The 72,089-nt window shown below is 42.9% G+C and overlaps 1 protein-coding gene across 5 annotated transcripts; it reads left to right on the forward strand.

Moving 5' to 3' along the window:
- Positions 1-4,883: 4,883 nt before the first annotated feature.
- On the forward strand, positions 4,884-43,891 carry LOC147608109 (short-chain dehydrogenase TIC 32, chloroplastic-like). Of its 5 annotated transcripts, none has more exons than XM_086789748.1 (8): positions 4,884-5,022; positions 5,228-5,467; positions 5,557-5,625; positions 5,716-5,869; positions 5,949-6,027; positions 6,141-6,222; positions 29,704-29,750; positions 43,554-43,891. In XM_086789748.1, exons 1-8 carry the CDS (start codon positions 4,902-4,904, stop codon positions 43,716-43,718), a joined length of 957 nt encoding a protein of 318 aa, XP_086645874.1. In that variant the 5' UTR covers positions 4,884-4,901; the 3' UTR covers positions 43,719-43,891. The 5 variants fall into 5 exon arrangements, with proteins under 5 accessions (XP_086645874.1, XP_086645873.1, XP_086645876.1 ...); XM_086789747.1 differs by having other exon boundaries at positions 5,228-5,459; positions 5,546-5,625; XM_086789750.1 differs by having other exon boundaries at positions 5,228-5,459; positions 5,546-5,625; positions 6,141-6,217.
- The last annotated feature ends 28,198 nt before the right edge of the window (positions 43,892-72,089 follow it).

Below are 72,089 nucleotides of genomic sequence, written 5' to 3' on the forward strand. Positions count from 1 at the left end.
CGTCACAATCACTACCCCAATTAATCCCTCCAAATCAATGTATTTTTTGCACACACAAAACATGGGATTATTTCACTAATCAATGATTAATTAGCACTAATCACTATATTTTGATATAATCGATGGTTCAAATTTACCATTGGGTATCTAATACAGGTCTCTATCACTTTATATTGCAATTCGAAGATGGTTTGATATCCCAACCATTCAATACAAATCAGTTACCCTTGGCTTTATGTAATTTTTTGGTGTAAATATGTTGTAATCATCATTTAACACCAGATTTGAGTTGTAAAAGGTAGACACTGCCCTTGAATCTTGGATTGGATCAAGAGGTAAGACCCCCTTCACATAATCATGAGCACTGCGCAAGAAATAGCTAAATTTAACGGGGAGCAATTCCATACATGACAAACAAAGATGACAAACAAAGACCATGTATTTGCTCATGAGCAAAAATCTGTGGGGGCTAGTTGTTGAGGGAAGAGATGGATGTTGAGAGGAGGTAGCATTCTACACTCGAGGAGGCTTTGCATGAGGACAAGGACGAGGAAGAGGCAGGGGAGGAGGAAGGACCTTCACTTGCCACAACTGTAGGAAGCTAGGACACATGGTTAGAGATTGCTACAACAAACTAAATGAAGAAGGATCGACATCGGCAAACTTCATGGAGACTCGTAAGGAAGAGGAGTCAGGACATCTTTTTGAGAGAGAAAGAGAGAGAAACCCCATAACCCAATGTAACTTGCCCCAACAGAGTAAAACCACCTCCGAGCCACCGATGATGCAGCCCATGTGGTACATGTATGTGTGAGCACTTTAGTCAAGGTCACGGGCACTTGTAGTAGCCTTGGACACATAGAGAGAGAGTATCAAGGACTATGAGTTAGGGACTGAGGCACTGGTCGCGGCTACCAAGTAAGAGGGAAACTTGGTATAGGGTCCAGGTGTGCTAGAGTTATTCACTTGAGGGGAGGTGTTGAAATATGCAAGTGAATGGGTGTGTCCGAGGGAACAAGCCCTTAGCAAGAGACTGTAAAAGGGAGTCTGTAATTAAGTAGGTAGTAATGAAAAGGTGAGAGGTATCTACTGATGAGAGAATCAAGGGTAGCATGAGTGAATATAGGGGTGTGGAAAGATTCTAGGAAAAGGTGTCCCCTGGATGTAGGGGCCTGGATGTAGGGGAGGTGGCACAAATTAAGGAGAAATCAGTGGGATTAGATGCTTGGCATCTTGTGGATATACAACCTATAAATTTAGGCATTGGCCTAATGGAGAAATTGTTGGTTTTTGAGTATCCATGCCTACATTATCTGATTAGATTAATTACTCACTAATCTCATATTAATCATCATCTAATCACTTGCTAATTATGTTGATTCTTGCATTTGATCCACCATACCTCATCACATTGATGCAAATTTAACAACTTAGAGGTGCAAGGTGTTATCTTGAGTGTTGTGGAAAGGTAAGAAGGCCATACGAGATTCTGTGTGAATGGTAAGAGCCACATAAAAGAATTTGGAAAAGAGATTATGATGATGTGTAAAGGAGATTGGGCTAGAGGCTATCTATATCAGAAGCCTTTCATTGTATGGTTCATAACATATTACAAATACAAGGTGTTGAGTGTGTGCCTATCTTGTCCACCTCTCATTAGTGTGCAAATCAGCATCATGGCTTCTCTTGATTATTATGAGCCTCCTTAAGCATTTTCTTAATACATGATTAGTACTAGGCTTTGCACGATCTCAGATTCTTAGGATATCTCCTTATGGTCTTAGGTGTTTTTAGGGTTTTGATCTTAGAAGGTGTTTTAAGTTTTAAGTCATTGCATGTTGCATACAATCTTAGGAGGCATTTCAGGGTTTTGGTCTTAGCATGCAATTTAGGGTTTTGATCTTAGAAGGTGTGTTATTAATCAGCACATCTAAGGAGGCATTTCAGGGTTATGTGTTCAGGGTTTTGATCTTAGAAGGTGTTTCATAAATGAGCATCTACAATTATATATACTAGTATAAGACAGGTATATATATCAAAGTAGTTTTATATATTGTAGTTACATAACTACAAAGATATATAATATGATACTACAAAGATATATAATATGGTTGAGTTATATATTTATTGTAGATGCATATTTAGTCGAACCTATTAATTCATTTTTATTGGTGGTGCATATTCAATCGAACCTTAGACTTCGTAAGGTTTAAAACCTTACGAAGTCTAAGGTGAATATTAAAAAATAATATTTTTAAGTCTGCAACCGCAAGGTTGGAAAGACCATGAACTTATGAAAGTTTCGAGAACAAGCTAATCGAACAACATACATTAAATATTCAATTTCTAGAAATAAAAAATTGAGGAGCAAAGAGATTTGTAAAAACCACACATGCAATATATTCGAGATGTTTACAAGGTGGCAGAGTAATTACATCCGCGGAGAAAGAAAAGACAACACTACACAAAACAAGCCTCTTCTTCTGTGAGACCAACAAACTTACATACTTCTGGAGAGCGAGAGACAAATTCATCTCCATCCACGATGGCTTTTTTGAATTTATATGCTCTCTCCCATACAGATAGATAAGATGTGTTGTAGTCATGTGGTGATTGGGCTTCTTGATCATCATCAATAACTATTGGATTTGCTTCTGTCCTTGGTATAGTACTGTCATTGCCATACATATTTAAGAGTTCATCGCAATCGTCACTTTCATCTTCTTCATAATCTTTGTTTGCTCTAGCATTGCCAGGATTGAAGTACCTCATAGGAGGAGAATCTGCAAAGAAAATATATTCTATATCTATACAATGGGTAAGGTGCAGCAGTTTCATAACTTTCCACACTGTAGTAGCAGATCTTTTTCTGCTCATACCCGAGCCACTTTAGGAATTATCCACCATGACGCTGACGGGTAGTACTTTCTAGTACGAATCATTTTAAGAAGAGTTGTTTGCAAAGATGCCCCAAGCTTACTGAATATATAATTATCCATGTAGACATATGCTCTTTCAAAAAGATTGACAAGGGGATAAGTAGACTTTATTTTTTAAGTTAGCTTGCCCATATAAAGCATATAGCTTGCCCATATAAAGCATATAGCTGACAACCTCTAGTTATTTCATCAGTAGATATGTTGTGCGAAAAAACCTTAAAATGTGCTTTGTGCAAATCTTTCATACAATAACCTACCATCCTTGCGAAAGTGTGCATCTTAATCTGCCTAAGCCCTCTGCACATAACTAATGCACCCCCAGGCTTAAATAAATCCCATCCCAAATATCTTTTTATAGTTTTTCGGGACGCGGCCATCAAACTGACAACCATTTGAAAGTGCAAGCAATTTAAGGTGCCTCCTTTTTTGAGTGTAAAGAGACCTTTTAAACACTCCATTCTGACGAATTCCTCCAAGGGCTCCCAACATGATAACCTAATATCTCCATTTCCAATAGTGACTGTGACGGATACTTCGAAGAGCCTACACTTTTTCTGCTAGAAAAGAGGGATTTTTGTGTACAGAAGGCTCTGACTCTGTATTTTTTTTTAATTTTGCATTGGTTTTTTGCCTTTACTGTCTTGCTTGCTGGATCCTTCACAAAAGGGTATGCAACATACCAACAAATTAAAATATGAATTACTTGTGTATGTCATTGCATGTCGTGGGTGCATACAATTAGAGAGAATGTAGGAGTGCATATGTCTATGTGGTGGCATTTCGTGGGTGTGAGTGCATATATGCATGTGCTGGGTAAACACAACGGAAAAATAATAATTCAATTAATGAAATTATTATTTATTTTCTCTGCATGCAATTCGAGACATGACAACAATGGGAAAAAAAAATATAAGTTTATTTTTTTTATAGACATTAAAGTTAGCAACATTACACTGTCTCATGTTCTTACAACAAATTACAAGACTAGAGAAACGAGTTGAGTAAAGTCATTTTAATATGCACATTATATTACATTAGACTAGAGAAACGAGTTCAGTAAAGTCATATTAATATGCACATTATATTACATTAATTGTGGATGCATATTATATGTTAGAACAATCCCCCCCTCCCCCCCTCTCTCTCTCTCTCTCTCTCTCTCTCTCTATATATATATATATATATATATACACGCATAGAAGAAAGAGATGCCACCAACCTTTGAGCCCGCTGACTGCATTGTCACTTGCTTGCCCCCCTTTGTAGAAATTAAGCTTTGATTTAACCCATAAAAAACAGCCCACCTTGCCCTTTTAGCGTGTGTATTGTTGACCAAGCGTACTAAATAAGCAATTTCGCTTTTAGCGCAGAAAACAGATACCCAGACCTCAACAGTTTCGCACAGGAGTAGCAAAGGAAAATAAAAAAGACAAATGCAACCCATAAGCAAAAAACAAGTTCAATATGCACCCACAGTAAACTCTTATTATAATATGCTATTGTATTATATACATGTGGGTGCATATTATTTAAATCGCATATTGCTTAATCATATCGAAAAGCACGAACAAAACCTGACGTTAAAGGAAAAAATAAATAAATTATCAGTCAGGTTTAATGAAGTTATCAAACAAAAAACATGCATGCAGTGCTGTGGGAACAAATGAAGTTATTAAGACGAGGTTCATAGAAAGGAAAAGATGAAGGTTGACAATGAAATTGCATGATATTACTAATATCATGCAATAAATTAATATCCACCCTGTGGGTGTATATTTATTGTATTTAAATGGAAAATTTACATGGTACACACGTTTCTTTATAAAGAGACCATTCAAAAAGGGCATTTTTTTGCAAGTTGTAACCGTATTATATTTAATGCGGTATTTAAATATTTATTGTAAGATATATATTACGCTCCAGCCAAACAACGACTGACAAACTAATTGCTAGTTGGGTACCATGGCGTGGCTTCTGGGGCGAGCACCTTCTGCTGCCCCTTCTTCGGGTTTCTCGTCTTCATCAACAGCGGAGGAGGTCACTGATGGCATCGACGCCTCCAACCTCACCGCCATTGTCACAGGTTAGCGGTGCCGCACGCTCTTTGCACCACACGATGAGCCTCCAACCAAGATTTTCACTGCGTCCCACATCACATGGTTATGAGCAAAGAGTATATGTGTGTGTGTGTGTGTGTGTGTGGTGCGCATGCCCAACCAAGCTCCCCCACACCATATCTTTCTCATGCAGCTTCATCTGCTTCTTTAACCATTCCATCAAATGTGCAGGTGCAAGCAGTGGTATAGGGGCAGAGACGGCCCGCGTGCTGGCCCTGCGCGGTGCACAAGTGGTGATGGCTGTGAGGACTGTCTCGGCGGGTGAGGTCGTCAAACACAGAATTCTCCAAGAGACTAGTCAAGCACGTGTGCACGTTCTGCAGCTCGACCTCAGCTCCATGGCGTCCGTGCGAGCCTTTGCAAGTACCTTCAAGTCCCTCAACCTCCCTCTCAATATCCTCATGTATGTGAGTGAGTACGCTACCGTTCTCCACCACAGACTTGGAAGGCTTGTCGCTCTGGAAGGCTCACACCTGGTTTTGTTTGTAGCAACAACGCAGGGATCATGGCTTGCCCGTTTCAGCTCTCAACAGACGGCATCGAGCTGCAGTTTGCAACAAATCACATTGGTACAGCCTTATTGTAGCAGCTAGATTTCTTGGTATAGAAAACCTTGGATCTGGTATATCGTTGGATCTCACAGCCACCTACTTGTGCAGGTCATTTTCTCTTGACAAAGCTTCTCTTGGACGATCTAAAGCAGACTGCCAAGGAAAGCGGCATCGAAAGCAGAATCGTGATTGTTTCATCTGAAATGCATAAATTCCCATATCGTGGGGGCATTTGCTTTGACAAGTTGAATGACAAACAAGGGTTGGTCCTCGGATGCTTTGTTGGATTCTGTCTCATTGGTTCTATGGTTTCTTAGTGCGCTATACTTTATTTTTTGCAGCTATATGGGATGCTTTGCATACGGGCAATCAAAACTTGCAAATTTATTGCATGCAAAGGAGCTTGCAAAGAGGCTTGAGGTACACAAAGAGGCATTCTATGTGGAGACTGAAATGAGTATCGAGATATGCAAACCTTAAATTCGTCATTTAAGCTGTCCGGTTTCCTGATTAGAAGCTAGTTATGCTTGCAGGAAGCAGGGGAATGTGTCACTGTGAATTCTCTTCATCCGGGCATCATCATGACAAAGCTTACAAGCCGTTCTCTAGTGTTAAGTGAGTCAACTTATGCTTATATGGTCACTGGCGTGTGGGTCTTAAAAGGTTTATCCAACTTTATTAATAATTCTGATGTAGTATATGTTCTCCCACCCCCCCCTCCCCCCCTGCGCGACCGACCTTAGGCCCAGGATCTTGACGTGGTTACCATTTTTTACCGCCTGTAGGCGATGCCGCCTTGGAAGCACCATGTGGCGTCTTGAGCCCAGGACCTCCTAATCCTAGACGAACATCTCTAGCACTTGAGCTATCACCTCATTGGCGATGTAGTATATGTTTTGATTGCTTTATTTTTAATTAAGCTACCAAAGCTTAAGCTGGTAAAGCGTCTAGCCCAGTTTTGAGTGCTTTATTTTTTTCATTAGGATACCAAAGCTAACTTGGTAAAGCATCTAGCCCAGCCTTGGGCTTCTTTTTCAAGTGCCCTATGAGCTGCTTGCCTTGCCTTTTACTGGCTGCCCACCCGGTGCCCTGTGGAGTCTGCAGTCCTGACTGGTGTAATACTCCCATAAGGTTCTTGCGTGCTAAACCACAATACTCAGCCTATTTTTGTTATTTTTCTTGTTTTAGTGAAACATAATGGTTCCTAGAGTGCAGACAGGGCTTCTTTCTTTATTCATCTCGTGGCCTTGGAGGCTAAGCATGAGTACATTCTTCTTTTATCCTTCACATGTAGCAACAACTTGAAGCTTGCCTTGCATCTGATGGTTTGTGTTATGGTGGAAAAGAATTCAAGGTTTTGTCATATAAAGAGTCTCACCATCATCAAAATATTCCATTGCAATTTGTTCCACCTCAACGACTAAATCAATCTACAAATTTTCAAGGCTTCATAACCATAACTGTAACATGCGGGAGCTCTGGGGGTCTTCTTTCAGCCCTAAACACTACTGGAAACCATTTGATGCAAAACGCAGATATGGAGAGAGAGTAGAGAGAGAGAGATATGCTGGAAATTCAGTATATTCATATAGTACAAAAAGGGTTCTCTGCTACAGCCTTAGGCTGCCTTCATAAAAAGGTGTAAACACCCAAAAATCTGGTCCTACTATAGGACTCCTAAAGACCCAATCCCTAGTGGATTGAATGAATACAATGAGGAGCCTCTTGGCCTATTTATAGGCCTTTGGCTTGCTTGGGGAACTGGCCGACGAGCAGTTGGCCAGCCGACTGGAGATAAATCTCAATATTCTGCCGACTGGGCCTCTTCATGCGCCTAGTCTCCTGAAGTACAGCCGCCGCCTCTTGATCAGGTTTAGCTGACAAAACACCTGCAGCCGACTGCCTCTTCCATGCCATGCTCCAAGTCCAATACTACCAAACAGCACTCCTTGCTCCAACTTCTGGTTCTTATCTGGTTCATAGTCTTTATTTGGCTGCCTCTTCTGGATCAGCACCTGAGAATTGTCCATGGCATTGATCATGCACATGACATCCCCCTCTGCTAAACTTGATGATGGGATTCCAACCTGTTCTTGGATGACTATCATTATTCCATTCTTTTTTCCTGAAGTCCCTCTGTCATCCATCCATCCCTGGCAACCCTTTTCTCTGAAAGCCCGGCCCGGTCTCCAAACTACTCTGTCACAGACTAAGATCTATGCATCTGTTTTCCATCTAGTCCACAATCCATTCCTGCCCTGACTTTGAACACTGTCTTGGTCTTCATTCTTGAGAAATGAGTCTGGCACTCTCACATCACCCTTGGAGGGTAAACCTCCCTTGGGACCGTTGCCCGAGAACCTATCTGGCTCACAGGACTGCCATCCCCTTTGGCTTTGTGGAGCACCACCAACAAACCTCCTGGGAGCTCTTCCCGATTCTGTGCTCCTTGCCTTGGGCTTCGTATCCGTGTACTTTCCTGTACCTTGGACTTGTACACCATCATATGGGATTGATTCAGTGTTTAGCTTTGCTGAGCCTAATGCTCTGATACCAATGTAACATGCAGAAGCTGTAGGGGTCTTCTTTCAGTCCTAAACACTACTGGAAACCATCTGATGCAAAACGCAGATATGGAGAGAGTAGAGAGAGAGAGATATGCTGGAAATTCAGTATATTCATATAGTACAAAAAGGGTACTCTGCTACAGCCCTAGGCTGCCTTCATAAAAAGGTGTAAACACCCAAAAATCTGGTCCTACTATAGGACCCCTAAAGACCCAATCCCTAGTGGATTGAATGAATACAATGAGGAGCCTCTTGGCCTATTTATAGGCCTTTGGCTTGCTTGGGAAACTGGCCGAGATAAATCCCAATATTTTGCCGAGTGGGCCTCTTCATGCGCCTAGTCTCCTGAAGTACAGCCGCCGCCTCTTGATTAGGTTCAGCTGACAAAACACCTGCAGCAGCCGACTGCCTCTTCCATGCCATGCTCCAAGTCCAATACTACCAAACAACACTCCTTGCTCCAACTTCTGGTTCTTATCTGGTTCATAGTCTTTATCTGGCTGCCTGAGAATTGTCCATGGTATTGATCATGCACATGACAATAACACGATGTAACACTTCTTTCCTCGTGGGATACATGTATGCTCTGACGGATTTTGTGAGCAAATTGTTAAGAGATTATGCTAATCTACTCTTAATCTACAAACTAATTACTTATTTACTACATCTTGGCACCCATGAGGGAGAACAAACCAGAGAAATCCTGTTTTGCGAGAGCAAATTGAAGTACCAAATCAAGGGGCAAAATGAATTTGATGATCCACAAGGCTTTAGCAACACTTGTGATTAGCATTAATTTGATTGTTAAGAGGTGATTTTTTGTTAACAAATTAGAGAATGATATGAAGATTAAAGCTTAAGTTTTTGTTCTTTGTGCTCAACAAACCAATGTGTACACTCTCCACATTATATATGATGAACCCATGAATCAAAACCTAGCAAGATTCATGAGAAATGTTATGTTTTTACCCTCGTGTTATTGGAAATCGTCGTTTCTTGTTGGGTTGTTTTGGAGCCTTTGCTTTGATGATGCCTTGTAGCAACAAGGTCCCATCCCATGAAGATCAAGGATACGGTCCCAAGGCTCTATCACTGAGAGCCAAAAGTCTTACCAAGATCCAACATGGCGATGGTTATCTTCTTGGATTTCCTTTTTTTTTTTCTCTTTTTTTTGGGGTTATTTATTTATTTATTTTGGTTTTTTAACTACTTTCACTTGATAATTCACCTAGAAGGCTCTACTTTAATTAAAGAGAGTATACTAAGGAAGGTGGAGTATATATTTCTTTGGCACACTTTAAGGTTGATCTAAGTAAGGATTGAACTAGGACCAAATCTTTAATGGTTATCCAAGTAATAATTAGAAAAATGATAGACCAGTCACATAATGATGCAAGCAAGGACTCAAACAAACATGAATGGAGAATTATAAAAAAGATGCCGTGATAGAAAAAACATCTGTTTTCTGACTGATACTTCTTTCTCTCTTACCCGCGGAACTGGAGCTATTACTGCCGTCGTTCTTAGCATCTTTAGAAGATGCATTACCTTTCCCTGGCTGTGCAGTGGATTGCTGCTGTTGGGGTTTGGTACTGGACTGGACTGAGATGACTGCTTGGGCTTGCCTCCTTTCATCTTCATTTCTTCATTCTGAGCGAGAGTCAAAGCCCGGTCATAGGTACTGGGTTCAAAGTTACGAACTGTGAACCGAATGTTAGGATCCAATCCACGAATGAATTGCTTCATCTTGGCCTGCGCGGATAACCCTAACTGTTGTGCTAAAGTAATAACTTTTTTGGAAAACTGAAGCATTGGGGATCCGTTCTGTTTGAGTCCATAGAGAACTCATCTGCCAGACCGGTCATGTATTGGGGCGGGAGGAATCTAGTCTTTTGGTCATGGACAAAGGTATCCCAGCTAAAAGCTGTGACCAAGGTAGGATCAAAACGTACGTACGGATCCAATCCGTACCGTACATCCGTACCATACGGGGATCCGTACGTGTTTTTTTTGGGGCGGCGTGCCCGTGCTTGCGTCTTGTGTCTGCGTCTGGACTCTGGAGGCCGTACGACCTCAACCTTCCGGTAAGAGCTAGCCGCCATGCTCTCTCTTCTCTACAGTTGCACTCTCTCTCTCTGCTACTGTCGCCGCCGCCTTCTCCCTGGGCCGCCCCCTGCTCACCGCCGCCTCAGTTCGCCTCTGCCCTCACCGCCCCTGTTCGCTTCGCGCCTCTGTGCGTAGCCGCCCTCTCTGTTCGCCACTGGCGCCCACTACGGCTGGCAATATAACTCACCCACCCTTGCTCAGGCCCCCAAGGCAGCAACATAACTCTCTCTCTCTCTCTCTCTCTCTCTCTCTCTCTCTCTCTGTCTCTCTCTCATAGCCTTAGCCCACCATCTGTGGACGACTCACTTGTGACAATAAGTATTAAGTATTAAGTATGATTAACTTATTAAGTATGATTGACGACTTGTGATTCTAATTTCTCACTTTTGAATTAGTAGGTTTGTGACCTTGTTGTGTCTCTATTTCGAAAGTTTTATATGTCAATGTGGACATGGACTGAAATTTTATGTAGGTGGCTGAAATTTCTGAGATTTTATGTATTTTTACCAATGGTACGTATTTTTACGTACCTTAATTTTTTTTCCGTACCAAACAACGTACAGTACGTACGGATCCGTACAGTACATAACGTTTGGTACCACCTTGGCTGTGACACCTGTGGTCTGGTCTGTATAAAGATTAGACCAATGTTGCCACCGAGTGACTGCCTCACCAAGGAGATGGGGAGTCACTACCTGGACTAGATCCCGAGGATGTGTGATCCTGGCTAATGGAAAATGAGCAGTAAATTGATGAATAAATTGGTTTACTGCTAAATGATCACACTTACCATCATACTTACTGAAATTAGGTTGACTTCGAATGACGGTAGTTGATGCTGTGGATTGCTAGTTGGTGGCACCTGAGGCTGGGGATGCTGAAGAGAGGTGTTGGTATCTAAGATGAATGGCCTCCTTTTCCCTTTGGTGCTCGAGTAACATACGTTCTCGATTGAGCTCTCGTTGGTGCTCCCGAGCGGCGAGTTTAGCCTGACGCCGGTCTTCGTCGATCTTGCGTTGGGCTTCCTCATAGTCCCGTCTTTCTGCTTTTTCTTGTTGCTTTCTAGCTTCGGCTTCTGCTTTTTCTTCTCTCCTTTGGGCCTCGTCTTCTCTCCTTTGTTGTTCCATCTGAAAGAAGAGGGAGATGTAGTCGGGTACTGCTGGAGGCGAAGGATGACGTGCTACTGCTGCCTCCAAGAGTTGGAGATGCTCCATGAGCAGCTGGTTCTGAGCTCTAAGAACAGCTATGGTGTTTGCTGTAGTCAGAAGAGCAAGGTCTCCTTCGGGGGAGACGTCTTCCGGGGGCTGATGAGTACTCTCTTATGTAGACATGATGATGAAGTCGGTGGTCGTGCCGGAACGCAATCTGACCATCCAAGGATGCCCTCACGCTAGGATACGGTGTGTGTGGACAAGCTGAAGCTGATACCAATGTAACATGCAGCGGAAGTCTTTGTATTGAAGGATCCTGTCACACAAATGCTCACACCGTCTTCAGTATCCTGAGTTTCGCGAGTTTAGCAATCCACTTTAATACTTCAATATTTAGAGAGATATGAGAGAGAGAGATGAGAACTGTATACCGTATGGGGTTGCGAATTACCCATTGAAGGGCCCCCTATCCCGTTACCGAGATAGTATTTGCTTTATTATCTTTAAAGAGACTGATGGTGTGACTGACGATAAGCCAAACACAAGACCTCCGAAGACCAAGTGTTGGGCTGAACTGTGCACTGCTGTAGAAGCACCAAAGATGTCCAATCTCGAGCCTATGCACTCTTCCCAATGGTATGAGGGAGGGATGCAAAGCTAGGGCTGAGAGAGGGGCTGTTTGGGACTGTTCTAGATTGTATATGAATGCTGTAAATAAGTATGAATGCTGCGTTTTACCTTCATCAAGTGGCTGGAGCAAAACGATGAATGGATGAATGCAGAAAACTGTATGGATGCAAAAAACGCAAGGTTGAATGCTGAACTGATGAGTTTTACTGATGTAGATAGCTGAATGCTCATGTGTGAGGCGCCTAGGGCTGTAGGAGACAAACGCTGAAGAGAGGTGGCTGAAACTGCAATCGCTTATACTCCTGAGGCTGAGGATGACAAACGCTTGATTGCTCTCTTGCTGAATATGATGAATGATGGAATGATTATGCAAGGGCTGTATCTATATGGGCTGAATGAGCTAGTCGGCTGGCTACAGAGCTGGCTGACTGCTCATGTCCATAAATAATGTATAAATGCTGAGAATAATGGGAAAAATATCAAAAAAATCCTAGATAAATACTTGATGCTGTCTGGGATTCTTGCAATGGTCTAGATGCTATGCATGAATGATGTGCAATGTGCAGGATGCTTTTTGATGCAAACCCTAAGGTTTCTACTGACTGTATAATGCATGAATGCGTCTCTTAAAGTGGGTTAAGGGACTTAGTGTGATATGCAGCGGAAGTCTTTGTATTGGAAGATCCTGTCACACAAATGCTCACACCGTCTTCTGTATCCTGAGTTTCGTGAGTTTAGCAATCCATTTCAATACTTCAAACTTTAAAGAGATGAGAGAGAGAGATAGATGAGAACTGTACACCAGATTGGGTCCCGAATTACCCACTGAAGGGCCCCCTATCCCGATAACGAGATATTATTTGCTTTATTTCTTTAGAGAGAATGACTGTGGACTGTAGATAAGCCAAACGCAAGATCTCGGAGGATCGGAGAGTGGCTGATCTGCACACTGCTGTAGAAACACCTCAATGACCTGATCTCGAGCCTATGCACTCTTCCCAAGGGCATGAGGAAGGGCTGCACACCTGAGGTTGAGAGAAGAAGAAGGTGGACTGTTCTACACTATGTTAGAATGCTGAAAACACTTATGAATGCTGTGTTACCTTCACCAGGGTCTAGATGACTGCTGCATGTATGGATGATGCACAGAAGGCTGGATACTGATGCAAACTGCAGATTCAGGGCTGGAAACTGCTGCAAACTGTTGATTCAGGGCTGGAAACTGCTGTGGACAGAAACACAGACCTGTAGGGATGCTGATGGACTGAAACGCAGAGGTTCTGGGACTCCTGGACAGAAACGCAGAGGTACTCTGTTGCTGGACTGAAACGCATGAATGTATCTGCTGCTGCTGGACAGAAAACACAGGCTGGCTGCAGGCTGATTGCTAGCGTTGAACTGAGGCTTGACAGTATGCTGAATTAGAGACTGTAGTGGACTGAATCAAGGCTGATTTGAGGCTGATAGCAGGCGCCTAGGGCTGACTGAAGCAAGGGTTCTCAAGGGCTGGAGAAGCAAGCTTATGAGCTCCAAGGGCTGGATTAGTCTAGGGCTGAAGGCAAGGATGCTCCTAGGGCTGAGGAGAAGAGCTCTTAGCACAATGAAGACTGAATGAGAAACTAAGCTCTATGCAAGCCTATTTATACTAACTGGAGGTTGGTCATTTAATAAAGTTTATATTTATAAATGCCCAATAATGCAAATAATGCTAAATAAATACTATTAAATATGGGAAAAATACCAGATAAATCCTAGTAAATTCCCTAAGGCTTCTGGGATGTTCTAAATGATGCACAGGCATATGAATGCATATTATGCAGGATGCAGAGTGCTTTCTGATGCAAACCCTAAGGCTTCTACTGACTCTACATGCATGAATGATTCTCTCCAAGTGGGTTAAGGGACTTGACTGACTGACTGACCCACTAAGGCTGAGGAATGACCTACGTAGCTCGTGCCTAACTTATCCTGGACTGAGGATGTACAATGGGGTCACGGCAGACGACAATTATCATCCTATTGGGTTCTAAAACTGTATAACTGTTGCACTTCTGATGATGAGCCATCTTGTCACCATGCACTGAGTGCAGAGTGCATGTGACACTTAGACTGACTGACTGACTTGCTATGGCTGAGAATGACCTACGTAGCTCGTGCCTGACTTATCGCGGTCTAAGGATTACAATGGGTTCACGGCGTACGACAAATATCATCCTAAATGGAACTAATACTGTACAAATGTTGCAATGATGATGATGAGCCAGTTTGTCACCATGCACTACAGTGCAGAGTGCATGTGACACCCGGAGTTCGGTCACACCGAGCCTCCGCTTCTCTAGATCCGACAGGAGGATGCACGAACCGAACCTTTCCCTCATTGAAAGATTCTATGTGAACCAAACCTTTCCCTCGTTGAAAGATTCTATGTGGATGAGTGGGCTTGTAAGCTTGGGGGCATGACTGGCATTATTGTAGGCATCATTGTCTCAAACCATGTCCCCATTTTTCCTCCACCTAGAGGATTTTGTTTGCTTCCCAGAGAGCTTGATTTAAGATCTCAAGATTGGGAGGCGGATAGTAAAGGCTTGTAAGATCCCCCAAGATCTCCTAAACAAAGGACAAGCATGATTAGTACCAAATCAAAGGGTTGCAAGTGAGTTCACCTCCAAGCATAGGTCTAAATCATGACCACCCACGAGCCGAATGACTAAGGCTTTTATGAACCATTTCCAAGGCCAAGGCACATGCCTTATGTCATCCGACCACACCGGTAGAATACAATAGTTCACTCAGTAGGTCATCCCACTCATATATAGCCTTAGTCAAGCTATGGGATAACACTTATAACACCTTAGCCCAAGTAATCATAGCCTGTTGCACTAATCCTTTGGGTCTCCTAACTCTAAATTAGGCTAACTAACCATGTGGTTAGCATCATGTACGAAACATACTTCCCCTCATGAGAAATTGTTGGGTTTTATGCTGTGTATGCACCCAGGGGAGTGCTAGTGATCCCCAGTAGGTTACTGGGGCACTTTTTACTTCAGTTAGTGGAGGTTTTTTCCCCCAGTTTAGCTTAGTTTCACTTATAACGGTTAAATAAGTGATTTGGTCCACCTGGCACTATTTATGACCGGACCATGTGAACACACTATTAGGCCACATCTTTTATGTGGCTATTGTACTTCACTTTATCACAATGAATATATGAGCAGTCGTGTTCCTCTCTCTCACTCTCATGCCTCCTGTTGATATGCCTTCCAAAACCCTAACCCTAACAGTCATATCTCACATTTTGGTATCAGAGCTGGTTCGCCTAGCTGTCCGTACAGGCCCTCGCCACCAGCTGCCCGTACAGTCAGTCGCCTTCAGTTGCAGCCACTCAGTCACTCGCCATCAGTGCCCGTACCGTCAGTCGCCTCAGTCGCCTTCAGTTGCACAGACAGCCGTATAGTCCAGCGTAGACAGCCGTACAGTCCTGCGCAGACAACCGTACAGTCCTGCGCAGACAGCCGTACAGCTATTCCAGACTGCCCTGCTCTGTACAGGCGCCTGCCCTGTTCCTTACACTGTCTGCCGTACAGCAGCCTGCCCTGTTTCGTACAGCAGCCTGCTCTGTACAGCAAACAGCAGGCGACTAGCTCCTGCTGTGTATACTTGCAGTTCCGTACAGTACCTACAACTCCGTACAGTCGTCCAGTACCTGCAGTTCCGTACAGTACTCTGCTCTGGACAGTCTGTTCCGTACAGTCGACCAGTACCTGCTACTGTTCTGACAGCCTACAGCCGACCTGTACGTGCAAAATCACTTTTTGGTAAGCTTTACATGTTTTGAAACTTGGGCGTTTTTTTTGTGTGAGCTTTTCTGGCAGATACAGGGAGGTTTTCTTGCAAAGAAACCTCTACAGGCTTTTGCAAGGTTTTGGGTACAAAAATTTTGGGCATTTTTTGGGCATTTTGGCACAGTGTGAGCCACTTTTGTTGCTCTATCAGTCAGTGGTGCATTGTTTTGCACATTTAGAGGATTGAGAGTGCAAGCATATTTGGGTCAGTTGTACTCAGTGGAGTACAGTTGCTTTCAGGGTTGTTGCTTTTGGGTTTTTTGATACACAGGTACAGCATTGTGCACTGGCATAGTGGCAAATCAACAGCAGAGTGATGTGTTCACGTACTTGTCTAAGGAAGACAAGCTGGGATTTTGTCAGTGGTGATGAACACCACGTCCAGGTCCATTGGCTCCAGAGACTCCTCCCCAAGGGGGTGCTCGTGGAAGAGGACAACAGGCACAGGCACCGGGTCAGCCACAGCCTGTTCAAAGAACAAATGTCTAGAAGACATGGGATGCCAAAGATGCACAAGCCTTATCACTTATTGCATTGTCAGTACAGAGGTCTATTATACCTCATATTCGTTCAGCTGGCTCTTCGTGGAATGCATGGGTGACTTTGGAGCAAATGTATGCTGCTCGTAATGAGGCACGGATCTCATTTTTGAAAAGAGAGCTGGAAAACCAGAAGATGCATGAAGGAGATGATATGTCTAGCCACTTGAACAAGCTGCAGGATTTGAGAGAGCAACTCATCAATGTGGATGAGATTATTCCTGAGACACAGCTTGTATCCACCATCTTAAACTCTTTGCCAAGATCATACTTGGCTTTTCATACCTCTTTGAACCTTAGCATGAGGAATGCTATTGAGCCCCTAAAGTATCAGGAACTTGTTGCTCTCTTGTTACAGGAAGAGCAAATCAGGAAGAACATGAACATGAACACAAGTGCTGAACAAGCATTTGTGACAGGTCAAAAAGGGAAAGGCAAGTCTCAGCCAAAGAGTTCAAATCAGAATTCAGGTGATGGTGGTTCATCTCAGGATACCAAGAAAGGTGATGGACAGCCCAAGAAGAAGGGCAAATGCCATTACTGTAAGAAGCCAAGTCACTACATCACAGAGTGTAGGAAAGAGAAGGCGAAGGAATCTGGAATGTCTGTAAATGATGCCTCTAAAGCTCCTCCGGAGACTGCTTCCTTTGTTGAAGACAGGGATTACTGTTTCTACACATGCAGTTATGATGCCTCTTGGTCTTCACAGGCACTTAGTGTGACTGAGCATGCATGTACTTGGTATTTTTATAGTGGTGCTTCAAAGCATATCACATCTCGTAGGGATTTGTTTTGTAATGTATGCCCTGCCCCTGTTGGCAAGATTGTTCAGTGTGCCAATAATGCTTCATATCCAGTTCGTGGCATTGGGGAGATTCAGCTCACAGCCATTGATGGCTCTATTCTTCGCCTTATTGATGCCTTATATGTACCAGGGATAAAGAAGAATCTGTTGTCCATTTCTTCTTTAGCACAGTGTGGTATGCAAGTCAACTTTGATGATGACAAATGCATGGTTAGAGACAAAGCTAATGCCTTGACCTTGATGCTTACTGGTACATTATGTCATGGACTCTATCAGTTGGATGCATTTCAGCCAGTGGATCAGTCTGCTTATAATGCATTCACTCTTACTCCAGCTATGGTTGATGCGGAGTTATGGCATGCTCGCATGGGGCATGTAAATTTTGGTAGTCTTATGCTTATGCAACGACATAACATGTTGACAGACCTACCTCTTATGGAGAAGCCTCTAGATCACATATGTGAAGGATGTATCTTGGGAAAAATGCATCGGTTTTCCTTTCCACGTGATCAGGCTCTACGAGCAACTGCAAAGTTGCAGCTTATACACAGTGATCTTTGTGGTCCCATGCAAACGAAGTCATTAGGAGGTTGCTTCTATTTTGCTACATTTATTGATGACTTCTCTCGTATATGCTGGGTCTATCCGTTGACACGGAAATCACAGGTATATGATGCATTTTTGGCCTTTGTAGCACTTGCTGAAACAGAGTCAGGATGCAAGGTTAAGACTCTCCGTTCTGACCGAGGGGGGGAATATGTGTCACACATGTTGAATTCCTTTCTTGTGAGTAGAGGTATCAAGCATCAGTATACTACTCCTTATACTCCACAGCAAAATGGGGTTGCAGAAAGGAAGAATCGGTCACTCATGGAGATGGCGAGATGTATGTTAAAGGCAAAGAAGCTACCACATATCTTTTGGGTGGAAGCTGTTATGTGTGCTTGTCATATTTTGAATTGATGTCCCACAAAGGCATTGGTTTCCATTACCAGCCTTCGGTATCACATTTTCGTACTTTTGGGTGTCTTGCATATGCACACATACCCAAAGAGTTGAGGAGGAAGTTGGATGATAAAGCCACAAAATGTATTTTTGTTGGGTATAGCCGTGAGAGCAAGGGCTACTTGTTATATGACCCACTGTCCAAGAAGATATTCACTAGTCGGGATGTGATTTTTGATGAAAAATCAGAATTATCCATGGCTAGTTATGATGCAAATCAGACTGAAAATGATGTGTTTGAAGGTCTACTACCTATGGAGTTTCATTCCACAGTTGGTGATCCAACCCATGAGGGTGCAGGGCAGCCAGCTAATCATGAAGGTGGTGCATAAATTCAGCAGGAGATTGAGCCAAATATGGGGCAACAGGCTCCACAGGTCAGACATATACCTAGATGGTATTTGAGGACGTTACAGGACAGCCATCTAGAGACTCCTGTTGCTGGCCGTACTTGTAGGGAGACACGGACCAATGAGTATGCACACATCATGGATTTAAATATGGTTATGGCAGCTAGTTTACAGGATGATGACGAGCTTGATTCATTTGTGGATGCACGAGACAATGTGCATTGGAACAAAGCCATGCAGGGTGAACTTGATTCTATTAAAAAGAATCAAACATGGGATTTGGTTGATCTGCCCAAAGGCAAGAAAGCCATTGGTACTAAATGGGTCTATAAGTTGAAAAGACATGCAGATGGATCCATTGACAGGTACAAAGCCCGTCTAGTTGCAAAGGGCTATGTACAGAAGAAGGGCATTGATTATGAGGAGACATTTGCTCCTACATCTTGTATGTCGACACTTAGGAGTGTCATTGCATTGGCTGCACATCGTGGTTTGGTTGTTCATCAGTTGGACATCAAGACTGCTTTCCTACATGGGGACCTCGAGGAGGAAGTTTATGTACATCAGCCCATAGGTTTTGCAGAACATGGTCATGAAGGGAAAGTATGCAGGCGGAAAAAGGCCTTGTATGGTTTGAAACAAGCTCCACGAGCTTGGTATGCAAAGATAGATGCTTTCCTGCTCACTCAAGGCTTTGTGAATAGTCCATCAGAAGCCACTTTGTATGTAAAGAAAGAAGAGAAAGATCTACTGGTCATCAGTCTTTATGTAGATGATCAAATGATGATAAAATTGCAGCTTTTAAAGAGATACTGCAACAGACATTTGCCATGTCTGATTTGGGGCTCGTACACTACTATTTGGGCATACAGTTTGTGCAAGATAACAGAGGCATTGGGTTGTTGCAATCTCGGTATGTTGCTAAACTTTTGGAGAAGTTCAAATTTCAGGATTGCAAGCCTATCAGCACTCCTATGGAGCCTGGGATGAAACTGTCACTACAGGATGACAGTATTTTATTTGATGCCACTACATATGCTCAGGCTGTTGGGTGCCTTATTTACTTGTGTACTACACGGCCAGATATTCAGTATGCCGTATCTCAGTTGAGCAGATTCATGCACAGCCCGCGATTGTCACATTGGCAAGCTGTGAAGCGTGTATTTCGATATTTGCAGGGTACCTTGTCTCTTGGATTGCTTTATCCTGAGGGGGGTGACATGCAGCTATATGCTTACAGCGATTCAGATTGGGCTGGTGATTTTGATACCAGACACTCCACTAGTGGAAATTGTTTCTTTCTTGGCTCTTCATGTATTTCTTGGCTAAGCAAGAAACAGACCACAGTGGCCACTTCGTCTTGTGAGGCAGAGTACAGAGCAGCCTACACTACTACCGTTGAGTGTGTCTGGCTTCGTCGTCTTATGACTGATATGGATATTTCAGTGGAGGAGCCTACACCTATCTATACTGATAGTCAGAGTGCCATTGCCGTGGCCAGGAATCCTGTGTTTCATGCTCGCACGAAACACATTGAGATTCACTATCACTTTGTTCGGGAGAGACTCCAGGCAGGTGATATCAGTCTGATTTACTGCCCTACAGATCAGAATGTGGCAGACATCTTCACCAAGGCACTACCACGTCCGAAATTCGAAGCATTCCGCACTGCTTTGAATTTGTTTCCTTTTGGTGGATGATGTACAGTGATCACATATCACTCCAGGGGGGGTTTGTTGGGTTTTATGCTGTGTATGCACCCAGGGGAGTGCTAGTGATCATCAGTAGGTTACTGGGGCACTTTTTACTTCAGTTAGTGGAGGTTTTTTTTAGCTTAGTTTCACTTATAAAGGTTTATAAGTGATTTGGTCCACCCAGGGGAGTGCTAGTGATCATCAGTAGGTTACTGGGGCACTTTTTCTTCAGTTAGTGGAGGTTTTTTCCCCCAGTTTAGCTTAGTTTCACTTATAAAGGTTTATAAGTGATTTGGTCCACCTGGCACTATTTATGACCGGACCATGTGAACACACTATTAGGTCACATCTTTTATGTGGCTATTGTACTTCACTTTATCACAATGAATATATGAGCAGTCGTGTTCCTCTCTCTCACTCTCACGCCTCCTGTTGATGTGCCTTCCAAAACCCTAACCCTAACAGCCATATCTCACAGAAATGAATCCAAGGAATTTTAGCCACATCGGACAACTGACTCCAAAATAAGGTTCTCACATGTCTACGCTTTCCACATAGTTACTTATATGGAAACCGGGTTAATCACAAGCCACTGCTCTGACATGAGTATCTTAGTGGAATAAAAGACAAAACTAAAACCAAATCAAGGTCGAGAGGGACCCAACAACTCCTTAATCTTCAGTTTCCACGAAATAGGCTAACCTGAAATCACGACGACAATTGTTGTAGCTAATTATATTACATATCCACATGAGGATTGGATAATTCATTGTACCTAGGGGATTAGTTTCGACCTTATCTGTAACGTCTCAGAATTCTCGGGTACTCTCAAACGCCCAAGCATTCCCTCGTTAAACTCCCTACGCAAACACTTCCTAAGAATGTTGTAAAACTACGCTCTATCGTGAGCAGTGTTGATAGAATTTCTAGTAGTGGCCAACATCTCTTGCATATGCATCAGGAAATCTGTAAGTGCATCAATCTGAATACCCTAAAGTCCCAACATTACTGGAGACTTATCTGATATTCGTATATAAGCATAAACAGACTATAATCAATCGTTGAATGCTTAGTAATGGCGTAAGCAAACTCGACCATTGGGATGTACCTCTCCCAATCAGATGGTGGCCAGGAGATGTATGCAAGAAGCATATCCTCCAAAACTTGATTTGTAACATGTGTACATGTGTATGAACTGATTGATTGCGATTTGCGTCTAATGCGAGACTTAAACCCATGCACAAACTGCTTTCTTCATGCTCAATACAAAGTAGAGAGAGATGACCTACTCTAGCATTTATCACTAACATGAAATATATACAATGCTGAATAGAGATACTCAATGGTAGCACTGCTTCTAAGTTCTCAATGACTCAATGATGACAGACCTATCAATGAATAAATATGGCTATGGCCTAGACTCCTATTTATTGTGTCTAATGCTGGTGAGTTGGCTACCAACTCTTAATAATAATGTCTAACTAAGTGTGTTCACAGAATAACCCAATGACTCTGTCCACATTGGGATGCTCATTGGGTGCCTGGACAATATTACAAATATCTGGCACAATAGCCCTTACAAACACATAAATCCGGCCACGTACTCGACCTTTGAATTGGGCAATGGATAGAAGCATGTCCATGTGGCTGTCCGTATAGTGTACAACTTGTTTTACCTGGCTGCCACTGTTGTGGATTAGTTAAAACCTCATGTGCGTGTGCCTACCACCAATTATATGGATGTGGAAGCCCTTTGTATGCATGCCTAGCACAACTATAGCCAAATACACACGCTTACTCCCCCCCCCCCCCCCAAAAAAAAAAGCCTTAGGCCCAAGATCCTTCCGTAGTTACCATTTTGCACCGCTCATAGGTGCCGGCCCGTAGATGCTTTTTTACCCGCCCGGTGATGCCGCCAAGGAAGTACCGTGGGTGGGTTTGAAACCAAGACCTTCTGGCCCTAGGCAAACACCTTCACCACTTGGGCTATCACCTCATTGGTGCTTACTTGCCCTTTCTCCTACAAGCAGTCCATTTTCGACTCATACCAAGCCTCCCCTACAATGGCTATGCAAACCTACACAAGCTGGCTATTAGGGTTTTTGCGCTTAGGGTTTCCACATTCAAACGAACCAAGAAATCACCTCTCTCTCTCTCTCTCTCTCTCTCTCTCTCTCTCTCTCATAGGCCGACTTCGCCTCTCGTAGACGTTAATATCTCTCTCTCTCTCTCTCTCTCTCTCTCTCTCTCTCTGCATATCCCCTTTGTTCCGGACTCACCCTCAGAATCACCTAGCCCAAGGATGCGTGATAGAAAACCTCCAAAAACAGTGAAAAAGCATACTTTTTTCTCTTGATTTCTTTTTGTTTTCCTCCCTCTACAACCACACACCTCATCCAAGTGTGTGATAGAGAACAAAGCATAGACTTTTCAACTGAATTGAGCCCTAGTATGAACAACGGGAAGAAATACTTGAATCTTGTGATAAAATCCAAAAGGGATGAAACCATATGCAAATCTGGCTTTTGCTTCTGTTTAGAGTGCTTTGATACCAATTGTAAGATCTCCCAAAATCTCCCAAACACATGACAAGCATGAGTAGTACCAAATCAAAGGGGTGCAGGCTAGCTTCCCAACCGTAGGTCTGAATCGATAGACCACCCCTGACCCCAAGGGCTAAGGCTTGCATGGACCGTGTCCTAGGCCTAGGCACAAACCTCTTTTCATCGACCACACTAGTAGAATACAATATTCCACTCAATAGGCTCATCCCACTTGTATAGCTTGAGCCAACCTATAAATAGCTGGTTGACTCATAAATAGCTATGACCTATGGGATAACACTTATAACACCTTAGTGATAGAATGTGCAGCGGAAGAAGGGAAAGTGGAAACACAGGAGAGAGAGTGAGAGAGAGAGATGGAGAGGAAACACAGATGAGAATATGCTGTCAATATCGTCATCCAAAGGAATCCATGTCCCGAGCAAGAGGGGAGAAAACCTCGTATGTGAGGGACTGCAGCAAACAATGCCAAGCAAGCAGTAAAGAATGAGGGAGGCAAGCCAGCTATATATATGCCCATATGAAGGCAACCGACTAGCATCCACACGACTGGGTAAATGTCCACGACTAGGATAAATATCCAAGGCACCATAAAATGGGGAATAATATGGAAAAACATATGTGAGGGGTGACCAACCCCTCTAGCTAACATGGTCAGCCCTAGAGGCTAGAATAGGACACCAAACATGAAGCCAACAAGAAGGGGATGATGTCTAACACCCCCTCTTAGCACCGGATGCTGAGTGAACTCCAAGAAGCCAGAGACGCCGTCCTCGATCAAAGATGAAAGACTGCAGAAACAGGTACCAAGAAAGCTCCACAAGCAATCTCCTCAGCAACTCAGCTACAAAAGCAATAGAATAAGCTGCCAGATACACCGCTCCTCTGGAAGAAAACAACCATGTAGGCTGCGACGTGCTGCTCCAAATAATGGTTTCCAACCCAAGTGTAAGAACACTCCCCGAAGTTGAATGTGTGTATCTAGCCTGGAGAAGGTATGAAAAACCTCATAACCAACCAAGATCAGATCCTATATATAATCAATCTTTGGGAGAAGCAAGCTGCTCCTCACTGGAACCCCCAAAAGAAAGAGTCAATCTGCTCCAACTCTGTACCAAGAGTAGCCAAATGCTGTACAACAGCAGCCTCTGAAAAGATCGGCATCGCAAGATGTAAAGATTCTGTAGAAAAGATGAGGTCCATCTGCTCAAACTCCGTACCGTGAGTTGCCCAACGCTGTACATAAGTACACGCCACTGAGGTGGGCATCACAAGATGAAAGGACTCCACATCCCCCTCTGAAAAAAGATGTCGTCGGACTGGTAGAAGCCCAACTTGATTTTGATCCAAATCCAAAAAACTCTAGAAGTACCACTGTGCCCCAGGCACGGTTAGCAACCACAGATCCAAAGCATCCCATTGGGTCCAAAAAACCATCCTCCAAGACAACAAACTTGCACACTGTAGCAAACCAAATGCTGAATTGGCAGGGGGAGGGGCATCCTCAGAAGCATCACAAAGAGAGGCAGACGTAGACTCCTCACAATGAGGAAGGGAAGCAGGAATATAAACTGGAGTGGTAACAAAGTCCTCAAGAGCATCATTGAGAGCAGAAGATTGTTCCAAAAGTAGAATCAGATCCCAAGAATTAGCAACAAATAAGTGATCCATGTGAAAGGATCACACCTCACAGGCAAAACACCCTCCTTGTTCTACAAACAGTGCAAAGAACACAGGCTCGGACAAAATAAACTCTGCTCAGGATCTCTGAAAAGATCACTGCTCTCCTCCAAAATCTGTAAACTCCTGTCACAAAAGAAAGTCTCCACAGATACAAAACAGCTTCCGAAACTGATCCTCAAGTGAAGTAGCTGGAGAAGGGCCCCCTCTGAGTGTAGAAAACTCCTTTGGGAAGTAAAACGCAGCCAAAACATTGCTGTCCAGCAAAAAACAGCACTCCACCGCCAACATAAAGCAAGGAACATGAAGAAACCGGGAAACAGTGTGGGCCAGGAACAAAACGCAGGTATCGATGCTCCAAAATCAGCAAACGCTGATTGAAATCAGAAATTCAGTATCCTCCTCGAGTACCAAACTACCTCCAAAGCCACAATCCGCACAAGAAACCCCCTCTGCAAGTGATCTGTGTCCATTGGAGAAGAAAACGCAGCCAAACAAGGGCTACAAACCTGAAAATTCAGGTCAACCAGTGTCCACACCTCCTATGAGGAAAAACGCTGAAGAGAAGGTACCTTCGGGTCCAACAAATGAAGCCCAGGTGAAGGTAGAGTTACTAGCAAGATCAATTGAGAAAAACGCAGCAACCATGGCTGCAAATCTGAAAACGCAGAGGTATTCGGGGCAGTAGAAAGGGCAAACTCTGGAAACGCAGAAGAAATAGGTGCACCCAAGCCTCAAATCAGCAAATCGGCATCAGAAATACTGTAGGAGAAAAAACGCAGCATGTAGGCTGCTGCTGTCCTGCACAGAATAGTGGTCAGCACTACAAGGGGGGATAGATGCTTCTGAAGACTGAAGACTTGCTGCAAAACTGCTGTAGACAACACCTGTAGAAAAACGAAGCACTCCAAGGTGCTGCTGCCCTGAAAACAGAGCAGCCGACAAGTGAATCTCAGGGATCAAAACCTGTAAAGGATGACCAATAGCTGCAATAGAGAAGACGCCTGGAAGAGGCAGGCGACAAGCAGCAACTCTGAGAAAAAAACGCAAGATCTGTCCACCTTGCTGAAAATGCAAAAACGCAGGTGGGAGAGGAACACTGAAGATCACCGGCGCTCTGATACCATGATAGAATGTAAAGCGGAAGAAGGGAAAGTGGAACACATGAGAGAGAGAGAGAGAGAGAGAGAGAGAGAGAGAGAGAGAGAGGAAACACAGGTGAGAACATGCTCGCAATATCATCATCCATAGGAATACATGTCCCAAGCAAGAGGGGAGAAAACCTCGTATGCGAGGGACTGTAGCAAAACAATGCTAAGCAAGCAGTAAAGAATGAGGGAGGCAAGCCAGCTATATATATGCCCATATGAGGGCAGCCCACTAGCATCCAGACGACTGGGTAAATGTCCACGACTAGGATAAATATCCAAGGCACCATAAAATGGGGAATAATATGGGAAAACATATGTGAGGGGTGACCAACCCCTCTAGCTAACATGGTCAGCCCTAGAGGCTAAAATAGGACACCAAACAGGAAGCAAGCAAGAAGGGGATGATGTCTAATACTTAATCCTCTGGGTCCCCTAACCGAAGATTAGGTCAACTAACCAAGTGGTTAGCATTAGGTACATAACATGCCTCATCTTGTTCCAGGAGCAAGAGTAGAGCCTTGCTTCCCTGGAGGGCCTCTAGGAGCAGACCCGAGATAGCCCCTGGCTTGAATCCCAGATGGAGACTATGTGCTCAGAGATCCGCTCGATTGAGGAGAGGAGGGTTGAGCTCCGGTATCATGCCCAAGCATCTTTTTGGTCCCAGGCAAGAGACAAGGTCACTTGGCATTTTTTTTGAGCTATCAGCCACCATTGTAGGTATGGGGTCTGCAAGTTGGCGAGTACATATGCTACCATCGAGTCATATCCACCCAAGGATCGTGCCATTGCACAGATTTCTACAGAGGACTTCTCTCGGCCGGTCCCCTCGCCCCCGTAGTGAGGCAGCCAGAGAGAGTTTGGCAACAAAGACGCGAGAGGTAGTCCCCCCAAGCTTACATAGTTTTTTGTTACAGTGAGGTAGTTCACCATCGCAAAGATGAGGTCCACAGGTTGAGGAGTACAACTGCAACCATCGAGTCAGACCCACCGCAGGTTTGTGCCATTGCTAGAGATTTCTACAGAGGACTTCTCTTGGTTGGTCTCCTCACCTTCCAAATTAAGCTAGCAAGAGAGAGTTTGATAGCACAGACGAGAGAGGTAGTCCCCCCAGGTTTACAGTGTTTCTTGTGCTCTCCTTTCTTGCTTGACGAGTTGAGTGAGGCTCTACGGGCCTTGCCTCACGGGGCACGTGCCCCAACGAGGTTGACCTCCCAGTTTCACTCTTCGTTTTTAACTGGGATCTCATGGAAGGTGGGTTTCGGGCCCCGCTAAGGCAAAACGCTTAACCCTTCTGTTTTACCAAAAACCGCTAAATTAAGGAGTTACCTTATGCAATCATTCCATCTTTTCCAACAACTACAGCTCACAACAATGCCATAGTAATAGAAAACAACCATTTTCCAAGGGAAAATGCAGAAACACCATTTCTCTCAAGTTGCTATTTCTATTTTCATTTCCCATTTTCTTTTTACCTTTCAAGATTTATCTTACAACGTTTTTCTTCAAAGTTTTGATTTTCCCAATATTTTCGCCATCTCTCAAAGTATGATCCACCCCATGTTTCCCTCTATTTCTCTCAATTGTTTTTATCATTTTTATTTACTTGTACAATTTTACCTGTTGTAGACTTGCCGATTTAGGCCATTTTTGTTTCCTAGTTTCACGTCAGTCCTGTTCCCGTTCTTGTTCCATACAACTGAAAGTGCACACCCCTACTCAAGCGTCCATCATTCATGCTTGCATAAGCCATTGATATGAACGTCAATGTCACATGCGGAAGCTCTAGGGGTTTTGTTTCAGGCCTAAGCACTGCATAAGAACACTTGATGCAAGATCATTCAGCATAGACAGAGAATATAGAGACAGAGAAGGCTGTATTTTCAGTATATTCATAAACTACAGAAAAGGTACAATGACTGAGGCCTTAGGCCTTCCCAAAAGGTAAACAAAACCCTAGTCTAACTCTCCATAAAGGAGTGAGATGAATCTACAATGAACAAGGTAATGCCTTTAATAGGCCCTTTTGCTGCCAGTCCAACTGGCAGAATGTTGTCGGCCAGCTTCAGTGGACATAAAACTCATTTAATCCACCATTGACCTGAGGTAAACCTGGCCGACACCATCTGTGTCCACACTTGGCAAATGCCCTAACCCTGACCTGAGGTAAATCTGGCCGAATCCTTCTGTGTCCACACTTGCCCTAACCCTAATGCTTATTTGCTGCAAATCAGGGATTTAGCTTGGGATTAGCATGTCCATGTGCATGCACATGACATCCCCGTCTGCTAAACTTGATGATGGGATTCCGATTTCTGACCCTGGATGATTGTCATCATCCCCTATCTCCACATATGGTCTCCCATACCGTCAACCTTCCCTTCGTGGCAACCTTTTCATTGAAAACCTTGCCTTAGGTCTCTGAATCCACTCCAAATCTGATGTAGAGATCCGTGCATCTGTTCCACTTTGTCCCCTTGCCTTCTTGCCCGGTCCCTCAACACAAACATAAATCATTCTTGAAAACTAATCCTGGCAACCTTGGCTCCACCCTTTGGATGAACTTCATATGTTGGAGTGCTACATAATATCTTATGGGGCAGCCCCAACTGGCCACCAACTCTCATGAAACCCTCCCCTTGGGTTTGCTTGACACCAACCAGCTTCTGGGGGTCTTGACAGTGGATACATGTTGTGTTTCTCTCCTTGGACCTGTGCACTTCCTTTGGGACACCAACAGCACTTAGCATAGCCGAGCCTGATGCTCTGATACCAATGTCACCTGTGGAAGCTCTAGGGTCTTCTTTCAGCGCTAAGTACTCCATAGGAACACCCGATGCAAGATCATTCAGCATAGACAGAGAATATATATATAGAGAGAGGGCTGTATTTTCAGTATATTCATTGTTTTTGCATCCCAAAAAGCCAATTTTGTTGGTTTTACACATCAAACTACTAGCTGCACCATTGTTTACGCAATGATTAATGCAATATTCTAGGGGAATGCAACTCCAAATATGATGGTTCACTTTTCTTGCAAAAGGGAAGTTCCAAATATGATGATGGTTTACTTATGAAGGGATTTAACCGGAATAAGTTAGACTGACCATCACTATTTATAACTGGCGATCTGATCATCATGCAAAGTGAAGGTTATCTTATTTTGAGCCAGCATGCAAATGAGGCCTGATGGCAATTTTAACTAGCCCATGGTAATTTACTAGCCTGGTATTCCGTGGTTATCCGCCACTCTGGCTCGGACTAGCCACTTGTCCTTTATTATTTGAGCCTGCCATGTATGTTCATGTTTTGCTTTGCATTGTGCTACAATCAGCTGGTAGTTGCCACATGTAGAGTCTCAATACTAGTCTTGTAATTGAGCCTGCCATATACGTGCACAACTTCTTGTGCATGTTTTGCTTTGCATTGTGCTAGGTCACATGGGTGCCCATTGCTACTCCATATGTGAAGGGGCGTATGATTGGCAGGACGAAACTGAGACATCCCATGCAAGAATTGGATACGGGTTGCTCAACTCCCTGGCTGCACGACTGCTCTCTAATCAAAGAATCTTGAACATATGAGACCATAGCTCACCACTCAACTAAAGCCTGCAGCCTGCTGTTAGGACAGCACAGGATCCGTTTGGACAGACCGGGTGGTCAGGCAGGTTGGCCAGCAGTTTGCAGGTTGTGTCTTGTCAGCCATGGGTCCAGCCACCTGCTGAACATCCTTTTAGTGCCATGGATTTTGTGTTAGGACCCCATCCAATGTAGAAATTGGGAATCGGTTTTGGTCTGCCCAAAAGAACTTATCTTCATAGCAGGGTCCTCACAACAAGACATGCACCATCTGATGCTGCAGCATTGATCATAAATTACTGTATAGCCAGAGCATTATGATAAAGTTCGTTTATTTTGTTTCTTATAGTATGTTCTAATGTAACCAAGTGATAGGCATTGGTTATACTCTGTTGTTTGCTAGACCTTCTGCTGAATGTTGTAAGGTCTTGCAGCTATGGTACATCCTTTCACCAGCTATTTTTGGAAGTCTATCTCGCAGGTTTGTTTCCTCCTTCCGCCATGTCCAAGTGTATTCTATTTGAAATTGGTGTAGAAAACGCTAAAATTTGGTTAAATTATGTTTATTGATCCTACTTTAGTAGGGATGAAGTCATTATTCTAAAAACCCTGCTAGTCAATCCCATGCTCAACAGACAACGGTTTATTCGTTTGTTAATGAATTTTAGAAGCCTCGATCATGTAAATCACCTTAAACATTGTAATATTGTATTTTTATCTCAAAGGAGACCAAACATAATCATATTTCACATGCAGGATGCTTACTAAGGAGACCAAACAGGGAGGGAGAAACCTTTAATACCGCTGTGTGGATTTTTGCAAAGCTTTTAATGCAATCCTTAAAGTTAGGCTGATTAGCAGGCTAAGGCAGCTAGAGGTGGTGGAAATAGGCAATCATAGCATTAGATGATCAGGTCACATGCTAAGTCGGCACATAGTAGGGATTTTGTTGGGATCAAAACATAGACGCAGTTTGTTGGTGCAGGTCCCGTACAGAGAGAAAGAAAAAAAGAAAGAGAAAGTTATATTAACTGTCTTCAAAAGTCCCAGTGGGTCTATGAGACCAAAAGTGATACAATAGTGTCCATGTAATCTCATCATGGTACAAAAGAAAACAAAGACGAGAGCTATGAGTTGGGAATGTCAAATCCGAGCCATAAGTGGGACCATCATCATCATACAACCTATGGAGCTAACCCCCCGGTAGGAGGAGGGGGCCATCAAGGATATCGAGCATGGTGTAGCTTGTAGAAGGCTCTGCAGATCCACCGGGCGTGGGAAGGTGGCTCTGTGGCTCTCCAAGATCTCATGAAGCTAGGGTTGATGTTTGTGTTGCTGGTGAGGTCCAAGGAGTCTGGGACGTTGGGCTGGTTGTAGTGGCGTGGCTTGGTCTAGAGTCACACCAAAGTGGGGTCTGGCGGGGGGTCGGGCACTGGAGAATGTGTGGCTCGATTATCCATGGCTGGTGTAACATCTTCTCGTGTTCAGAAGAACTGAGTGATGGTCGCATGGGGCGGGTTGGATGTCTCCCATGGGGTTTCGACTCCCTAATCAATGAGTCTATGGGGCGATGAAGCTCTAGTAGGATGAGGCCTAGGCGCCGCTGATGTGGGCAATAAGGGTCCAAACCCTTCTCTAAAGAGAGAGTGGAACCTTCCTCGAACCTCATAATATAGAGTGCATGTGCATATGAAGTGCTCCTCTCACTCGACCTCCCGTTGGCACACAGTGCATATCCTCTTCTCACGAGGTATCTGCATGTCTCTCCCTGTCTGTGAGACTCTGCCCTCTCTACGCATCGAACTCAAGAGTGCTAGCCAACGGAAGTAGTAACCTCTCGCGCAGGGCAGAGCTTCCCACTCAGGGCCTTGCCCATGGATGTCCGGGCAAGGGACTAGTCCGACAGTTCTTCCGAAATCGAGTGGGAAAAACTTTCCTAGCTCAGAAAGCACAGGCGATTTCTCCAGAAAATCTTCTAACGTAGTCAAGGGTCTTAACTATCCTTTGTATTCCCACCGAACCCGTGGGTCACATGGCCGAATCAAAGAAGGAACTTGCACTTGGTTCATAGAGACCAACGCTTTTTTCCCCATCGAAAGAGGCACAGCCGTTGATTCTTTGCCATAGAACAAGGATTATCCTGTGACTTACTTCAACTATCGTAACTTGAACAGAATTGAAATTTATTGTAGGAATCCATCGATCCAGCCTAACTCCAACCGGTCCATGGGTTAGCCAACCGCCCAACCACTGTATTGGTGGGTTCTCTCTTAGTAAAAATTTGGTTGTGTTTTGTCCTGGGTACCAAGGAAAAGAGTTACCAGACCCCCTAGCTGGCACTCGTGCAAAATATCAATTAGACACACCACTTAAGCACCCAATATGAAATTTACCTTTTTCTCATATTCAACTATTTTCAAGACAGAACTGTAATTAAACCACAGTGTTTTCATCATAATCCTCAGTATTAGAGTTCCATTGTTTTGCAATCAATTGTCATCCGGATTCTCTGTTGAAGACTAGTTAGTCAACCAACGAAATCCAATTTCATAGTTTCCAGTTCACTTACATAATTTCTCGCCAATCCATGAAGATCTCTCTCGACATACGCATGGGTGTCCTAGCAGCCGCGAGCCCGTGCATCGCCTGGTCAGAACCCTCTAGGATCCTCCTTAGGTGTCCTAGCACTTCACTCAAGGACCGTTTCGTCGGTCCTCGCTCATCGTACCGAAGCGCACCCTTTTTAACCGTACCGAGGTTGGTTAAGACCTTGGCCGGCTTTGCTGCGAGAGACGTCCTTTGATGACTCCCCGCCAGCTGTTGCGACGTAAACTCTCCTTTAAACAATAAGCGAAATGCTTCCTCTAGCATTCTGGCATAAGATAGTCCTTTATAAAATCAGGATTTCTATGTAAGTAACATTTTCCTATTGAGTTTGATTTCCTCTCACGAAAAGCCATTTCACGAGAAAACATCTCTAGTGTTGATTTCATAGGACCCTTTTTTCAAAACCCAGACTTCCTCAATGAAAATCACAAATCTCGTACCTCGGGTGATCCACCCATGAATTACAATTTAAAACGAATTTCTAGACGATTTCAGGTCTTAGGAAAAATTCTCTAAATCAGACAGTTATCCATTCTTCGTACTGAAGAAATGGGAATGGTCACAATTCATTGACTTAATTTACGATTCAAAAGATAGGTAGGCATCTTACTGACCTACCTTTCTCACGCGGTCATGGTCTAGCACAGAATTACTTGAATTTATTCCTAGATTTATTTCCGAAAGATTTTTCTCCATTTATCTCATAAAATAACTGTGATTTCTAATCGTAAGGGTAAATATTCAAAAATATGAAAATTCATTCTTCCTTGGACATAATAGAACTATAAATAATTCTATTGTGAATAATGGAATTTAACAAGGATACTTCTTTTTCTAAATGATCCTTTAATAAATATGCGTACATCATTTTATTAAAATATTCACACAAAAATATTCTTAAATAGTTTTTTCTCCCTTTGAATCTAGGCATCAACATGCCATAATTATCTTCATAGAAATATGATGAAACATTCTCTTTTTGATGCCAAAATTAATTATGCATATTCCTATTTAAAGATACGATAAAAATTCCTCTTTTGATAAATAAAAATATTCATGTATATACATACCATAAATATACTTATTTAAAATATATCAAAAATTAAATTTCTCTTTTTGACATCTAGATTTTTAGGCATGCACATACTATGAATGTATATTAAAAAATATAACAAAAAATCTTTCTTTTTGCATATAAAATGTTTATACATAGAATATCGTGAAAATTCTTCTTTTTGCAATATTGAATTTATGCATAAACATAGTTACATAAAAATATGGTGGGACATCCTCTTTTAATATAAAAATTCGTTATGCATAAACCTAAGCACAAATATAAGCATGATTACATCTAAGCATCTTGTTTTAAAAAAAATATCCAAATATAAATTTCTTATGAAAATAATTATAAAAATGTTAGCGTAAGCTCTCTTTCATCTTAAAATGAATAAATATGAATTTTCTTAACATAAAAACAAGCTTAACCTCATTTTTAAGTAAATTAAAAATCATAAAAATGTTTAATCTCCATCTCTAGCTTGTTAGGCCTAGAGTTTTGGGTAAGAAAATGAGATTAGAACTAAGATCTATCCTTCCAAGAAGGATTTAACCATAAAGGTGAGCATTCTTACAAAAAGAGAGATTACAAATAAAAAACAATACATTTAAGCATAAGAGATTAACATTAATTCATCAAAACAGCATAAATCAATAAGGGGTATGGTCTTAAGAAGAAACCATGGATTAGAATGGTTCCCAAGCATGTAGAGAGGTTGGGAAGAAGATTACCATTCAAGAAGAGAGTAAAACATCATTGTTTTAGGCTTACCCTTGGTTTTTGGCTTGATTCTTTAGGGAGATGTGTAGCTCTCAAAGAAGAAGCTTGGCCACCAAGAAGAAGAGGGCAATTTTCAAGAGAAGAAGAGGATTAGTGAAGCTCCAAAGCTTCACAATGGAGAGGTAAGGTAGAGGGATAATGGAATTACACTAAATTGAAAATTACACTAACATGTAAATACACTAAAATAAAAATACAAAGGAATAGGGTTCTATTTATAGGAGAGAGAGGCTACCAATCAAGTCTAACTAGGATCTAGAGACTTCCAGCTTCTGTTTGATCCAATTTGGACAAGTTTCAAACCAGTTAGGTCCACTTTTCTGATGTAGTTTAAAAGAGGAGAGATAAAATATCTTATTTTTTGATTAAAAAATAGGAAGAAATGATGAGATTCTAGGCGCCTCCTTTATGAGCTTTAGTCACCCTCTTGAGATGTTAAAATTTTATTTTTTTACTAATAAATTCCAATACTAGTCAACTCTTTATCTTATGTGAGAATTTACTCATTTTTGGTGGATTTTTTTTTTTATTCTGCATTTTTCTTATTCAAACACTTGGATTAACCTCATTGGCTCTGTAGAACACTCTTTGGATCTTAATCCATAATTTTCTGAAAATGGGTACGCTTAAGCTAAGGTGTCTAATGCACATATTCAATTAATTTCTAATGCATATTAGAAAACTCTTTTTAAACTTCTGTTTCAGGGGAATTCATCTTAAATTTAAGGGATAACTTTATATCCAAAAATATCTCAAAACTGTGTTACCTCTCTCTAGACTAAAAACAAGGAAAAACAATGTTTTACACTGTCTCTATGCTCAGGTGGTACGATGCCACCCGCAACTGGTCCATTGCAATCCGCATGGCATGTGACATGTATATGTAAAGATATCTGTCCCTTAGTATGAAACCATTCCTCATGTGTTGTGATCTAGGTATCTTGTATGTATAGTTCCAATAAATCATATCTGATTACTTGGTTTCTGTCATCCTGAGAGATCGTGATGAATGGGAAGTCCGAGTCATTATGGAGTGGAGGAGGCGATCCATCCTGAGTCCTTGCCTCGTGAACCAGGATCCAGGTGCATACTTTGCTATGTGCCCAGTTGCTGCCAGCTATTGGGAGGATTGTAGGGCGAGCCTCGGGAGTCTTGAGGGAGCCATGGCACGGATCTTGGGAATGTATGTGACTGTCTTGAAGAGTGCCTCTACTACCATTGGTGCTATAGTAAACTCTACCAGGATAATATCATGTGGGACCGATGGTTTGCTACGTATCATACGGGTGAGCACCATGACCTAAGGCCTCTCTATCTTCAGTCATTTGGCCGCTGCAAGATCAAGTGCCCAAAAGGGTGCTCCATACATTAATGCCGGAGTGATCAAGGTGTCAAATAGCCAAATCTTGGTTCTTGGCTCTTGGAAATGGGCCTGAAAGCACTCTCTCTCCATGAGAGCGAGAGAAGCATACCCTCGCATTAGTCTAGTCTCTGTAGCATGGCTCATCGAGAAGACCGGTCTAGTAAAAGTGACTCCCAAGTACACATATGAGTGTGCAATCTCCATTGGGCTGCCCATGTAGGTGAAACTCAATCGAGATGTGAAAAGAGAAGATGTGTCGAAGACCATAACCTTGGTTTTTCCAAGGTTTATTGTCAGATCCCGTTGTGCACAAAAGTCCTGTAATGTGTTAAGATACCTTTGGAGAGTCTCTGGAGAATCTACAATAAGCACAATGTCATCACCATAAAGTAGTATGGAAACAAGGATGCCTGCTAGTGATATGCCTCCTCCCCCCTTCTTTGTCAATAAGGTCGAAATCTCGTCGATGTAGAGGCCAAAGAGATTGGGAGACACTCGGCATCCTTGCTTCACTTTGATGGTATTGGAGATCTCCTCTAATAATCGTTTTGGGCATCTCACCCGCCCTATGACCGACTCATATAATGCAATGATCCTCCCAGATTATGTTTGATGGTATCCCCAAATCCTGGAGTCTCTGCAATAGTTTGGCTTGAGGCACCATATCAAATGCTTTGCGGAAATCCACAAAGCAACATTAAACCATTGGTGTCATGCTCTGGCCTCTTCTATGATGGCTCGGAGGGTGAAGACGTGATCCAAAGTGGAGAATGACCTCAGGAAGCTTGCTTGCCTTGATACTCTATGCCCATGTTTCTTTGCTAGTGTGCTGAGCTCCATCTCAAGTACTAACCCAGAAAGTTTGGCCAGTGTGTGGCCAATCATAATAGTCATGTAATTGTTGGGATCCATAGGATCTCCGACTTTATGGATGGGTGTGATAATATGGGTTGTCCAGGTGGGTGGGAAGCCTTCCAAAAGAGTCTGGTTGAACATATGGGCGAAGAGGGGTGCCAGAGTCTCCCCTGCATGAGAGAGGTGCTTTACCAAGAGGCCCTCGTGGTCAGGTGATCTCATAGTCACAAGGGAACGTCGTTCCAAGCTCTTGGAACGGGGGAACGCGTTCCATAGAGATAGCCGTTCCCGTTCCCGTTCCAAAATGGCACCGCAGACCATGTAAGAAATATAAGTGAACTATGTATCATGTAGAACACATCTATGCATTATCATGGCCACTACTGAGATGGTTTGAGGTTCTTTCTTTACTATGCCTCTTTCCAAAGCATTTACAGATATATAAAGTAAATTTATAAACACATTTATGCAATGATGTGGCATTCCCGATTCCGTTCCCTTTTATTCAAGCTTTTCGTTCCCGTTCCAAACAGTCATCCGTTCCCCAAAACGTTCCCGTTCCCTTGTGACTATGGGTGATCTACCTTTTTTGAGTCTTCGGATGGCTCAGGCTACCATGGCGGGTGTGAAAAGGTGGATGTGATGGTGGTGGGATGGGGGGCTGATCTAGTACTTCGTATAGGGATCGTGCATATGTGTGCCATATGGATGGAGATGTGATGGGTGTGGGTGGGCATCTCTTGGCTTTTCTTCCACCCCTTGTTATAGTTCACACCTTTGAGAGATTTGTATAAGTCCTTGTATTGGCCCTTAACATGCGCTCGTTTCTTACATCTCGCTCTCGGATTTGCAACCTCGTGTAGGAGACTCACACGTGTTGTGCGGCATTCCTTGTCATACCAATCATTTTGGGGCATGGTGCCAGTAGGGGTTTGGCGGTGGATCGGCTGGTGGATGGAAATGCGGCTATGGCAGAGGTGTGTAAGATTGTGGTGAGTTGAGAGGTGAGGTCTTCTAGTGGGAGATTGGGGTCTACATATGTTAGATGTTGGTAGAGATGGTCAGAGTAAGTGGAGTCCCCATCACGATGGAAGTGAATCTTGGTGTAGTGGGAGATGGGTGGTTGTGGTGAGGATGGTTGAGAAAAGGTGAGGCTGAAGGAGAGAGATGCATGGTCGGCTCCAAGGGGGCGGGTGGGAATGTTGAAGGCATGTATGGATGTGGGTAAAGCCAAAGATCCCATCGGAATCCACTGTACTCAAGCATCCGCCATGTGGGAAGCACGTGAGAGCTCCGGAAGAAGGCCAACGGGACATCTCATTGAAGATGGCTAAGCCATGTGTGGTTCCCAGCATGAGGAACTCTCTCCGTGATGTTGTAATGTCCCCTCTGTCCTGTGATACCCACTGAATGTCAATCTCTTGTAGAGTCGGCTCCTCTTGGTCATATACAGATGCTTGCTCGCTCCGAGTCTTGGCGTTGAAGTCCCCTAAAAGGAGAACTCGGCCCAAGCGTGAGAACTCAATGATGTCTACATGGAGGGGGGCTAAAACTGCTCTCCCTCCTCTAGAATAGCATATGAGGACTTCCTATTTGGGAAGTAACATACTGCAATGTGGATACATCTCTCCAATGTGACCTGTAACGTCACCCACATAAAGCGTACCTCTGTGTCCCTGTGCAGACTATGGTGATCATGGGCTGTAGATGTGCCTTGAATAGTACTGCGTATTAACCACCACTCCTGTAGACCTGTGTACCCCACCACGTGTGCGTGTCTCCTCTTGGTAGGCTGATGCCCACTCATAGCCTGAAATGCATGGTAATGATTAGCATAATGACAAGATAATCACCTCATAAATATGAGGAGAAGAGTATATTGATCTTGCTTTAGTGAGCCTTTTATATAGGCAAGTACAAATGTGATTACATTAAGCTAATCAGATCCACTTTTCTCTCCACGATTCTCTCCTTGAATCTAGCCTAGTTCCACTATTCTCTCCCCATGATTCTAGCATTGCTTGATACATGGTGGACTGATTGGCATCTTTTTGGCCACTTGCAAAAGTGGAGATTCCCCAGTAACAATGAAGGCATCTACTGCTAGATAATTACAAAGATAAAATAACCTTAGACCATATGACCCTTACATGCATGGGTGACTAGGGAAGCTTGGTGAACACTATGTCCCAACAAATCCACCCTCAACAAGTTTCTCGTTATCTAGTGATCAGTTACCCAGGTACCATGCTACGGGTTTGAAAGTACTCTGTTTCCTCCTAGTATAAAGAAAGGTATATATGAGGGTCTACGCTATGAGGTAGTCAAAGATGAGGATCATGATCATTAGGCTTCTTAGAAAGCCCAATCATCAGCAATAAAGTTCGCCTCATGTGAGACCTCGTGCTTCTCTTTCTGTAAACCGAGCGGGGCGTGCCGTGACAGACTCAACCACGTATCCAAGAGATAAAGATAGAGAGAGAGAGAGGGGGAGAAAAAGAGTGAGAAACAGGCCCCACCCCCTTTTAGGAATTTATTCAGGAACAATCCACGAGCATGTTGGCCAGGATCAATACGACAATGAACACAAAAGCAAACAAATATGCTGATATGACAATATGCATAACTAAGATCTGTGGGAGGCAGGAGTGTTGAAATTGCCCTCCACTCGAAGAGTCTTGGGTTTGGGTTTCAACGAGTAGTTACTGTCGGTCCTCGGGCGAAGCCATGCTAGATAGGCACGAATCTTGCCCTCCATGTGGAGCCACTCTGTCCGAGCCTTGAAATATGCATACTTTGGACTCCACATGTCGCAATGCAGGTATCTGCAAAAGGGTCAGAGATCCTCGTGGGAATCTGAATGCGTGGAGAGGGGTCTCGACAAGGCAACGATCTCCAGATAAGGAGGGGGGGGGCATATGTAAGCCCAGCGGAGCGTGCCTTGAAAGATTCCACCACGTATCCAAGAGATAGAAATATAGGAGGATACGATAGGGAGGGAGGGAGGGAGAGAAGGGTTCAGGGAACTTTGCACAATACACAAACACTGAGCAGGGAACAGGACCCGCTTCCTTTTAGGAATTTATTCAGGAACAATCCACGGGCTCGCAAGCTAGGATCAATACAACCAACGAATACAAAATCAAACAAATATGCCGATGTAGAAACCCTAAGTCGGAGTTGATGTCGAGGCACGAGATATCTGATGCTGAGCACACCACGGGATGGCCCACAATAATCTCTCACTGGGCTAATACCAGTTCCAATATCCAAATCTAAGTCCAAGTCGAACAAGTCCAAGTCTAAATCCAAGCCCAAGTCCAAGTCCAAGTCCAGGTCCAGATCCATGCTTGTAGACAAAGTACACAAGGGATTTTGTGAAGATGATGGAGAGTAAAGTGTGCAGTTGTAATCCTGCATCCCAAGCCGCGGTAGAAGCAATCCACAAGAAGGATTGAACAAAGATGTATTATCCAGGGTTGATCCACGTAGCTGAATGGCACAGATATCCGATGATAGCAGCCAAGTGGAGATGTTTCAACTGTACGGCAGCCAGTGCAGTTGCAGACGGCGGTGATAACTGGCGGCTGTGGTCTGTACAACAGGCAGGCAGCAAGTGGCACACAGGTGATCCAGCAGCACGTGGCGGTGCTGTTCAGAAGGTGCAAGCGGCTGCAAAAGCAGTGCTGTTTGCAGGTAACACAAGCAGCAGTTCAGGAGGCAGCAGCCAGGTGGTGCAACCTCAGCAGCTGGCGGTGCTTAACGGCAAAGACTGCAGCTGGCACTGGGTAGGTGGCTGCAGCAGTTGTCGGCTCTGGACAGAGTCGCTTGGCAGCGGCGCACTTGTACAGGCAGCAGCCTGGCAGTCCTGGTGGCGGAGGGTGGCTGCAGATTCCAGGCGGTGGCAGCGGCTGGTAAGAGGCAGCATCAGCTGTTGGTGGCGGGGCACTGGTGTAGACAGGCAGAGAGAGACGGCAACTTAAACTCTACGCTCCACAGCTTGGTATTGATGATGATGATGATGATCTTCACACACTTCAACCTTGCCACACCCACTTGATGATGATGAAGAGGTTGCTCTCAAACTTGATGCTCAAGAGAGGCTCATGCTAGTTTTACACCTGTGGGGGAGGTCCTACTTTTTTCCAAAAAGCTTATCATGCTTTTGCTTTGCCTTTCTCACTTAGCTTCCTTTTTTCTTTTTATAATAAAATATTACTCATCTTTTGTCAAAGTTCTTTTGTTTTACTTTTTTGGCTTTAGAGCCTTGCTTTTCGTCTCTAGAGCTGCTTTTAGCTTTTTGGTCCGGCTCAGTCTCCTCTTGCCAGTGATGCCCTTGGTTTGCGGTCAACCCAATTTGACTTTTTGCTTTTCTTTGCTTTTTGACCAAGATTGGCACTTTTCCATGTGCAGGCCTTATAGTCCTTGTCCCCATGCATTCTTCTATCTGTCTAGTGTCTTGGGAAAAGGTTCCATCATGTGAAAAGCTAGGAGGGCCAAATAGTTACACCGGAGGTGGGTTTCTCGAGGGTAGGGGGGACCCATCATCGTCGGGGGCCTGGTGAGATAAATGCTCGTGACGGTTCTCTGACACAACTGTATCCTCCTCTGTCCTGCTAGCCTGGCACGCCTGATGGTGCCGTTCTGCTAGTGGTTCCGCCTCGGGCTAGCGGTCTGCCACTCTCTTGCGCGGGGGCGAGTATCCTTCAACTCCTCTGAGGAGGATCTGAATTGGGAAAAGGGGAGGGGGGGTGGGGGGGGTGTGGTTGGGTTTGTTTGGGGGGACCACAGGACGCACCCTCCTAAACTAACGGGTGAGGATAAGCTCTAGCGACGTGGCCCATCTGTCGGCAGATGAAACATTAGCCTGGGAGGCCAAAATAGGGTCCCCCCAAGAGACAAGGAAACGATATGGCATGAGGCATTGACTTTGGAGAGGCTATGCAGATACGAAGGGATGCAATCTTGGTCGTTCGAGCAAGAACCAAAGTGGCAGCTCGGGCCGGGGGGGGGGGGGGGGGTGTTATCGCAAAGGGTTGGACGTTGGGTCGAAGTCGTGCTGCCACCTCCCAAAGAAGGCTTGGGCTGTACACAGTGCGACGGGGCTCAGTTGCATGACTGTGTCCAAAGCTACAGGCGAATTGAACTCAACATGATAGTAGCCACACCCCAAGGGATGAATAGCAAGGATCTTTCTAGGTGCGTTGAGAGGGCTTGTCTGTAATAGATCCCTGAGCTGTCCGCACGCTGGGCGGCTATCCACAATCTTGCATACCAAGGTGGAGGCCTCCAAAGATGCGACTGTCGAGGCGAGAAGCTGGAGGTCCGCTTTTGAAAAAGAGAGGCAAGGGATGGCGGCCTCGGTCAGGGATGACGGATTGGCTACCATGCAAGGCAAAAAGGGAGCTTACACGTGGGAAAAGGAGGCGGGAGAAGGCGGAGAGGAAGGACTGCAAGAGGGACTCGAAGGAGGAGGGGGGACGAGATGGAGGCTAGGGTGCACAAGAGCAGGGGCAGCAGGGCAGAAAACAGAAAAACAGGGGCGCTCTGGTGACAGGAAAAAAGGGGGCAAAGGTGGGGGTGCACTGGAAGAATGGCAGGCAGGAGGTGGAAAGAAACGCCCAATGGGGGCAGCGCGCAGGAGGAGGGAAGGGAGGGAGAGGGATATGGCAGGTGGAAGGGGGAAGAGGAGAGAGGCGGGGGCAACATGAAGGAGGACAAGGGGAGAGGGGGCGCATGTTCGCGAAAAGGGGGGCGGGGTGGGTGTGGGCGGAGGGGGCTCGACGCTCTGACTTCATTGCGCATTTCTTGCGTGAGGTGTCCAAGAAATTGGACAGTGAGCTGAGTATGAGTTCATCTGACCATCTTGAGTCTGATGGGCAATCAGAATGTGTGAATCAGACTATGGAGGACATGCTGCATGCGCATAGGTGCGTGTGATGCAGTTTGATTGGGAGGAGTATCTTCGGTTGGTAGAAGTCGCTTACAAATGGTGGTAAGCATTTTGATACTAAGATGAGCCATTTTTATGATGATATAGAGCCTTGTGGATGATTGGCTTAGAGAAAGTCCGAGTTGGTGCTGTTGGCTTCTTGAAAAAGTAACAAGAAATTTTGTAGTGTGCAAGAGAGCATAAAAAGTGTGCAGGATAAAGCACAAATTTATACGAACGAAAGGCAATCAACAAGAGTAGTGGAAGAAGGTCAATGGGTGTACTGGAGAATTCAAAAAGATTATGAGGTAATGCGGACTGGAAAAGTCTATAAGTTGTCCCCGAGATTTGCTGGATCATATTTGATCTAAAAAAAGATTAATGAGGTTGCTTATAGGTTCTCTTCTGGATGAAGCACATGTCCACCCTGTCTTTCATGCTAGCAGACTGAAAGAGGTGCTAGGTGCTGTAGATAACTTGGTTTCTGACTACGAGCTCACGAGACTTGATGATCTATCTGTGTATGTTCCCCATGAGGTAGTAGCTATTATGGATCATAGGGATCGCACCCTTAGGAAAAAGGATTATTCTTGAGTGGTTGATTAGATAAGAGGGATCGTAGGGATGAAGACAACAGTTGGGAGAATGTTGTCTCACTCCAATGCCAATACACGGATTTTGTCTCCCAGTCTTCCTCTCATTAGTAGGGGGGGAATGTTATGTCCCGTGTTTGGACATAATGTGGCTAGTATTAGAGGCTGGCCGGACGTGGTTCTTATTGCAGTATGAACCAATCATAGGGCTATATAGTTGGATTTGTGGCTCATTTGTAGAGAGTTCTCTCTTGGGACTCCACCTTGGAAGTGGAGCCTCCCGAGGAACACGTGTTGCCTACTGGTTAGTTCGTGCATGTCTTGAGGGTGCAGGCTTGCCAAGGTTGCCTTGACCTCTAGCTCAGGGCATTTGTATGAAACTATTCAATGTTTTTGGTCTTGAAGTTGATTGTTTCATAGCTTCCATGCTTTGTACGGCTTTCTGGCATAAAAGATGCACCATAAATATGATTTTTTTGAGAACCCCCCCCCCCCCCCCCACCACCACCACCACGGCGCCCCCGGGTGCAGTCTTCTCCTTTTCCCCTTCCTTGGGTAACGTTCAAGAAACATCTGGCATTTGTAGGAAATGGGTTTTCGTCAACTATGCACCGTGTGTACAAGACCCGATATCCACAATGGATATTGCCTAGCCTTCACGGTACACCGTGTACTAGACCCCGATATCTATACGGGCACTGCCCATAACTCCAAACTATCTTGCCATGCCCTTGAACTCCATATGGGCACCACCCATATGATCCATACGCATGCCGAGGCCATCCTGTTATGTCATTGGACCCTATGGGCACCACCCATATCATCCGTACACATAACTAGGTCAGACATGCACTACATGTCCCAAGAGGTTAGGGTTTGGCAGTGCAGCAGTTTGTGAAAGAAAAGGAGTTTCCAGGGGAGTCGTGCAAAATGTGAGTGTATGGAGCGGGACTCAAGGGTCAAGTTCACAGAGTTGGCGGTAGATATGGTATATGAGAGAGAGAGAGAGAGAGAGAGAGAGAGAGAGAGAGAGAGAAAGAGAGAGAGAGAGAGAGAGAGATCTTATACATGCTAATTTTTTTCGTTTTTTCTTATAGGGGGCAGCAACACAATGTTTCTTGGCTCTCCATCCTTTTGCCAAAGGTGTGAGTGGCAAATACTTTTCCAATTGTAATGAATCAAAGCCAAGTGGGTATGCAAGTGACCCAAAACTTGCCAATTTCCTTTGGGATTTCAGTGAGAAGACCACGTCTGGACAGTAGAGGATAGCGAGGGAACTGCGTTCTTTGTAAAACTACAATCTTAGAAAGAATCCTGGTGTCTTGCACATGCTACATATGAAGTTCCTTTCATGGTCATGAAGTCCTGTCTAAATGACATTCTTTTGTACGCATACTAATATATATCCATTTTAATAAATCTTGATTTTACTATTTGCTTATAGTCTATTTTTAAAATAGAAAATCTCCTTTGTACCATTCTTGTATGCTACATATGAAGTCCCTTTCATGGTCATGAAGTCCGTTTAAATGACATTCTTTTGTACGCATACTAATATATATCCATTTTAATAAATCTTGATTTGACTATTTGCATGTAGTCTATTTTTGAAATAGAAAATCTCCTTTGTACCATTCTTGTTCCTTTTCCAGATGCCTAGCTGCTGCTAGACACCCATGGACTTTCCACGTGACATCATTTCCAGATACACACTAGGGGCAGATGACCATTTTGGATCCTAAGGTTGATGTGTTCGGATCCGCCTGATGCCTGTCACCTAACGAGGCCTTGAGGCGGCTGTGAAACCCTACATATCATGCTTTTATTGTTCATTGGTGTCTTCTCGATACATGTCCATCTGTTTTCCATTTTCATTATGCTTCGTTTAGATTATGTAAGGCTCCAAGCTCTCTACACCATACAATGCCCCAATGGATCAGGCTTAATGCAGACACATCACGAATTCTTACTTTGCAGCAAGCATTTATAAAAGATCCAAGTTAGCACTACACTCATGACTACAGACCGAGCTTGATAATGTCTGGTAATGCAAACAATCCAAGCTCCTCATTTTCTAATAAGCACTCTAGATTATCGCGAATGGAAGCAGCCTAACATCCTTTCTAGTTGATGGATGCACCACGCACATTAATTTTGGCATCCGCAAGCGAGTGAAAGAAAGACATTAATGTCCACAAAAGACCCGAAGAGCATATGAGGCCATCAATAGTACAATGATACCATGGGTATATACAGTGCCATGAAAATTGAAAACTAAAAGATTACTCTATAAGCCACCTGATGGCAGATTTGGCTATGGTGATGGCATGTCATGTCATCGAGGAATCTCATGGATCTGTCTGTGTGGAGGAGATCTTCAGTTCTGTGTGTGTGTGAAGAGAGAGAGAGAGAGAGAGAGAGAGAGAGAGAGAGAATTTGGATCTTCAGATGAGTGAAGCAAAACCCATGAGACCCATAAGTCATGTGGTGGGAGATGCAAAGGGCATCCCAAATTGATCGAATGAAATTGTAAATTGAAGCTTGTTATTGAAGTACATGCATGCAACCAAACCAACTACCTTGATATGCATGGAAAATGAATAAATGTTGTCCTATGTTGATGGTGAAATTCCACCTTGTACGACACCTCAATTGCGAGCTTCCCTTGAGGAGGCTTTCAATGAGTAGTCTAGTGTGAAGCGTCTTCCATGATGATATGCCCAATCTCTAGAAGCATGTGAGCATAAGTAACGAATAAAAAATTCGAATACAAAATGTGGCACCTCAATGGACGTTCCTCAACAATCATGATTTTACCACAATAATATGCAATTGTTAACCTTGTACAAATCTATTTATCATTAATAAAAAGATGTGAATGGGTGTGATGTGGCGGTTGGTGGTCCTATGATTTGTCTTTATAACTTCCTTTCTCTTCATTCCTCCCACTCCCTACAATAACCTATGGTGCTTCTTTGTAATTAAATACGGAAGAAGAAGGCAATGGTGGTAATGAACATGCTAATAACTAGGCTTTTATCGGTTGTTGCTACTGAAGAGAAGCAATGTTTTTGCATAGATTTTGTACTAGATTCCTTGGTTTTTGATACACTACACATGTTACTTCTGTGTAAGTGTGTGGTGGTGGTGGGAGATGAATCATGCTTCACGATATGGAATTGCAATGGCACATTTTTGGTTAGCCCTTGACAATTTTAGCAAGACATACATTTGTAACGATGGTATCTTCTATCCAGATTGATTTTCTCATTGGGTCTCCTTCTCTGGTCACATATGTCCATAGTTTTGAAATCCCAACACCTAAGCATGGATTTGGTCATGCCTAATTATCTTTCCATATGAACGACCCAAAAAATTATTTACCAACTTCTCACTTATCACCATTATCACTTTACAGCCACAACCTAGACTCTATATGTTACAAGGCTTACATTCACAACATTACCAACTTTGAATGGTAGAGCCTACCACATCACTAAATCCCTTCATAAGTCTCCTCAACAATCCTTTTCTTATACTATCAAATCCATCAAGAAGCCTCCCATAAGCTTGACTTGCTAAAATGGAGGGTATGATGATGCAAGAAAGATAATCCACAAATTTCATTATAAGCAAGTGCGGCAAGGGCACCATTACGGAACACGTATACACATTCTTGATCTAAGCCAAAAGTGTGTATACATGTTGGATAGTGAAGATGGGAACCAAGACTATGAACCTCTCCAAGAGTCGACACAACTGTGTTTGAACTGCTTTGGTCAACATGAGTAAATATTACAACAAGTTGTTGGATAGTGAATATGGAGACCAGGACTATGAACCTCTCCTAGAGCGTAACGACTTTGAGGAGTGGGTCCACACTCTTCCATAAAAGATTGGAACAAGGTTTGCATGACTAGATGGGACAAAAATTACCTCTTTGTTCATGCTTTGTGCACCATCTCTTTTAGGAGCCGACAAAACGACTTTGAGCTAGGAGTAGCTAGTAAGTTATCTAGTTTGAGGACTCCTTCACACTTCTGCATTGACAATAGTTACTCATCCAAGAAGGAGAAAATAGAAAGCGTAAGAAGTATCTTCTCCCCAGGGAGACGGATCTCCACCTCGCCATCTTGGATGGTGGTGTTGTGTTAGAATCATTAGCAAGGATTTCTAGGAGGCATGGGGTAGTTGTTTCTTGCCGATTTCCCTCTCGGTGTAATGGCAAGACAACGGTATGAAGTAACAGAGAAGTCAGGTAATGTCGTGGGAGGCGAGCAGCCACCTGCCAGACGACCTAGATTCGAACACCATCTCTAGAGTGGTCATGGGGACACTCAAAACATTGCTCTACTTTAGAACTCCACACACTCTCACTCTGCTACATAACTGTCTCACTCTCTCTCTAGTGCACATCACGTTTATTAAAACAGAGACACAACACTCTTATTCAACACATTACAGAGAGTAACACAGAGACATAATGAATGGCAACATTGCTCTTTGTTTATTGGATTACTTTCGAAATTATTACAGAATTATTATAGAGCAACTGCTCGACATAGAGACTACTACTTCCTTAGGACTATGACCATGTTTTACTTCTCTCTATTGGTTGTCAACTATTAGCTATGAGCTATTAGCAGTGTGCAACTTGCAACCCCCTTGCAGTAGTGATCAGCCACCTTTTTAAGATTTGTCTTCTTGATCTTAGCAACAGCTATTCTGGTGGTTACTGCTCGCCACCTTCACACGTGCAGTACCAAGGTGGTGCTCACAACGTGGGAAGTGGCCTGATTGTGTACTTTGTCTCGCCATTGAGTCATTGGGTGCAACACCTGGCACGCCTAATGCTGGAGCATCTACTCCGAAACCTGTTCCCTTGACAAATTTATCTTTAAACCTTATGAACATTTTTGAAGGAGTACAATCCAGAATGTATACATTATTTGAATAAGTGGCATGCTTTTGCATCCTCTTCAGCCTTGTTGCATGCTCTTCTGAGCACCCAAGACCTCTGTTGTCGGTCTGCGGAGTCTGTAGGTCAAAAACTCTAACCACCGTCGGTCTGCCTTGAAATTTCCTTTTCTGCCATGGGTATAGGCCTCCACTCGACTGATGTTTTGGAAGTGGGCTTTGTGTCTTTTTCGCATTTGGATCTCTGGTGCCCCAATTCTCTAGACATCGACGTTGGTTGCATCCTTGGTGGTAGCATCTTCCTTCCCTTCGGAGTGTGAGAGAACAAGTATTGAGAATATGGATGCTCCGCAGGAAGGGGTTTCCTGGTCAGTATAGACTTTATTCTATATCTGTTCTAAAAGTATGTTGGTAGTTCTTTGTTAGCCTTCAACAGTTTTGAGAACATGACATGGGAGGCCTCAAAGAAGGGGTTACCTGTGCTGGCCCATGGGGCTACTGAACTATTAGCTAACCTGTCTTTGAGGCACACATTTTCTTTGTTTAGAGCTCGGTTGGGATCCCGTAGCTTTCGAGCCTTAACCAGCAGCTCTCTGCGCTCCGGATAATGGGTCGAGGACTTCTTGTGGTTGATTAAGTAATTTTTCATCAACCCTTTCATCACCTTGTTCATGAAATGGGTATCGCGGTCACTGACTATTTCCACCAGCAATCCATGCCTAGCAATAATGTCCTTGAAGAGGAACTTCATCACCTCTTCTACGGAACTGCTCTTCACAGCTTTAGCTTCCGGCCATTTGGTGAAATACTCAGTTGCCACAATGATGTATTCACACTTGCTGCCTTTTGTGGGCGGCTTGATTGGTCCAACAAAATCTAATCCCCACTTCATGAATGGAAACATCCGCAGTATGGGAAAAATGGGAAATCTATCAAAATCACCGGGTTGACCCATCCGCTGATAGGCATCACATTACTTTGCTTCGTTGTTGGAATCCCTCATGACCGTTGGCCACCATAGGCTTACTTGCAAAAATTTTCAGGCTGTGATTTCTCCGCCCATGTGTCCTCCGATAATGCCACAGTGTGCTTCTCTTAATATTGCTTGCTACTAATGGTCTGGGACACATCCGCATAGGATTTGGTCTATGTCTCTTTTGTAGAGCTGCCCGACAATCATAGTGAAGTTCCTACTCCTTAAGGAAATCCTTTTCTTTCTGTCAACAATGTAGCCTTTTGGGAAAGTTCCATCCTCTAGAAACTGTATCATATCATAATACCAATTTTTTCCCACTTCTGCAGCTGCTACTGTGAATAGGTTGGTATCTGGGAGTTGGTCATCCACTAAAAAAAAAGTCAACCTTTTAATGACACCCCTTACACCCTTCATAAATGACCCCCAAAATGGACAATTTGATAACTTATGCGTATCTACTCATTGAATGCTCATTAGTCTTAATGAGTTATGTAAAAAAGTGATTAAGAATTAATTCAAGATTAATTCTTTCACTAATCTTTTTCTCTTTTACACTAATCAAGGACTCTAATTAATCACTAATCCTTAATTAATTCACACAATTGAGCACATCATTGGATAGAGAAAGGGAATGCTAATCTTTGTACATCAATAATTGTATAAATTAATCTAAAATAGGAGATTAATTAGACTCTTAATTATGGTCTTCTCTTTTAAGGTAAAATTAAGCAAAGAGAGTCAAATTTCTCCAATTAATGAAAAATTTGATGTAATTAGGCATTTTGATGCATCTAGATGCTCTCAAAATACCCAAAAACACTAATTTCGACTACTCATATGATCAATTTAGACCCCAATAAGCACATTTTCTAATTTTTTTTGCCTGTTGAATAAGATTAATCACCCTTAATGGTAAAAACGAGTGCAATAAAATAAATTAGTAAAATTCAAGAGTTTTAAGAAATTTTTTGAAAGATTAAGCTACTCCTAATGCTCGCTAACATTCTAATCCAAATAATTTCAACAACAAACATACAATTAAACTAAAATTAATGATCTTAGTTCTATGTTTAACACTAAACAGAGCTAACATTCACTAAAAATTGCATTCTATTGTATTGTTTGATGCAATGGATGCAAACTAAGCCTAATACAAGCTATGTGCAAGCCCTAAGAACATAAAAAACCACAATAACAATAACAATAACAATAACAATAACAATAAATTAAGCTAAAAAATAAGCAAAAGGTGGTAATCCCATTTTGGAATAACAAACATGATCCTCCAATTGAGGACATTAATAAGTGTCATGAAACGGCACTATAAAAGTTTTACATTATGAGATATTGGCCACCCAAGTCCTAGTAAGTAAGTTTTGGGCACCCAAGTATGAAAAAGGGCCAAATGTATATAAGGCATTTTCTCATAATGAAAATACACAATCCCCTTTGTGCTATAGAGAGCTCTTCCTTGTGTCTTGAGAGAGATTGAGAGAGAGAGAGAGAGAGCCTTCTAGCATTGTTCCTCTTCTATACTTGTGTGTGTGGAAGAGTGAGAGAGAGAGAGAGTGATTGCCTTATGTGACGGTGCAAGCGGCTCTACGGTGACAACGTGGAGGTGGAGCTTGGAGGTTGGAGCTTAACAAGTGAGCTTGGAGGCCTCAAGGGACTCAAGTTCGAAGCATTGGTAAGTGCCTTACGATAGTTGTGATCTATTGCTCATTCTTTAGGTGAATGTGTTGAGTTCCCTCTTGGAGGTGTGGTAGCCCATAACATTTTTGGCACCGCTGCATCGGGGAAACACCTCTTCCATTGTCTTGGAGTTTCAGCTCCCATTGCATAAGATTCATGATTTCCCTTGCATTATGGTAGTGCATTCTGTAGAAAATGAATGGATAAGATTTGTGTGGTAGGAAGAAATCGTGAGAAATTGGTTGTGATGTTGTGTATGTGTGGTAGAGTGGTCTTAGGATAGAGCTACACTGTTTTTTCTTGTTAATTTGATAGTTGTATCATTGGAAGCACCAACATGAAGAACGAACAGTTTGGTATTCTGCTTTTCTTCTTTTTGAAAAATTCACAAAAATAAAAAACATAAGGGGCCATTGACTGTGCCAAGAACTTGCATTCCATTCCTTAGGCATGGCACAATCAATTTGGGATCAATTGGATAAGTATTTTGCACCCTAAAACATAACTTTCAACGTGGGAAGTTCCACATAAAACTGTAGAAAAATGTTCGCGTCGCCGCCGTGAACTTTTTTTGCAACTTCATGTCACGAATCACTCCCAAAACCAGCACCGCAATTAATGTCGCAAATCACAGGATTGCCTTGCCAAAATTAGACAACCTTATCCTGACACCTGTGACACCACAAAGTCTGCCAAAATTTTTGATCACATGAAAGTTCTAGAAAAACGTTCACGCCATGAATGTTTCCAGAAAATCTTCATGACGTGAACCCCTTTGAAAATCTTCACGACGTGAACCCCTTTGAAAATCTTCACGACGTGAACTTTTTCTACAGACTCACAGTTGGTCTAATCCAACGAATAGTACAGGCCAAGGCTAGGAAGGTTGGTAAGGGAGGGCAACCTATAGCAAAGAGAGGGGGTCTGTCCCTAAAAAGAAAAAATCCTTGAGCACGTGAAAGTGCAGACTAACGTTCACGCCGTGAACCTTTTTCTGCCACTTCATGCCATGAACCATTCTCTGCAGTTTCACGGCTTCAGAAATAGAGCGATAGAATCAGAAGTAAAATCAAATTGGGTCAACAAGAATATCAAATCGTATATACATGCACTTAAGATCTGGAAAGCTCATCGGAGACGATCTTACACCTAACGATAGTGCAGCGAATCATCTTCTTATTAAAAAAGTGTGGGATCAGGACATTTCGCAAGCACACACCTGAGTGTCTTAAGAAACCTGACCACCACTGAAGCTAGTAGCGAGGAGTCCATGGAAGAAGAGCTAAGATACACTGGGTTTGGGGAAGAGGAGAAACCACCTTCCCCAACTAGGTCCAGTGGTATCATTGATATCGTGCGGGGATTTTTTGGTCTCCAAACCAGTCATGACAAAGAAGCGCAATCTACGGGCATGTGCCCGTCAACCAGCGCTGGACTCGGTCCACGACAAGAAGCCCATCCAAATGTCAAATTCTAGGCTGTCAAATACCGGCACCCCCGAATAAGACGGGACATGGAAAATGGAGCCAAGACGGGTCAAATATTCTTCCCCACCTCTGAGGAAGTAGATTTAGATCTCAGAGAAGGAGTGAGGTGGAACGACAGCTCTATGAGAATTGAGCTCAAGGAAACAAGAGCTCGATACTCGAAGGGCGAGAGCTGAGCAAAAGGAAACGGTAAGTTTAAACCCATTCGTTAAATTCAAGGTGCAAACTTTGGGAGAGGTTAACTGATGATTAGTTATTAACTTGCTTTCGGAGAGGGGTTAGAGACCACAAAATGCATGATTACCTGGAACTAGCCCGACCTGCTACTCTTGATGCATGTTGCAAACTGGCAATTGAATATGAAGATAATATGTTGGAATTGCCGCAACCGAAAGATGTCAAAACATCTTCAGCAACAACTACGACTTTGCGTGTCTCGAGTCACCAAGAAATTGGAACTCAAAGCAAGCAAGTCGGAAACATGACGGTGGATGAGCTCAGTAATGCCATATTAGAGAAATTGAAAGTAAAGGAGGGAAAGAAACATCTGGGCATGGGCATAATCATCTTTACCCCCGCATGGAATTGGTGTGGTACTCTATGTGCAGATTGAATCATACTACCATCGAGTGTCCATAGTTAAGAGAAAGGCCATTACTCTATTGTGCCCACTGTGTAAAATTAGGAAACCATGGCACTTCAATGTGCAGATTTCCAAGATTTCAAAATTTTTCACAGAGCTACCAGCACTTAAAGCCCCATTGGCTTTACTTGCGCCACCTCTACAGATTACGGCTACTACTAGACAACTTAATTCTTCCTACTTACCTACGGTGATGTTCCGGGTACAAGACGCTTCACCTTTGCCACCCACCAGTTCTACCACCACAACCACCACATACTAAAATCAATAAAGTATTGATTAAAGAGCCGTCAGAAGATGTTGATATGGTGCGTGAAGTAGAACTTAGCAGAGAGTACTATGAGGAAACGACGGAGCTCACACCTGAGTATTCCGTCCTACAGAATAATACGCTAGTACATGCATTTCAAACCACGGTACAATGGAAGGGCAAAGACATGAACTTGAGCATGAGAAGAGGACCGCTATAATGTTTTGGTTGTGGAGGGCCGCATCGAGTCACCGAGTGTCCAAACAAGAATATGGTTCATCCGCACCAACCCCAACAAGTGGCTGCTATGCCCAATGACATGCCAGTACTCACCTGTATACTAAATGTGGGATTGATCATTTGATCAAGGATTATCCATACAGCGTAAGTGGTTCGACTTCTACTACCAATCAAGCCACTATCCGGACTATTAGTGGAAATATCACACCACTCAACGTCCTAAAAAGAGCTCAAGATCAATTTGGAGACAAGGGAAAGAACCGAGTGGATGCGACTATTTCTAGAACTGGCTGTAGGAGAAGAGTGAAAAAAGTGGGTAAGGGTGACACAAGGGTCACAATCCAAGATGGATCCGAAGAAGACTTAATCGACACCGGATCTACCCAATCGAGGGAAGAGGGGGATCAAAGGATTAATCACAAGGGGCCGGACCAAGAAGAGCAAAGGGAGCAACCAACAACTCCTAAAGGGGTCGGTGAATACCCCAATGACGACGAGGAAATAAGAAAGCTTTGAATCTTTATTGTGCTCAACTTCCATTTGCATCTCCCAACCCCCCATCTCCGGATTTTGACCTTTTTGACTATCTCCCTTCGAGGTGGGAGCTTGATCCTTTTCTTTTTCTTCTTCTTGTGTTTTTTGATTTTCACGGATTAATAAAATCTTGTGTACATACATTGCAATTAGTATAAACAATGTAAAATCTTGTGTACATACATTGCAATTAGTATAAACAATGTCTTCATGGAATCTTCATATATGCATCTTTACACTAAAATAAAAAAAATAAAAAAACCCTCATAAACAAACAACCATAATAAACGATTCACAATAACATCCTGCAGTTTCACGGATACTCAGGTTCGTGAACTTGTAGTTTCACGTCTAACTTTTCACGCCTCACTTTTTCACGGCCTACAGATTCACGCCTCAATTTTTCACGGCTCACTTTTTAATGCCTTACCTTTTCACTGACTTTTCACGTCATACCTTTTCACGTCTCACCTTTTCACAATTGACTTTTCACGCTCAAGTTTTTCACGGCTCACTTTTTCACGGCCTGTAGATTCATGCAACTTTTTCATGGCTCACTTTTTCACGTCTTACCTTTTCAAACACGACTCTTTTTCACGCGTGACTTTTTCACGGCTCACTTTTTCACACCATTTCATGTCTGACTTTTCACGCTTGACTTTTTCACGGCTCACTTTTTCATGGCCTGTAGATTCACGCTTGACTTTTTCACGGCTTGCAGATTCATGAACTCACTCTAACCATGAACCTTCATGCCACAGCTTTCCCCTGATTATTAACACACCCGATGATTGCTCCTACACTAACAATTCCTCAATATAACTAACCTATTACCCATTATTTATATTATAAAAAAAAGAAAAAGAAAAAAGAAAAGATGATATCAACCCCATGAGTCAGTAGACTGATGCAATATTCATGTACAGATGTCAGCCCCCCAGAGTCAGAAGCTCTCGAGACCCCATCAAGCGACGACTTAAGCCAGCGCCACTAGATCCCCAGCAAGTCAGAGAAAGAGGTCAGCACAACACCCCAAGACGATCTTTTTGGGCCCTTATGCCCAAGCCTTCCATGGGGCCATCATCAACAAATAAGCTCTCATGGCCCATGGAAAGGTAGCCCTCCACTACCACAGCCCAGAATGCCTACAAATTTTGGAGGAGGCCGAAGTAAAAGCAAAGCTGGACAAGGTGGGTATGGGGAAGATGTCAAAAATACTCCCACGAAGTATCGGCACAGAACTATGCACAAAATACCTCAAGACCTACGACAAGTGGACCAAAAGGGGAACCATTACCAAAGCTGACGGCACTTTGAGAAACTCCTCATCATAGAAGATCTCATACGGGATGCTCTACAACTTCCGCCCGCAGTCAAGGTCCATGCACACTCCATTGACAAGATACCTCTGGATGTCATGCTCAAGAAAAGTAAGTACAACTCAAATGGGGCCGAGTATGAAAACATCCAGGATGAGGCTATGGAGAAAGCTTGCAGGGCCATGTTCTTGATGCAATAGGTGAAGCCCATGGACAGATACAACAGGGTCACTTTGAATAGGATTGCCAAAGCACATGAGGAGAAAGACGACGACTGGGCATACTATGTCCATAAGGAGATGGAGAACTACTTGAAGGCACACCAATCCAAAATCTGTAATCCATACCTCCTCACACAGGTTCTAAATCACGTAGCAAAAAGGCCTCTCAAAAGGAGCCTGAACCAGAGGAGCACATGCAGTTGGCACTGCTACCAGACCAACCCACATTAATAGTTGAAGATATGCAAGAAGGGAAAGCAATCTTTATGGAGACCAAGGAAATCATGAAGTAGATCAAGAAGGGTCGAAAGAAGAAAATAGGTAAGAGGATGAGGGGAATGCTGCCAGATATAGCTGCTGAGTCACAGAGATTAGAGGCAGAAGTGTCCCAGGAAATCTGCACATACCAAGAGGCCCTACAAAGAGACAACTCTCAGCCAAGCCACAAAGGAGCTCCTACAACGAATTACTCCTCTAAGAAGCCCAACGTAACTAATATTTATAGATCTATCTCCTCTCAAAGAATTAACTCTGGTAGACACGCCAACAGAGACAGTGCCCGAACAAGCAACACCCATACAGGCTGAGGAAAGACAAGCTATTAAGGTGGTCACAACTCCAGTATAAGAACCAGAGGCCCCAATTGACACAAGAAAAAGACAAAGAACTCCAGAGCCATCCAATCCAAGTAAGAGAAGGTGGTTGGAAGATGAAGAAAGACTACCCTAGTTGGCCTCCCTACAGAACATAGACTATCAACAATTCTTGCAGAAGACCATGGACGGACTTGATGAGCTTCTCAACCAACCATAAACTAGGCTGGAATCCGAATCAAGCACAAGTGCAATGTGGGAGCAAGAACAAAAGGTCTGGCGTGGTGCCACCTCTCCTGACAATGCACATGGTCCATGACCATAACGTCACCCTCTGGAAACAAGTAAAAGATGCATCCACCAAGTGCAAAAATTAAACGCCAACGTGGAAGCAGCTAAAGAAGCGACCCATAAAGATGTCATCATGAAGATCTTGAAGGCCACCGAGGAGTAGGAGAAAAGGTGTAATGCCCTGGAGAGTAATAACATGGTCCTAAGCCAAACAATAGTGCAAAGAATCAAGGACAATGTGGACCTCAACACCAAATTAGAACAAGCGAAGGAGCAACTTCAAAAAGAGGTCACCCACACAAAGGAACTCACTACACTTCATGCACAACAAATACAGAAGTTCCAAGCCAATGCCAGGACCAAAGAAGAAGATTTGGAATGCCAAATCTAGTAGCTAATAGCACAGCTAAAGGCAGAGGAGGAAAGGGAAACCCATTTATAGCACGAAAAGGGAACAAACAAACAAGGCCCATGCAAAAAAGATTAGAACACTCAACGAAACAATAAGTGCAAGCTAGGCTGAAGTATAAAGAAAAGATTTGGCACATCAAGAGGCAGTAGGGGAGCTTACACAACAACTACATGACACTTAGAGGCTAGCTGCCCAAAGGCTCCACAACAGATCACTGAAGCTCAGGAAAGAGAAGCAACGGCTAGGTGGGCCCAAGAAGATGCAACCAGAAGCTTCAAAGAATTAGATGCTGCAAGGATGGTCAGAGAAACGACAATTTCAAATCTCCTTATTAGCAACATTGACTCCCGCCTACAAGAGTTAGAGCATCGGGGATGGCGGTACAAGATAGAAGTCAATGACCGGAGCCTAGTGATGCTCTCTGCCTCCTCCTCCTTGAGCGCACCTCTGAGTTGGGTCTGTGCCAGTAACTCCTCGGGCCCCTCCTCAAACTCTTACCTTGTTTTTGTCTACACTAACACTCTCTCTACTTTAGTATGACATAAATCTATTATAAGATATAAACCTAAGAGAACTAACCCTAATTAAACAAAATAATGAATGAGATGCTGATCCTACCATAATAATGCAAATTTTGTGTGGGGGGAGACTTAGTATTAACTAATCCCCAAGACATCTTTTTCTATCCCTTACATCCTATAGTGCTAAATCTTTGTAGTTGGTGTTGCATTCTCCAAAATTCTAAAATTTTAGACAATAGTATCAAAAAATTAGACCTGTTTGTCCCAAATGACATTCTTAAGACGCCAGCCACCTACCAGGTAGTCGTACAAAGTTACCAATGAATTATTAGTCATAGGTGGCTAGAAGTATATGACACTCACCAGCATCTAAATTTATGTGAGTCCACCTTATATCATCCTTTTGGCATTCTAAAACTCTATTCTAATATCTACAAGAACTTAGAAGCCATGCTAACAAATGTACAATACAATTTTGATGCTACCCACATAGAATATCCCACTATCAATCCCAAAGAAATTCCAGACTTACAAGAATTTATTAAGTCTCATAAACCTAGCCACCCACCCCCTAGCACAGGTCAGGGTCAAGAAGAATCCTCGTCTTCATTTTCAAAATAACTTACGTTGTCTATTCTAGTGTCGCTAGTAAGTTACTTAACCCATATCCTAACACTCCACCTACTAATCCTTCTCAAGCTGACTACATTTTCTCATCCTCCAATCCTCCAGATATAGATTTTGCCACTAACACTCCCGCCCCCAAAAGGAGATACTGGCATCTCACCCTTTTCCACAATGGCACTCTCAAGAGATATGACATCCTATCCCGCAAGATAATATTGAGGCATTTACTGATGATACCATATTGGAATCTTTATCAGGTGCAGATTACAAGGGTTTCATTTGTGCTGGCAAAAACCCTCTTTTGAAGCCAAAGTTAATGTTCAAAGTCCTCATGCAGATAATTCCATTTGAGCCCACAAGAAGAATCATGCCAGAAGCTCATTCGAGAATCACTCCAACAAAACATCACAATGTGCCATACCCTCTCCGAGCTCCACACCCTGAATTAGAATAACTACTTCCATTGGGCTGGAGAGGGTACATTATCGAAAAATGTGGCAAGGCACACACATCTAGAAAACCCCAGTTAGCTGATCTGCTGGAGATATGGGTCGTTACATTCATGGATCCGCTATTGTTTCCGAAGGTGGAGGAAAGCAAACCCTATGCACACAAGAGGTGGCTACGCCACCATAGTCACCAATGAAGGGCAACCTAGATTAGAAGACTTTGGCATACAACCAGACTGGCGGAAGGAGTACCTGGCAATTCCAAAATACAATCAAGTGTATATGGGCGTGCCACCAACACTGCAGATAGATCCTTTATACATGCCAGTTTAAAGAAGATGGACACTGCTAGAATTTTAGGAAGCCAAAAGGTGCGACTCACATGTTTGCTACAACTTCCCAATTTTCATACCAGCAACATTTGCAAACATACAGGAGCAAAGAAAGAAAATTCTTACATGGATAAGGGCATGGGGCGGAATTCCAGACCCAGCAATTGTGGCTAGCATCAGATTTTTAAAATTGGTGGTGGTGCTGATAGACTAACCAAAGGAGCCCTACGATGGGTATGAAGCAGAACACCTAAAGTTTGACATGAACCAAGGGCCATCCGATAGGGGTATCATGCTTTACTACCACCGACTGCGATGTCTTCTATTCTACACAAAATCTCACACAAATAACCATTAAATCCACATCTTTTTTATGGGAAACCATTAATCAAGATATTGGGCAATGGTTAATGCATAGATTAGAGGAAAAACAATGGAAAAAGCCAAGGGATGGTTCCCTGGTAGCGGTGCCAAAAATGTTATGGATCACCCTAACCCTCCTTGAAACACATCCAAAAAGAGATTACCTAGTGAACCGCAACTGTTGTGAGGATCTTTCCAATGGCCGAGCTCGTAACCCTTGAGGTCTCCAAGCTCCACAACTCCTTGAGAAGAAATTCCACCGCGTCTCCTACGAGCATTGTCACACCGCCGCATTGCAGTACAGGTCCTCGTCTCTCCTTTCACCTCACTTCACTCACACACACTCACTAGCATGCATTAGGGAGAGAGATTAGCAAGAGAAAGACTCAATTGCACAATGGGAGAGTATGTTGTATTATGAGAGAAATTCACTTATATACATGGCCATAAGTATTCACACTCACTTAAACTATGGCCGGCCAGGCACTTTAGGCTCATAAGAGGCCTAATGCTATTACAATGACTACTCTCATAATATATCCATGAAGTACATCACTTAGGACTTCATCCTAACTTGCTACCACACGCTCTTGAAGCGAGAATCGCTATAATTACTTCGTCACACCATTACGGGTGCCTATCCAAGTTGTAGCTTTGGACACTATTGCTTCATATCTTGAATGTATGTTCCTTTGGTGTATCTACCAGGACTCCTTGATGTAAGATAATGGCGGTAGCTCTTGTTAATCCTAGAATTGGATTAACATTCCCCCCTTCCTAATGACGATTGCGTCCGCATGATCGCGTTGAAGACCTTTGTGTGGGGAGAATGAACAAGTTTTGTTGATGGCTTTGATGTTGAATGACGTTCAATGGTTTTTGTTCCTTCAGAAAGAATAAGAAAAGATAGTTAATGAATGAATAGGTTAGTGGTGTTTTGGGAATTCCTAACGGCGTGGGATTTTTTGCGACGATGAATGATTACATTTTTATATTTGTGTGAGCCCCTTTTCTTGATTTTTGTTAGTGTGGACACTAAGAGATGTTAATAATAGGAGAGAAGAGAGAGAAGGATCCGGAGGACCATAATCATCAAAACGAGATGGTGATTCTCAATTCCTCATTTGATTCATTGAAGTGACATTCATCATTTGAAGTAATTGGCTTGTGATGATGTCCCTTTGTGTGGTAGGATTCTTGTTGAATGTTGTTGAGAAGGACCTATTCTTATCTTCTTTTGCCCATGTGCTTTTTATGTTTTTATGTTTAATTAAGTGCTCTTAGGAAGTAGATTTACATGAAGTACAAGAATTGAGTCGTATAGACTTTAATTGAACTGCTTTGTATTGAATTAGCCATTTGTTGGTGAGGATTGAAAGAATTACATCGACTTGCGAGGCTAATATAGATATCTTCACTATAAGGATTAAAGATCATTGATTTGTAAAGATGGTGGCATCGTTTGGAGAGGTTTATAATTTGAAGGAAAATTCCAAGAAATAGGTTGTACCATTGACCAGGCTTCCGCCCACCATGGCCCCCCATCCAGAGATGTACCTGGAAGTTGTTGATGGTGAGGCTTTGGTGCAAATGTTCTCTAGTGCATGAGTATGGATATGTACTTATGGAGCAACTGCTACATTAATTTAGCCAAAATAATAGTAAGCAATAAGCTTAACAAATATATAGTGGCTATTGTGTGATATGGCTTAATCCGTGTGATGAAGCTTAAATTGTGAAAGTGCAGGTTCTTTGGCAGGTTCTTTGGCCGTGAGATGGAACTCCTTGAATTGTAATTCTGCGAGATGGAATTCTATGAATTTGTAGATTTTGAACCCCTTTTTTTTAAATTTATTTTTTGATAGGTCATCTAGGTCATGATTTGCAAACAACAGCTTCTTGTACGCTCATTTCTCACTTCCAGAGGAGTGACAAGAGCATTGTTATTTTATTCTTTGATGTGCTCCTGAGGCTCTGTATTTGATCTTGAATTTGTTGCTAAAGTGATGTCAAGGTAGTAGGGAAGACTACTGATTGTTTGCTTGAACAGATAAGCTCTTATGTTGGTGCTGAATGCACGAGAGTGGTTGAGTGATTTGCTTGCTGTTTCTTGGGCCTCCATTCTTGTTGAACTTTAGGTGAAGTTTTTTGGGGTTGAAGTTGGTGTTGAGGTTTTCTTCACAATGTTAAATTTTTGCAACCATATGATGGAATTACCATCATAGTATCCTTGTTGATGATGTACATGCACACGGACCCATCTTTGAGTGACGAACACTATAATTTGGTGGCCGTTGTTCTTGGTGTTGAGGCTTTCTTCATTGTTCAAGCTTAGGGGACTTTGTGATGTGCTTGGGGACCCAAGCTTTGGTATTTTTTTGATAGTAACCTTGTGCTTGCAGCAGTGTTTTTGGTACCCACACTTGTTGCATTGGTGGAGTTCTTTGAGGAACTCGCATAGGCTTTTGTGGATGGTGTTGTGGAGTACTCTTCTTCTTCCTTGGCTTTCGAGAGTGCTTTGTTGAGGAAGAGTTTTTGACTATCGAGGCACCCAAATTTGATTGACACCTTTATAGTAGCCTTGAACTACAAGTAACTGCCTCTCCACCCACATTTTGATACTATTAAGATATCGTGATTGTGGGAATCTTGGTGGAGTTTTCTTTTGGGTTGGTGTGGAAGGTTTGGGGCCCTTCGTGACTTGGGTTGGCCCTGAGGCTGTAGGTTTGAGACTCATTGGCATTATTGATGATGAGGTTAGAGTCTCTTGTGGAGTGGCTATCGATGATGAGGCCTTTGAGCATGTGGTTGTCTCCTTTGGTGAGGTTTGTTGAAGATGCATAGGAGCCGGGGTCTTTCCTTTGAGTTCCCTGTTAGAGTTAGATGGTTGGGCTCTGGGAACTTCTTTAGGAATAGCTGCTGATTGCAAGGTTTTGGCATCAAACTTCATAGGTGAGGATAGGGTTGAAGGAGTAGAGGCTTAATCGGAGTTGGTTGTAGACGTAGATGGTAGGTCATTGTGTAGAGGGGCATTTGTGGAAGAGGCTCGTATCCTTTTGCATTCAGCATCATAGATATCCATTAAAGTTGGATCCTCTTCCTTGCAGTATAGTATTGTCAACTTTTTATTGTTGACCATCATGATGACTCTATCGCTCGCTAGCAAACCATAGTGGTGCTTGGGCAGCAACAGTTCATTTATGTCCCAAGATCAAATATGCTTCTAGCACATACTCAACCACAAAAAACTTGCAAGTGAGGGGGTTACTTTCAATATACATTGTATGTTCAAAGTACCCCAAACATGACATGTTCAAGTCTTGTGTAAAGTTAATTCTGTCAAGATAGGCTGTGAGTGTTGGTTGACCTAACAAATCCCATAGCTCTGAGAGATGTAATTGTGGTGTTGTGTGTATGTGGGAAAGCACCCTAGAGGTGCAAGATATTGTGGTGAGATAGGAATGCCATATGTAATATTGTATGGTGTGTGAGTGTTGACCAAAAGAGTGGAAAAGGGAGTGCCACATGGATGATGATGTGTAAAGTGGGATAAGGCTAGAAAGCCTATATCATTGTATGGTTCATTGTGATATGCAATAGAATTGAGTGTTGAGTGTGCATTCTCTCTCTCTCTCTCTCATGGAGTTCTTAGTGTGGTATAACCCACCTTAATTATGTTGCTTAATCTATGTCCTTCACCATGATCAATCCCATTTTAGGATTGTTAACATGGTATCAGAGCTTGGGTGGGCTCTTTGTCATGGTTAATATTTATGTATAGTTTTTTTTTGGTTATGAGTTCTTTGATTAAGCATTATTTTTAGTTATTATGAAAAAAAATATGCACACTCATATTATCATTTGGATTTGCATTTGTGAGGATTTGAGAGATATTTGGAGATGCCATTCTCAAGTTTGAGAGGAGATTTGTAACAAGGAGGTTGCATAGAAGCTGTCCACCAAGAGAGTTACAAATGGGAGTTTTACAACATGGAGAACCTGCTCATCATCAAAGAAGCTGAAAATGGAGATTTTAGCAAGTATGAAGGCTATGAAGTCTTCGGTGTCATCAAGGAGAAGCTACCAAGGAGATTTGTGAAGGTATTTTGGTGTTTTTGCCTCTAATTTGGTGTTTGAGCATAGAAGAATGCTTGTATTTGAAAAGGGTTGCCATGTTAGGATTTGTGAATCCTATGGTTCTTTGCACTTGGGCAAAGAGCATGTGTGGAGGTGCATGCTTGTCAAGATGATGGCAAGTGAGATGAAGGACTCAATGGAGTTCACATGTGTGTGCATCAAGAAGAGGATGCACTTGTTGATGTTGCTCAAGGAGATGAGCAAAGTTGTAAAAGCCATGGGAACTTTCACAATGGTTTATGCACTTTGGTTTCTTGTGAGAAACCATTTTGAAGGAGAACCCTTGAAGATGGTGTGTGGGGATGAAGCATACACGTCATGGAGCTCATTTTGGAGCACATGAAGGCCATGTCAATAGTCATAGAAGACCTCAACTTGGAGGTCTTGTGAAGAGGCAAAGAATCTCATAGAAAAGAGAGCATGAAAGCCGATTGGGAGCTCAATAAGGCCATAATGATGGTTGGTTAACCTCATGAAAGAGGTTTTGTTGAGGAGTTGGATATTAAATTTCACAAAAAGGAGAGCTTGAAAGAGAGAAGAACTCCACACAAACGTTGTAGCTAAAGAAGACACAATGCTTGGCTAATGAACAAGAAGGATCATGTACTGATGAAAGAGGCAATAACAACGATGGTGGTTAAATTACTGGGGGATGACAAACGGTAGTTTTGCTATGGCAAAAAAGAAGAAGAGAAGGCCCATCACAAAGGAATGAGGGTTGTGCTCCAGCATGGCTGATCATAGAGAGAGGTGACGACCCAGAGCTGAGGCTTGTGAAAATTTGATAGCAACAAGCCTACGCCTCACAGACTAGAGCATGGAAGTGGAGATCTGTTGCACCTTCCACCTCTAGTAGGCTGACTGATGCCAAGGCAATGTAAAATGGCTCTCGTGGGGGGCGACCTCTGGTGACAGAGTAGCAGAGAAAGAAAGAATAGTAGGCATAGTGAAAGCGGGTAGCAACGACATCATCATTACAATTGCAGGTGATCGCTCTCAAAAACAAGAGGCTCCAACTACAACACAACCATCACCAGCAGCACAACAAAGTGAGCATTAGACCTCAAATTAAGTGTAGCTCAACCTTGATGAGTGGCGATGGGGGCAGCGGCGGCGGCTATCAGAAACAAGCACAAAGGAGAAAACTGTGTACAGCTAGTATAGTGAATGGTGTTACTGTAAAAGAAAAAGAAAAAAAGGCTAGATCTGACGCTTGTAGATGCCAGCAATGCAAATGACAAAGCATCTCTCTAAATTTTTGAAGAGAAAAAATAATTTAACCTTTTAAAAATAAAGGTTAATTCACACACACACGTTTTCAATTGTTTGTAAGCCTTATTCACATGCTTTAAAAGCAAAAAGTATCACCCTGAAATAGCAGGAAAATATTGGCTTCACAAATACAAAACTGTGGATGATTTTTTACATTTGGTCCACTACCCAGCTTCGGCCAAAATGATTGTACTGTTTCACCCATGATTATGAGGGTAATCATACCCGAGTTTAAAGCTCAAAACGAGATATGTATTTTTTGTTCTCACTCATTGGTATGAGGGTTACCCGAGCTCACCTAGAAGCTCGAAATGGTTGTTGCATGATGTGTGCATGAGCGATGCATGTGTGAGGTGCATGCGCATGGGTTGGTTCCCACCCGAACTTCCATGTTCAAATCGGACTCAGTGGTTCCGCTGTGTGTGAGCGAGCCGACTCAAAATGTATTGTGTGTGTATGTGGGAAAGCACCCTAGAGGTGCAAGATATTGTGGTGAGATAGGAATGCCACATGTAATATTGTATGGTGTGTGAGTGTTGAACCAAAAGAGTGGAAAAGGGAGTGCCACATGGATGATGATGTGTAAAGTGGTCTAAGGCTAGAAAGCCTATATCATTGTATGGTTCATTGTGATATGCAATAGAATTGAGTGTTGAGTGTGCATTCTCTCTCTCTCTCATGGAGTTCTTAGTGTGGTATAACCCACCTTAATTATGTTGCTTAATCTATGTCCTTCACCATGATCAATCCCATTTTAGGATTGTTAACAAGCTCTAGGGTCATGAGATTGTTAACAAGCTCTAGGGTCATGAGATTGTGTTCTCGTTTGTTAGATAAAGCTGTGCTTGAGTTGTGATTTTATTTTGCAATTTCCAATCCAACCAAAATCCTAGGGATCTTTTCAGCAAGATATGTTGGAAGTTCTAGCTCCTACAAGGTTTCTTCCTCCCGTAATAACAATTGTGCATTGCTGGCAGGAGTGTTCAAGGTGATTGTTTGCATGGATTCATCTAGTGAATACAATGATTCACTTATCCAAGGTCCACCAAAGACGATATCATACTCAAAGAAATCTAGGGTAACATGAAATGTAAATTCCATATCGCCATCGATTGTTTGAGTAGTGTATCTAAAGTAACCTGGAACTTCAATGTTTTGTTCATTGGTTCCTTTTGCAAGACTATTGCTTGTCGGGGTGAGTTTAGGTTGTCCTAATGACACCCAAGTGTCTATTGTCATGATGTTATGACTTGCTCGAGGGCTAATTAATGCACGTTTGCACTGAACATCTTGCCTATAGGGAAATCCAACCATACCATGATATAATCTTCTAAAGGAACCATGGATGTTTTGGTTATTGTTTCAGCTTCAGATCTTGTGTCTGTTTCATATTCCCACACTTTCATCGTCTGTTTGGGTCTCAGCTTTTTCAAGAGTACCCAATGCGTACAATGGCACACTTGGCCCTCCGACAATTCTTAATGAGGGCTATTTGGAAACTTGCGAATCCTCACAGTCCTAGTTTGTGTAGTTCGTTATGTCCTTGTATAACTCAGGTTGAGCCATTAATGGTGCAAGTGTTGATGTGATGCTGGCTTTATTATTAGAGAAGAGCATTCCTCCGAAGAATGAGGTTTTAAGAGACTGTTTTAATCTTGTAAGGAAATTATCGAATTCCTTACGTGCTTTCTCAAGCCTATAATTCGTACAGTCTGTTTCAAATGACTGTTCTGTAGAGTGTATGTCTTCCTCTTGAAAGGAGAAGTGGTACTCCTCTAGGCTTTATATTTTGGTTGCTCTTTTAGGATTGGCATTATGAGGCTCAATCACAACCGGTGACCCTGTAAGGCATTCAACCAAGCTAAGCATGCTCTCTTGAGAGCTTGCTTTTTTGCATTTCACATATGTCATGTGATCATTGTTATCCATTTGGGTTGGTTGGGTGGGTTCTAGTTTCTTGATTGGTCTATGTAGTGCACTGAGCGAAGAGTAAGAACTTGTTTCATCCTCACTTAGTGATGTACTAGAACTTGTTTCATTTTCTGACTTTCTCTGGTTTGTCGAATTTTCATTATGTTTACCCTTGCGACGAGATCGAATTTTCTTTTGGGTTTTTGTATCCTATGTCGTACATATGGGTGTTGAGGTTTGTGTGGTAGTCTTTGATGTGGATGCTTCTATATATGGGTGTTGAGGTTTGTGTGGTAGTCTTTGATGTGGATGCTTCTACATCTGTATAGCTTTTGGCTCTTTCGTGTGTTTATGTCCCCTTTTGGATCTTTGTCCTCTGCAGACTCCTTTTCCCTATCTTTTTAACTCGACCTTGGTTTTGATAATTTTTTATCCCTTGTTTTTCTTGGGTCTAGAAGGTTTTGTTTTCTCTTTTGGGTTGTGTTTTAAAGCATGTTCTTCTACCCATGTTGAGGTATTGTCTTTTGCTTTTCTTTTGAATGTTTCTTGTGCCTTGGATTGTAAGCGTGTAAGCACATTCAAGGGTACTATGGACAATTGCCTGTTTTGTACACTTAAGATGTTAAGAGTTATTTTGTGAGATAAGTTGCATTGAAGCAACTTGTCTTGGGCAATCTTGGAACATGTGATCAATGCCACATCGTTCACACATAGGTCGTCGCAAGGTGTCAGTGACTATGGGCATGGAAGTATTCCAAATTGTGCTGTTTGCCACCTTGTGAGATCCACGACAACAATAGAAACACTGAAGTGTTCGATTAACTCCTTCCTGTGAGCAGTTCCTACCCTTTGGACTATTTCTGTTTGGTGCACGGGAGATGGAGGTTTAACCTATGCAAGTGGAATTGGCCAATGGAAAGATTCTTTTCACACACCTTGAGACAAACCTTATTCAGTTTAATCTAGATGGGAACGTAATAGAGTGCCAGTTCAGAGTCCTACCCTTGGGAATCTATGATGGAATCCTTGGAATGGATTGGCTCCATTCATAAGAATCAGGCTGACATTCATTGTCACAATGGAATCATCTCTTTCCTTGACCTTCACGGGAATAAAGTTTAAGAAACTGGAATTTTCGGATCCCTAGTGGTGCAATTAGTCAAGGCTTCTAAATTATTAAAAGGGCTCAAAAAGAGGCAAGTTGTTTATGTTGTTGAGATGAATCCAGTAGATATAAAATTCAAGGCTTAAGAACCAGAGTGGTTAAGTGAGTATGCAGATGTGTTTCGAGAAGAGCTGACTGAGATGTCTCTGTCTCGCGAAGTAGATCATGAAATCAAGTTAACCCTCGGAGCTCAGCTAGTATCCCAGCGTACAAAATGCCAGTCCCTGAAGCCATACCTGAAGCCATAGAACTTAAGGAGCATTTAAGACAACTGTTAGAGCAAGATTCGTCAAACCTAGTGTCTCACCTTGGGGTGCGCCCGTTCTCTCTCAGAAGAAGAAAGATGGAACATTAAGACTCTATATTGACTATAGAGGATTGAATCAATTAACAATTAAAAATAAGTATCCTATGCCTAGGATTGATGAACTTTTGGATCGGTTAAGTGGGACCCAAATGTTCACAAACATAGATCTGAAATCCGGGTACCTCCAGATCAGAATCAAGGAACAGGACATCTCGAAGACAACATTCAATAGTCGCTATGGGCATCATGAGTTCACAATCATGCATTTGGATTGACTTGCCCCGGCGATGTTTAATCGTCTTATGCAAGATATTCTCAGAGAATACTTGGATGATTTTGTTCTTGTCTTCTTTGATGATATCTTGGTATACTCAAAGAATGCTGTAGATCATGAAGATCATGTGTGCAAGGTCCTAGAAATCCTAAGGAAGCACCAACTCTTTGCAAAAAAGCGCAAGTGTTCTTTTTCTGTTGACCAAGTGGAATACTTAGGATTTATAGTGTCTAAAGATGGGATTTCTCCTGACCCTGCAAAGATCCAAGCAATCGTAGATTGGCCAAAACCCAAGTCAATAAAGGAAGTCAGAGGATTCCTAAGATTAACCGGATGGTATAGGATCTTTATACCCAGGTATGCTTAGATAACATCCCCTTTAACTAACCTTCTCCAAGCTCGTACACTATTTCAGTGGTCTACTATGTGTCAGAGTGCCTTTAAAAAGCTGAAGACAGCCTTAGTAATAACTAACCCTATCCTTAAATTGCCAGATTTTACCAAACCTTTTGAGGTAGTTACTGATGCCAGTGGGTTTGCCTTAGGTAGTGCTCTTATGCATGCAAGAAGTCGTGCAGTGGCCTATGAATCCAAAAAGCTTAGAACACATGAGAGAAATTATGCCATCCATGACTTGGAGTGGACAAAGGTTCACCTTGATGAGACAGATCATCAAAGTCTGAAGTGGATCTTCACCCAAAGGGATCTTAACATGCGTCAAAGGAGATGGATGCAGACCCTGCAAGAATTTGATTTTGAGATTATCGGCCAAGGAAAGAAAATGTGGTGGCAAATGCGCTGAGCAGAAAAGCCTCCTTGCTTGCAATTACAATGGTGTCAAATCCATTAATCAGTGAAGCAAGGGAGAGAATCATGGAGGACAAATTCTTTGCCCCTATTGCTACCCTTTGATGTAGGAAAGTAAGACTCCTTAGGAAATGAGTCGAGTTCTTGGGTACAAATTGGATGAAGGATGCATGTATTATAATAATCGACTATGCATTCCCAATAATGAGGGTATAAAGGGAAGGATTCTGAGAGAAGCCCATGATAGCTGGACATCCAGGGTTTATAAAAACCTATATGTCTATGAAGAAAAGCTTCTTTTGGCGATGACTCAAAAAGGATGTACTTGATCATGTGCAGCAATGCTTAACGTGTCAGAGAGTCAAGGCAGAGAGAGTCAAGATGCCAGGGAAACTGCAGCCTCTAAACATTCCATAGATGAAGTGGGAATGTATCAGTATGGACTTTGTCACTGGATTACCTTCAGTGCAATCAGGTTACAACTCCATTTTTGTGGTAGTTGACAGACTAACCAAAGGTGCCCATCTGATTCCAGTAGTGAAAGAAACATACATTGCAGTGGATGTTGCCAAAGTTTTCCTTAAAGAAATCTTTAGATTGCATGGCTTACCCACGAGGATAGTAAGTGATAGAGATCCCAAGTTCACATCAAAATTCTGGGCTGCATTCTTTGAAGCAGTAGGAACTTTCTTGGATCTCAGTACAGCCTATCACCCTGAAAGAGATGGCCAGACTAAAAGAGTGAATCAGGTAATAGAAGATATTCTTCGGTCATGCAGTGGGCAGGGACCCCAAGAAGTGGTTAAGCCATTTGCATCTGGTTGAATTTGCTTACAATGCTTTTTATCATCGAAGCATTGGGATGAGTCTTTTCAAAGCTCTGTATGGACAAGATTGCCTTACACCACTAACTTGGTCGAACCCATTGATCAGCGTCGAGATATCCAGACAAATGCTTGATGACATGGACCAACAAATGCAATCAATCCGTAAAGATATTAAGGCAGCCCAAGATAGGCAAAAGAAGTATGCAGATGAAAAGAGATGAGAGAGAGAGTGTAAAGAATCAGATATGGTCTTCATTCGAGTACGACCAAAAAGAAGTTCTTTATATTTAGGGAAGTACAAGAAGCTCTCTCCCAGATACTGTGGACCATATGCTGTTATAAAGAAAGTAGGTGATCTAGCTTATAAACTTCTTCTGCCTCGCCATCTCAAGGTGCATAATGTATTCCACGTCAAGTTGCTTAAGAAATATGTACCCAGCCCGAGTCACATGCTTGATGATGAACAATTGATTTCTCTGACTCAAGGCCAGATGATATCCAACCTAAATAAATCCTTGACGTTTGGGAAAAGGTTCTCAGCAGAGTCCTCATAGAGTTTTTAGTCAAGTGGAAGTTCTTCCCTCTAGAAGACGCCACCTAGGAGAAAGAAGAAGAGTTGGCAAAACATTACCCCCACTTTGCTCGCAAGAATACCCAAGGCCCATTCTACCATGCAATATTGAAAGAATGGCCCCAGGTAACACTAAAGATTTCTTCATGGTAGACTGTTCCTAGGGACAAGATAGATTCTCTTGTAAGGGTCACTCTAGATTATATTGTGTTCCTTAGGGCCATTCTCTCATGATTGCATGATAGAATGTTCCTAGGGCCATTCTCTCAAGAGATTGGCTCAAGTATAATTCTAAAATTTACCAGTGGGGTTGACACAATGGGAGTGGAGAGTGGTCTTAAGATTTTAATATTTTATGCAATAACATGTAGAGATTGGACCAAGGACCATTCTAAAATTTACCACAGTTTATACAAGGGAGTGGAGAATGGCCCTAGGGCCATATTAAAGTACATTGCACTTGTATGAATGGCCCTAGGGTCATTCTACCATGTAATCTTTAGAGAATGGCCCTAGGGAACACAAGAGAATATAGAGTGACCCTTGGACCAAGCTACCATACACAAGAGAATCTATCTTGGCCCTAGGTCCAAGATACCATCAAAAAAATCTATAGTATCTTTGCTGGTAGCTTGGCCCTAGGCAATCTACCAGAAATGATGTTGTTGATTTGTTGATGGTGACTTGGCCCTATGATCAATATACCAACAAAGATGATATAGATTTGTTCATGGTAGCCTGGCCTTAGGGCCATTCTAAAGTACTGTGAGATCACTCTGCCCCCTCCGTGTAGCGGACTCCCGGTAGTAGCTGGCAGCGGAAGTAGCCCCCTCCGTGCAGCGGACTCCCGGTAGTAGCTGGCAGCGGAAGTAGCCCCCTCATGCGTGGGACAGGGTTTCTCACCCGGGGCCTCGCCCTTGAATGTCCTAGCACGAGACTAGGCTGGTGGTCACTCCGAAAACCGAAACCGGGAAAATTTTCCATGCCCGAAAAGCGGGGACGAATCCACCTTTTTGAATTTTCTTAACGAATTTTTTTCTAACAAGATTAATCTAAACTATCCTTCACCTGAATAAACCAGATAGAAGGAAACTATCACTGATATAATTTGATCATCCGAGTAATTTCAACGCTTTTTTCCTGATCAAGATCAGGCACAGCCGTTGATCCACTCCATTGAGAAACTTATTAGGGAATTAACTAGCTACTCGAATCCTAGCGTGATCCTAAGATTTTTCAGTTTGATTATTAAAACTCCACTGATTCCAGCCTAACCCCATCCGGCCCATGGGTTAGCCACCACCCTACCACTGGAATCGGTAGATCCAAACAAGTACTCACCCACCCATAATTGAAGTGTCTTTCTTAACTTTAGCTTTAGAAAACAGGTACGCACACACTCCTCTTTAAAACTTTAATATAAAATAATCCATTGACGAAATAGATATGATCACAGATTTTATAACTCAAAATTTCCATTCAATCCTTTGTTTCACAAAAACAGTACCACTCTGGACTCTCCGTTGGGACCAGCTGGTCACTCTCAGCAAATGAGATCCAGTAACAGATTACAATAATCACTTTGTCACCATATATATATATCTTCCTCGACATACGCATGGGTGTCCTAAGCACCGCGAGCCCGTGCATCGCCTGGTCAGAACCCTCTAGGATCCTCCTTAGGTGTCTTGGCACTTCACTCAGGGACCACTTCGTCGGCCCTCGCCCATTATACCAGAAGCGCACCATTTTTCACCATACCCAGGCTGGTCAAGACCTGGGCAGGTTTTTGCTGCGTGAGCTATCCCTCGAACACTCCCCACCAGCTGTTGCAACTGAACTTCCCTTAGATAAACATATATGCCAAATGCTCCCTCCACCAGCATTCTGGCGTAAGACAGTCCTTTAAGAAAACAAGGTTTCTATGCAAGTTTTCAGTTTTGATTTTGTTTGAAAACAAGGAATGATCTTTAATCCGTATCCCAATACTTCTAGATCCACGTCTGAATTCTAAACACAATTCCTCGAATTTTGTTAACTTGATCCTCAAATCAAAATCAAAAGTCTTAACTTGGTTTCAGATTCGGTGGGTGTTTGAGTGCATTTTTCCTGAACAGAGTACATAGTCATTGACGAAGGAATTAGGTCTTGGTCAATAGTCTGAATCACAGTTTGGGTCTGGAAAGGTTCTTCCTAAACTATCTTTCTCGAAAGGTACTATTTCAATTTCTCTTTTTCTAAATTTCGTTTGACGAATATTTGCTTACAGATTTCTAAAACAGTGACCCTTGCAAGGGAATCTAGCTCTAGGGCCAAGCTACCATGAACAAATCTACATTATCTTTGCGGGTAGATTGGCCATAGGGCCAAGCTATCCATCAACAAAACAACACCATCTTACTGGTAAATTGGTCACACCATCAACAAAGCAACACCACCTTTGCTGGCAGCTTGGCCCAAGGGTCACTCTAGATTCTCTTGTGTTCCCTAGGGCC

This window comes from Cibotium barometz, chromosome 54 (assembly GCF_041138505.1).
Source record: "Cibotium barometz isolate CiBa-2024 chromosome 54, ASM4113850v1, whole genome shotgun sequence".
Classification (NCBI taxonomy): Eukaryota; Viridiplantae; Streptophyta; class Polypodiopsida; order Cyatheales; family Cibotiaceae; genus Cibotium; species Cibotium barometz.

Bases quoted from the DNA above. Each gene is read 5' to 3' on its own strand.
- LOC147608109 (XM_086789747.1), top strand. From the start codon at position 4,902: ATGGCGTGGCTTCTGGGGCGAGCACCTTCTGCTGCCCCTTCTTCGGGT. The intron at 5,460-5,545 runs GTATGTGAGTGA...TTTTGTTTGTAG, and splicing joins CTCCCTCTCAATATCCTCAT to CAACAACGCAGGGATCATGG. The intron at 6,028-6,140 runs GTACACAAAGAG...TTATGCTTGCAG, and splicing joins AGCTTGCAAAGAGGCTTGAG to GAAGCAGGGGAATGTGTCAC.